General features: G+C 41.7%; 2 protein-coding genes across 2 annotated transcripts; one reads left to right on the top strand and one right to left on the bottom strand.

Annotated features, from left to right (window-relative positions):
- The first annotated feature begins 3,012 nt into the window (after positions 1-3,012).
- Positions 3,013-6,556, top strand: LOC134624392 (stonustoxin subunit beta-like). Its single transcript, XM_063469371.1, has 4 exons — positions 3,013-3,060; positions 3,556-3,729; positions 5,721-5,767; positions 5,925-6,556. The coding sequence occupies exons 1-4, from the start codon at positions 3,026-3,028 to the stop codon at positions 6,449-6,451; spliced, it is 783 nt and encodes a 260-aa protein (XP_063325441.1). The 5' UTR covers positions 3,013-3,025; the 3' UTR covers positions 6,452-6,556.
- Positions 6,557-34,206: 27,650 nt separating this feature from the next.
- Positions 34,207-51,052, bottom strand: LOC134624385 (uncharacterized). Its single transcript, XM_063469361.1, has 10 exons — positions 50,945-51,052; positions 45,791-46,135; positions 45,594-45,710; positions 40,826-41,161; positions 39,919-40,260; positions 39,351-39,689; positions 37,640-37,918; positions 37,050-37,394; positions 36,001-36,085; positions 34,207-34,799 (listed from the first exon to the last, which is right to left on the bottom strand). Exons 1-10 carry the CDS (start codon positions 50,976-50,978, stop codon positions 34,751-34,753), a joined length of 2,271 nt encoding a protein of 756 aa, XP_063325431.1. The 5' UTR covers positions 50,979-51,052; the 3' UTR covers positions 34,207-34,750.
- Positions 51,053-60,948: the final 9,896 nt, after the last annotated feature.

Here is a 60,948-nt window from a genome sequence, read left to right as displayed (position 1 = left end):
CCTCCAACAAAGCTCTGTGAGTAAATATGTGCTCAGTCCTAGGACTGGGCGATATGGCCCAAAATTTTATTTCTCGATAGTTTTTAGCTGGATGGCAATATACGATATATATCTTGATAATTTTTTTAAAGCCATAAAGTAAAAATAAAAAGTAGGGCTGTTCGATATAACGATATATATCGGATGATGATATAAAAACGTCTATCGTTTCATTTTACACTATCGTTTGTTTCGTGGTGTCGCAAAATAAGCTGTTTACGGCAATATTTTTTCATCGTTTTGACGGTCACTGTAGTGGCTATATTAATTTCTTAAAGTTCTCTCTTTCTCTTATATTTAATATAACCACACTACGAACGGACAAGCGCCTGTTTTTATGCGTTGTGGTTAGCAACAACGACGGTAACAGCATCGCGTGTCCGCTTGTTTATGTTCCACATAAACCTTTCACAATAAAGCTCAAGATCCTGTTGAGACTTTTCAAAATAAACTGAATCACGTGAAAGAGCAGATTATTTACGGATGAGAAGTAAAAAAGAGCCGCCAGGTGTTAAAAAATAAACCTTAGACTAAAACGTTAGAACAGGCTTTTCCCCGCAGCACGCCGTGTAATAAATACTCACAAAGAAAACGGCGGCCGTTACAACTTATGTCTAAAAATGTATCGTTTCATGCATCGGTTAAAACACTCGACTCCAGCTACATGACGCGCAGCTGGAAACACTTCCCGCAATTCGAGCTGCCCGAGATTCACAGAATTTACAGAAAATGTTACATTTTTGTGATTTATATCGTTATCGGGACGATAGAATTCTTATATCGGGATATGAGATTTTGGTCATATCGCACAGCCCTAATAAAAAGAGAGTTCTTAGTCAAAGCTGTGTCCCAGATGTCACACAGGCACTTTTATTAACATACAGCATAGATGTATGTCAAGAGATTTATTCTAAGACACGCAGTTAAGAATTAGAGAGGAGAAATACAGATTCACTTGTATGCAAGGGCAGCTCAGAGAACTCGCACTAAGAGTATGGACTGTGAGGCTCGCGCTCTGAGACTGCTCTGGCCTTTATTTTATACAGCAGTAGGTGTTTGTTCTTTACATTGGAATGTGGATGTTTAGGTGTGTGTGTTATTTGAACCTGTGAAGACTCCCCAAGCTGGTGCCAGGAGCCTAGCGGTCCATCTAAACAAAAAGCACTTATGCTTAACCAGATACAGAGTAGGTGTCCTATACCATAAAACAATAGGAGAAGACATGACCTCTTCCATGCTCAAGAATGTGGGGGGTGAATACCAGAATGCTCTGGAATCCACACAAACCTCCTAGGATGAGACATTCTTTCAATATACTATCAACTACATACTTCTAAACACAAACGATTACATGCAGCATTCTAACATAAGTAAACTTATATAATTAAAAGATTATACTGACATTACATTCTATTGACAATGTACTTGAAAAAATTACTGAAAAATAAATTATTAGCATTTATTAAATAATAATGCTCCATAAATAAAAGAAAACAATGTTGCTTTTGTGCATAGCAAAAAGCTCACAAATGTGCAGTCAAAATGTAAACTAAAAGACGCTGAGCATAATAACAAAGACAGACAGATTTCACAGCTGCTTTGTTCCCAAGTTCTACTGCGTGATTGACAGCCTAGAGTTTGAAATCCTCTTTGTAACCACGTCACTGAACAGGTGTCATTTGTGGTCCTTGTACACACACAGTACGGTAATATTACCGTAATATATTTGGCGCTATAAAAACAAAATAAAATTGAACTGGTATGATGTCAAGTGCTGGGCGAGGACTGCTCTGCCTGCAAAGGTCTGTTATCCAATCAGCCATCAGCCATCAGTTTGTCAGTCAACCATAAATAGTAATGCACACTGACATTTGACTTTTTAGTAAAGGTTCAACATATGAAGTAATTTCAATTAATCACAAACAGTATGTGATCAAATGACAATTTTAAAACATTTTTTGTGTGTGTGTGTTTGTATTCCTTTTTTAGGCTGTGCATCCCTGATCTCTCAGAGAGAGGCTGTGAAGCGCTATCCTCAGCTCTCTGCTCTCAGTCCTCTTTTCTGAGAGAAATGGACCTGAGTATCAACACTCTGCCAGATTCAGGACTGAGGCTTCTGTCTGCTACAGTGGAGAGTCCACAGTGTACACTGGAAATGCTCAGGTCAGGTCATGTAAATTTCTGAATTCTTCAGGAATTAACATAAGTAGTCAGTTAGAATTCTAATGAAATCAAGGTTAGCTTTTATTGTTGTTTTTACTAAATATATTTGAGAAAGAGAGAGTGAGAGATCATTTATTCCAAAGTTATGATAATCTGACACATTTCTAATCTCTATAACCTAAACCAACAAGTACTTTTAAAAATATTATTTTCCCCCAGATTGAATCTCTGTAATTTGTCCGAGGGAAGTTATGAAGCTTTATCCTCAGTTCTGGGCTCCCAGTCCTCTAGTCTGAGAGAGCTGGACCTGAGTAACAACAACCTACAGGATTCGTCAGTAAAGCTTCTTTCTGCTGGACTAAGAAATCCAATCTGTAAACTAAATATCCTGAGGTGAGATCAAGGGATATTGGGGTTTTCATCAATTGGTAGAATTAAGCAATAATAATATGCTAATAAAATAAAGGAATACTTTTTAATCAAAGTATACCAGTAAAGGTCAGTGTCATCCATTTGTTTTATCTTATTAAGGAATGAAGGTTTCTTTAAAAAAACAAAAAACCAAAAAAACCAAAACTGAACTGCATACTGCTTTAGTGCACCCTCATTGCACTTTAGCAATAGGCTTTGGTTAATGTCTTTCTTTCTTTCTTTTCTTTTCTTTTCTTTTTTTGTTTTTGGAAGACTAAGCCATTGCAAATTCTCAGAGAGAGGCTATGAAGCTCTGTTCTCAGTCCTCAGCTCCCAGTCCTCTAGTTTGAGAGAGCTGAACCTGAGTAACTCTGACCTGCAGGATTCAGGAGTGAAGTTTCTGTCTGCTGAAATGAAGAGTCCACACTGTAAAATGGAAAGTCTCAGGTCAGACTTTGAATTTTTTCACCAGATGTATTTGGCAGCAGCCATCATATTTCTTGCACTATCTGTACTGAGTGTGCTGACTTCATTTCAAATGTCCCATGATGCTCTGCTTTCTTTTCCATTCCCCTCTTTTCACTCATGATGCTTTCAGAAGTCACTACTGTACGTCCTTATCTTTTGTCTTCTCTCTCCTTTGCTTGTGTATTGTTGTTGTCTCTCTGAGCTCATCTCTTCTGTTTCCGCTCACCCTGCAGCCAATTATGGTAGATGGTCCTCCTGGAGGCTATTTCATCTTTCTGTAAAAGGGAGTTCTTCCTTTCCACCATCACCAAATGCTGCTCACAGTGGATTGTCTGATGCTTTGAGCTGTTTTTCTAATATTATAGGGTGTTACCTTAAACTGTTAAACAGCTTGAGATGGATGTTGTTGTCTGTTGGGAATTGTCACTTATAAATAAAGTTAACTTGAATTGATGTTGTGTTGTGTGTCTGCAGTCTGTCGGGCTGTCTGATAACAGATGAAGGCTGTACTTCTCTGGCCTCAGCTCTGAGCTCCAACCCCTCCCATCTGAGAGAGCTGGACCTGACCTACAATCATCCAGGAGACTCAGGAATTAAGCTGCTGTCGGCTGGACTGAAGGAACCAGGCTGGAGACTGGACACTCTTAGGTATGAAGAGGATGTCTGATAGAGGAGGAAGAGCTGGAAACATTTCCAGTGTCCCTCGTTCACTTACCTCTTGTTGGTTCATGTGACATGAACTGATCAATAAGGGGTTTTAATGTTTGAGGTCTCCAGGAAGAACTTCTGCAGGAACAACTTGTAGATATCTCAGGATATTGAACATTAATCTTTGTATAGAGAGGAAATGAGGAAAAAGGAAATATAGAGAGGAGAGGGAGTGTTTGGTTGGTGAGAGACAAGCTGATTGGACAGTGGGTGATTGGTGTCAGGATTGGTGGCTTTTTGAATTGTTACTGGTATTGCTGCTGATGGTTGTTTTTCAGATTAAGGATTTGGATTAAGAATTACAGACTTGTAAAGAAATGGTGGTAGAGGTACTCACCGACAGCTGTATAGGTCTGGACGGGTACCCTTGCCTGTTTTTCTAAGGTTCTGACAAAGAAAGCAGCCAGTGCTTGTGACCAGCTGGAACTAGATGTGTGGAATAGCAGAGTACAGAAGGTGTTGCTGCCTTCTGAAAAGTGTGTCGAAATACCTGATGAAGAAAGTGAAGAAAACATCAAAGACTGAGCAGAAGAAACTGGCAGAGGCAGTTTTTCACATGTTACCTGAGTACAGGAAACATGGCTGAGGATAGAGAAAGGATGAAGGACTGAATGCTCTGCTGCTCTTCGACAATAGAATATGTCAGAAAGCTGGAAAAAGCTCATAATAATTCCAGTTATGAAACCACAAGAAGGACCCCACAAAGACCAAAGGTTATAGGTCCACAGCTCTAACTTCTCATCTAGGGGAAGTCATAGAAAGAATGACAGTGGACAGACTGATGTATGTGCCTGAAAGAAGGCACCTTTTCAGGAGGGGTGGAATACCATGGACCCAGCAGTCTGCTTTGAATCAGAGATAAGAAAAGTTGAAAGTTGAAAGGGTGTGGTGAAAGTTGAAAGAAATGATGGAAATAAATGAGTTGTTGGCTAATATTCTGTGCTTGCTAACAGTATCACATACCCAGGCGTAGCCTGTCAGCGACGTTGATTAGCTGTGTATATACAAATGTGAATCGCGCGATTGGCTGGACTATGGGATAAGGTGGCATTGTTCTAAACCCATACGGAAGCAGCCAGTCACTTACTGACTAACACTGCAAAACAGAATTGTTAACGTATTTAATTCCAATTCAGGTTAGAATGTTTTTTTTTGTGCGCAATGCACATTTTTTTTTCGGTAGAGACCGTGCCAGCAGTGCGCAATTGCGCAGGAGGATGGGCCCATCTCCCCCTTTCAGGCTGTGCCCGGCTGGGCCCCAGAGACTAAGGCCCTGCCACTAGACGCTCACCCTTCGGCACCCTCCCTGGGCCTGGCTCCAGGGCAGGGCATTGGTAACCCTATCCCGGGCAGGGCGAACTGTTCCTGTGGGTATGAGAGGCAGTGGGTATGAGAATAAGCATGTCCAAATCTGAGGCCATAGTCCTCAGCTGGAAAAGAGTGCAGTGCCACTCCGGGTCATGGATGAGTTCCTGCCTTGAGTGAAGGACTTTAAGTATCTCGGGGTCTTGTTCACGGCTGCAGTGATGTGGACGATGTACTGGTCCATCTTGGTGAAGAGAGAGCTGAGTGTAAAAGCGAAGCTCTCGATTTACCAGTTGAGCTATGTCGCTACCCTCACCCTAGATTCAAGTTTCAAGATTTAACATTCAAATTGTTTATTATCGTATGTACAGAAGAAATAGCATTTCTCTGTGCAATGAAATTCTTCCTTTGCTGTCCATACACAAATGTCAAGTTAGGTAAGGGTTAAAAGAACAAGACAAAAATAAGGATAAAAAATAATGCAAGATAAATAAGTACAAAAAGTGTCCTGATGTGCAATTGCAGCTGAGGTAGGTCAGCTGTTCAGGAGTCTGATAGCAGTGGGGAAGAAAGAGTTGTTGAGTCGGGATGTTCTGGATTTCACACTTCCTAAACCTTCCTTTCAGGGTGGAGCCAGCTGGAGTCCGATGGTTGAGACCAGGTCTGAGGAAGTGTAAGTGTGTTTTTATTGTGATTCATGAAAACAAAGTAGCACACATTCAACCATCTTCAAACTGTCACATCACTCATTCACATCTCTGATGTCAGGAGTCAATCAATGAACAGATGATCAATAACTGCAGCTGGATTGTGTTTGTTCTTTCCATCAGATTCCTGTCAACTCACAATCGACACAAACACAGTACACAGAAAGCTCCAACTGTCTCACAAAAACAGGAAGGTGACACGTGTGAAGAAGGTTCAGTCATATCCTGATCATCCAGACAGATTTGATGTTCATGAACAGCTGCTGTGTGAAAATGGTTTGACTGGTCGCTGTTACTGGGAGGTCGAGTGGAGAAGAAACATTTATATATCAGTGAGTTACAGAAGCATCAGAAGGAAAGGAAACAGTGACGACTGTATGTTTGGATGGAATGATGAGTCCTGGAATCTGTTCTGCTATGAAGTTCGTCCTAGTTGTGTCTGGCACAATAACAAAGTAACATACATCTCCTCCTCCTCCTCTGTCTCTAACAGAGTAGCAGTGTATGTGGACTGTCCTGCTGGCACTCTGTCTTTCTACAGAGTATCCTCTGACACTCTGATCCACCTCCACACCTTCAACACCACATTCACTCAAACTCTTTATCCTGGGTTTTGTATTGGATCTAGTTCCTCAGTGTCCCTGTGCTGAGTTGAGTGTAAAGAGTGTCTCCTGTTAGAGAAACACTCTGACTGTTGAACAGATAGTTCAGTCTGTACATGTCTGTCTCTTTCACTCACAAACACCTTTTCAGATTCATGGATTCAATCAGTTGATGTTTGAAACTCTTCTAAAGGATTCTTTGTAAATTTTTTCCTCTTCAGTCCTTTAAAGATTGAAACTCCCATTATTCCAGGATCCACGTTGTTTTTCTGTCCTCACGGTTTTTCCACTCAAACTTGTTGTGTATGTCTTAAGCTCATGAAGATCACTTAAATAAAAAATATGTGTAATGATTAATTAGCACAGTCGTTTAGGGTATTTATTACAGGGTTCATACGCCTTTTTCAGGGTCAAATTCAAGCACTTTTTAAACATTTCAATGTCCCTTTTCAAGCACCCCCACATAGTCGCCAAAATAATAAATAATAATGCATGTTTCAAGTCGCATCACCTCAGTAAGATCATGTGAAAAATAAAACAAATCATACTAGGTGAACTTAAACACCTTTGTTCTACTTTTCTTAAGACAGAAAAACGCACCACACAAAAATACTGCAAAAGGAAACGGTCACCTTATATAGATAGTGTATAAACTCAAAATGCACATTTCACTTAAAAATTAAGATGTGAAAATGTGAACCAATCAACTGTTGAAAAAAACAGAACAAATCGATAAATAAATAAGTCTTCTCATCATATACTGATGCTTCTTTCCTGTGTGACAAAAAATAGGAGACATGTTTGTTTGTTTTTTAAGTTAATTCCCAATAAAACTAACGGTTTTATTGCTAACTACATTGCTGTCTGTATTATTGCTGAAGTCCTGAATGATCACCTTTAAAGTGTTTGTGCTGATAACATCATGTACAGTGGTTTGGTCTCAGCAGCCACTGAGGTCACATGAGAGAGCCATGTGGAAGAAGTCTAAGGAGCTTGGAAAGAAAAGTGTCTGGACTTCTTTAAGCTGCTCGAAGACGTTTCACCTCTCATCCAAGAAGCTTCTTCAGTTCTGAACTGAAGACCTTCTCCGACCCGCCGCAGAAAGACGACGACTTCCAAACCCCGGACCAAATATCCTCTCCATCCTATGGCTGGGATTTTAACACAGGTACACACAAACAGCTGTGTTAAAGAATGCAGACAAACGATCTTCTACTTTGTACTTCCCGAACTTAATAACAAAGTTCAAATGACATAATTGTTCTTTTCTTACTTAGTGCAACACAGAATAACTAATGTCTCATTTTGTTAAGATATCAGGTTGGAAAATGTTGAAGTCAAAGGTTTAAATGACCTCCAGAAAAGTCAGACAGTGTTTAAAGTCCCTGAACACAGACCTGAGATGGTGAAACAGCCGAGGAGAGCTACTGTCTGAGGTCAAAGGTCAGACTGTAAGAGAGTCGTCAAGTTCATATAGCTCCATAACCCAAAGCTGCCCGTCCTCACATGGAGACATGGTGATGTAGCTTCATCTTCATCATCCTCTGTATCCACTAACTATCACGGTTGATCTGAGATCTGAACCGATCCCACTCCACGGTTCGGTACGCACGTGAACCGAAGATTCGAAAAAAAAAAAAAGTATGCGTATGGTGCGCGCGGTCAGTCTGTCAAGCGGTAGTTATGGTCAGCGCTAGCGGTCCAAGTGGAGGAGCAGAGGAGTTTGTGGCATTTAAGCAGCCCTTTGCTGCCCAGTCCGACCGGGCTAAATCTATTACTAAAGCTAACGGGGTGTTTAGCTGCAGACGGGAGGCCGTCGTCTGTTGTGCAAAACAAGGGGTTTAAACTATGATGAACAGGCTTGAGCCACACTATGATATCTCGTTGCGCGTCCACTTCAGTGACAAGATCCTTCCAAGCATGTATGAGCAGGAGAAGTTTAAAGTTATGGCTGAACTGTCCCAGGCATCTTCTGTTGCTCTAACTACAAATGGGTGTAGCTCCAGGGCAACGGAAAGCCACGTGACCGTGACCGCTCGTTATATCACAGCGGAGTGGTAGATACAAAGCCCTGCACTGCCCTATAGATTACATTCGATTAGACGAAACTTTATTTATCCCTTGGGTGGGTTCAAACTGAAATTCAGTTTCCAGTAGCACAGCACTAGGGCTGTTCGATATAACGATATTGGATGACGATATAAAAACGTCTATCGTTTAATTTTACGCTATCGTTTGTTTCGTGGTGTCGCAAAATAAAATGTTTACGGCAATATTTTTTCATCGTTTTGATGGTCACTGTAGTGGCTGTATTAATTGGTTAAAGTTCTCTCTTTCTCTTATATTTAATATAACCACACTACGGACGGACAAGCGCCTGTTTTTATGCGTTGTGGTTAGCAACAACGACGGTAACAGCATTGCGTGTCCGCTTGTTTATGTTCCACATAAACCTTTCACAATAAAGCTCAAGATCCTGTTGAGACTTTTCAAAATAAACTGAATCACGTGAAAGAGCAGATTGTTTACGGATGAGAAGCAAAAAAGAGCCGTCAGGTGCTAAAAAATAAACCTCAGACTCAAACTTTAGAACAGGCTTTTCCCCGCAGCACGCTGTGTAATAAATACTCACAAAGAAAACGGCGGCCGTTACAACCTATGTCTAAAAATGTATCGTTTCATGCATCTGTTAAAACACGCAGCTGGAAACACTTCCGGCAAGACGAGCTGCCCGAGATTCACAGAATTTACAGAAAATGTTAAATTTTTGTGATTTATATCATTATCGGGATGATAGAATTCTAACAGTGCGTTCACACCGAACGCGATAGAGGCGGCCAGAGCGTCAGGTTTACATGTAAAGTCAATGGAAAGAGGGTGATGACACGCGATTGCGCGTCCGGCGAGAATTCTGAAGCAGATTTGCGTCGCGAAAACGCCAAAACGCCTGAAACGCGCGTCAGTGTACCGCGTCTGGCGCGTTTGACTCGCGGAAAAAACCACGCGCGTGAGTTTTTGTGTTGCATTTTGTGCATACGCGTGTTTCGCCTCTACCGCTCGAGTTGGAAAAATTTGAACTCCAGCGTCAAATCGCGCCGCGTCAACCAATCAGGAGCCTGGTGACGTGGCTGTAACCAGGTCAAAGGGGCAGATTCAGCCAAAACCCTTCATTGTTCAATGGAGGGAAGGCTAATCAACACCGTAGCAAACAACCCGGAGCTGTACGACACCAGCTGCTTTGTGTACCGAGACAGGAATATAAAGGACCGAGTTTGGAGGAAGAAATGTGAACACTTCGGGCAACCTGGTAAGTTCATTCATTTCTCTTTTTACATTTTTCACTGACCCGGGGAAGCCGCACAAAAGCTAGCAAGCCACCGCTATTTTCCCACTGATGTACAAATACCGTTCTGCTTTTATGCATGCTGTCATGTTCAAGCGCTAGCTCGACAGCTGCCATCTAGCAAAGATACCGTCTGGCACAACTTCCTCCCACATCCCTCCCACATTTCCGGTTCACGCGCGTCAAAATATGCAATTTTGAGGCGCGGTGGATTTCTGTTGGACACGCGTTCGAGGTGCGAATGTGCAGGCGTCAAATTAGGGGCGTTTGGGGCGTTTTCGCTTGCGCCTATCGCGTTCGGTTTGAACACACCGTAACGGTGCGTTCACACCGAACGCGATAGAGGCGGCCAGAGCGTCAGGTTTACATGTAAAGTCAATGGAAAGAGAGTGATGACACGCGATTGCGCGTCTGGCGAAAATTCTGAAGCAGATTTGCGTCGCGAAAACGCCAAAACGCCTGAAACGCACGTAAGTGTACCGCGTCTGGCGCGTTTGACTCGCGGAAAAAACCACCCGCGTGAGTTTTTGTGTTGCATTTTGTGCATACGCGTGTTTCGCCTCTACCGCTCGAGTTGGAAAAATTTGAACTCCAGCGTCAAATCGCGCCGCGTCAACCAATCAGGAGCCTTGTGACGTGGCTGTAACCAGGTCAAAGGGGCAGATTCAGCCAAAGCCCTTCATTCTTCAATGGAGGGAAGGCTAATCAACGCCGTAGCAAACAACCCGGAGCTGTACGACACCAGCTGCTTTGTGTACCGAGACAGGAATATAAAGGACCGAGTTTGGAGGAAGAAATGAAAAGAGATCGGGCAACCTGGTAAGTTCATTCATTTCTCTTTTTACATTTTTCACTGACCCGGGGAAGCTGCACAAAAGCTAGCAAGCCACCGCTATTTTCCTACTGATGTACAAATACCGTTCTGCTTTTATGCATGTTGTCATATAGGAATATATTTTGTTTATTAATAAACAGCAAACAGTGGTCCAGCTTATCCGTCGCTGCCTCGCTTTTTCGCTGATTTCTTTTTTTTTTTTTTTTTTTGCACAGTACAGCATTACATTCTGCAGCCTGATTGACAAATCTCCTCCGTGTCGTGTCTCCTGCGCTTGTCAAATTTATCATGTTTTGTTTTGATAACCATCACGTCCAATAGAAAAAGCAGCACAGCCATAACTATGACCCTCATTCGGAAATAGACACCTGCACCGCGAGGGAAAAAGGCGCACGAAAGTGGCAGGCAGACGAAGACAAAACACGGCATAATAATACTTTTACGTTTTGCAATCTACAAAGGTTTTCACTTTGAGAATCAACTTGTGAGAACTGTGAGTAATGTTCATGTGTGTGGGGAAAAGAGTGTATAAAGTGCGTGGCGAGGGGCTCGTTATTCTGACAACCCCTGCTGCAATAAATGAGGGACCACTGTATGTACTTTCTCTATGACTATTGTTTAAAACCTGTTAACATTTAATATTGTCTTGATAGAACCAGCTGATTCTGCAGCAGAGCATCCCCTGTTGCTTCTCTTTGCTCCCCAGTCCCTGAGCTCCTGCTGCTGCACCCACAGGTATGTAATTGTAGCATCAGATGTACAGCAGCACTGATAGCTTTTTACTCGGTGGGATTCCCTTGTGATCACCTTTACTAAATATCTACAACCAATCTGATTATATCCTGTTGTTGGTTTTTTTTTCAATGTTGAAATGAAAATCTAGCATCAGCCTTCTCATTTCTTTGTGTTTTGGGCTGTTTTACAGGCCCAGAGAGGAGGACAGCTCCGAGGCAGATGAGGGACGGGTCCCAGGATGGTCCATCGGCGGTGGAGCTGGCCATCCTGGTGTCCCTGACGAGGCCACGCCAGTCTCCAACGGAGCATTTCCTCCTCAGCCTTGTTCCTGCTCTGGAGAGCAGCTGGGTCCTTTTTATTCCAGTCTCTCTTTAAATACTTATATTTTATATATTTATCTTTAATGTTTTTCTGTTTGAGAATTTTAATATTATTTCAAATAAATTTTTATAATGACTAATGTCTCAGTTCTACTACACAGCAAATGTTGGCACACGACTTGACACATGTAGAATTTATTTCATATTATACTAATGACAAAATATACTAATACAGTGGGATGCAAAAGTTTGGGCAACCTTGTTAATAGCCATTATTTTCCTGTATAAATCGTTGGTTGTTACAATAACAAATGTCAGTTAAATATATCATACAGGAGACACACACAGTGATATGAGAAGTGAAAAGAAGTTTACTGGATTTACAAAAAGTGTGCAATAATTGTTTAAACAAAATCAAGCAGGTGCATAAATTTGGGCACCACAAAAAAAAGAAATGGAATAAATATTTAGTGTATATCAATGTGTGTGTCTCCTATATGATATATGGGGTGCCTTTGTCTGGACGTGCTTCCCATCCAGAGCTCCACAGCAGAGAGGGAAGTTCCAGCGTTCCTGGAATCCCTCTGTGATGGACCGCCAGTCTCCAGGTGAAGGCACAGTCATGAAGTCGTCCACTAGACAGTCCCAGATGGCCGTCGCTACCTGGGGGGTGATCTGGCACACCGTGGACACACCGACTCTGAAACTGAACGCGATGGTCCTGAAGGAGCCCCCGGTGGCAAGGGACCTGGACAAAACTGTTCAAAATTAGTATTATGTGTACTGCAGTTACAAAATAAATTTTTGAAATTCCAAAATACTTTTGTGATGTCAGATTTAAATTACAAAACAAATCTTACAGAAAACATTTGGTAATTATAAGGATAATTACATAATATATATTAGATATAATATAAAACAGTTGTTTTGTTTTAACTTTAACATATCATAATTTGATTGGTAGCAACTTTTACCACTACAGTGAGCCAATCACTCATAATTCCTCAACATGTCAGTCAGGAATGAAGTAAGACATTAGTAGAAATAAAGAGTTGTATGTTGACATGCAGCCCTTTCCTTGCTTAAATCACTGTAAATAAATTTTAAAAATTAACCTGTGATAAGACAGCATATCAAGATATATGGTTCTATCTAGCATATTCTAACTAAAGATGAACCAAACTGTTCACAATTTTATCTAGCTCTCAGTTTGAAGAAAGGCTGGTGACCCCTGTTATAGAGTCTGACAGCTGCAAGGATTATATACAAATATTCAACTATACCAGAATTAAACCAGGTCTAAATAAAAAAAGGAGTGAGTATCACTACAAAGATTACCAACAGTGGGCCTCATACCACAGTTTGATATCAGCAAACACAGAGAGCATACACTGATAGACACCACAGCCATGCTATCATTGCTAACACTGATAACAGCATAAATCTAATTAAATCGGGACTTGATGAGACCTTTCGAGTATCACTAGAAATATTATAAACAGTCGTCCGTACCACAGTTTGCTATCAGTAAACACCGACGGCATTCACTGTTAGCATACCACATCCATGTTAGCAGTGTATGAACGGATGGTTTAGCATATATTAGCACAGGTATCAATAAAAGACTACCACATTAAACACTTTTACTAACCTCAGGCAGATGGACAGGCGCTCTGCAGGTGGGATTGAGCGCCTGTAGTTGGTGTCTAGGCGGGCGATTCTGGGACCGACGCGGGACAGCAGGTCCTCAAACTGGGCAAATGAAAAGACAGTGATATCGCTGTCATCCACACGCAGCTCCTGGGGCAAGTGGTGAAACTCATCAAACTGCTCACGCCTCTGGAGGACCGGACCCAGGTACGGCGAGGACGTCCTTAACGCCGCTGCTCTGCTCTCCACAAAATAGAGAAGGGAGACTCTCTGCAAGCGCTAGCTCGGCAGCTGCCATCTAGCAAAGATACCGTCTGGCACAACTTCCTCCCACATTCCCGGTTCACGCGCGTGAGACGATGCAATTTTGACGCGCGATGGATTTCTGTTGGACACGCGTTGAGGTGCGAATGTGCTCGCGTCAAATTAGGGGCGTTTGGGGCGTTTTCGTTCGGTGTGAACACAGCGTTATATCGGGATATGAGATTTTGGTCATATCGCACAGCCCTACACAGCACCCACAGAAGTTACAGAATGTGAGCAGAAACATACCAAATATACACATATATAAATACAGAGAATACAAAAGGAATAAATAGAATAAATAGGAATAAGAATATAAGGGGACGGCACATTTTCAGTATTGTGAGTCTATTACACCGTTGGACATTAACAAAAACTATTGCACAGTGAAAAGGCACTACAGCTACTTGTTCCCCCCTCCTCTGTCCCCGTTTCCCCTCCAGCGAGGAGTTAAACAGTTTGATGGCGTGTGGGACAAAGGACTTTTTAAGTCTGCTGGTCCTTGACTTTGGGAGAAGCAACCTGTCACTGAACAGACTCCTCTGGTTGTTTATGGCCGTGTGCAGAGGATGCAGAGGCTGCCCAGCATGGTCCATAATGTCCATATGCACCTTAATTTGTTTTTATATAAGTGCGTGGAATGAGTCTTCAGTTGAATGCTTTTAATAGGCAAAAAATACTTAAATAAGTAAATTGGGAGTCAAATTTTTGTCTTTTTTTTCTATTTTTGCTGATCCGAAAATTGATCCGATCCGCGACTTAAAACCGTGATCCGATCCGAACCGTGAGATTTTTGATCCGCTGCACCACTACCACTAACCCTCTGTGCACAGGTACAAACTTTCAGTCTCTCTGTTACACCTGAGCTGATTGGTCCATCCAAACATTAGAAATAACCAGTAAAAACAGTGTTCACTGTTTCTGCTCCTCAGGTGTGTGAAATCTGTTGGAGACATAACAACATGTCCTAAACTGGACCTCAGGTCCTGTCAGGTTGGTCCTTATAGCAGTGTGTGACCTTCAACCTTATTCATTCATCATAAATGTCATTAATGACACCTTTCAGTCCTTCACAGCCTCCACACTGAGTGCTGTTGCACAGTTATTAAACCCTTCTTTAAGCCTTTTCTACACCATTAAATAAACCCACCATATTATACTGGTCTGTGACGTCACACAGCAGTGAACCCTGTAAACGTCTGCATCGCTGGCTACAGAACCAGTTTGTCGAGAGCGCCCTCTAGTGGCCAAACTTAGCTGTTACACTTGGCAGCGGTCGGCAGCTTTATGCTCCGTGAAATAACAAAGTGACATTTCCACGACAAACTTTCCCACAGCCTTGTTCCCTCATCGACCAGCTGCTAACAAACCATTTGTGACTCACAGTTAAACTTTGACAGTCTTTTTACCTGTTTACTAACCAATCAGCTCCCTGCGCATTCAAACTCTGCTGCTGCTGCTGCTGTACGCTTTACGGCACCGTGTCGTTCTGTACCTTTCAAAGTAAAAGCATGAGCTCGGTCTAAGGTGCAGCAGAATAATAACCACTTATGAACCAATTTACCAAAAATTAATGATGTCATTTACAACACTAAGTTTGTACTTGAACAGTGTTTTCAGTGTTTTTGCCTCCAGTTGAAGAGTAACGCTGTCAATGATGGCAGAAAGGCGCGAAAGCAGAGAAGAAACAAACTCATCAGAGACCAGAACAAGGCTCAGGGAGGGGCGGGGCCATCTGCTGTGAGAGAAGAAGACAGGATAAAGACATGCTGTGGAAGAGACACAGAGATTAATAACACGTATGATTCAATGCAGAGAGGTCTATTAACACATACTGAGTGAGAAAGGTGACTGAAAAGGAAAAACTCAATGCATCATGGGAATCACCCAGCAGCCTGCGAAAGGAAGTCCATGAACAGGCAGACCCTCAGCAGCAGGCTGACCTCTGAGACAGAGGGAGGAGTTTGTGTCACCAGGGGGCGCTGCAGCATCGCCTGAGAGCTTTAAGAACAACACTAATAAACAGGAAGTGAAAGTCACACTTCTGTTGGTGTGTGTAGCAGAGCTCCACCCTCTGCAGGAAGCTGAGATAAGAAGCAGCCAATCACAGAGCAGAGAGCATGTGACTTTCTGTTTTTGTCCTGTGACAACAGCTTTCTAAAGCAGAAAGAAAAACTTGGTCCCTCCGTTTAGGAAAGATGCTGTGAATGTCCAGGTGTCATGTGACCCACCTGATCTACTGATTTAAGACTGTAAGAACAATAATAACAACATGTTTAATACAGAGTCAGGTAATATAAATATATAATATATAAATACAGACCTGCCTGCTGTGATAGACCCCCTTGAGCTTTCCCACATTTTGTCACATTACAGCCACAAACATGAATTAGTTTTATTGGAATTTCACGTGAAACATTATTAACACATCTGTAATACAAAGTTTAATACAAAGTGGTGTACACGTGAGAAGTGGAACGAAAATCATACATGATTCCAAACATTTTTTACAAATAAATAACTGCAAAGTGGGGTGTGTGTAATTATTCAGGCCCAGAATGGGAAAGAATTTCCGTCTGTAGATGTGCAAAGCTGGTAGAGACAAACCCTAAAAGACTGGCAGCTGTAACTGCAGCAGAAGGTGGTTCTACAAAGTATTGACTCAGGGGGCTGAATAATTTGCCTCTGATGGAGTTTCCAGTGGTGAACATCTGGAATCCTTGAACTGCTCAGCTCAGCGAGGACACCTCTGGTCTGCTCACTTTATCTCCACCGTCTCCACCCACATCACTGACATTCAGCCCCACCCTGTCTCTATCTGTGACCTTTCACCCACTTTAACTAAGGTGGAGGTTTCATCAGCAGCTTCATGGTAGAATCAAACTGTATTTGTCCGTTTACGCAATAATCCTCTAAATCAACCACACACACACACACACACACACACACACACACACACACACACACACACACACACACACACACACCAGTCCTCCTATAACAAAGTCAAATTGTCAGGAAGCAGATGTGTGAGCTCCACCCATGAGCACGCTCAGAGACCTCAGAGTGTCTCCACCCATGAAGCTGATCTCTGCTCACAAAGCTGATGTTTCACTCTGTGTAACGTCTTTAAAAACTTCCTCTTCCTCAACCCTGCAGTATTTCTATGCATCTGTGCTCATCCTTAGTTTCAGCTCTGACTGTGAGACTCTGAATCATGATTGTTCGGCTTCATTTCTGTACTGAACAGTCATTTTAAGATTAGTTAGTAAATAACAATTAGTTAATGTTGTTCATGAGACTAAAGTCATCTCACTGTGGTAATGTAAATATAATATGGCTAATATTAAAGTTATCATATTAATCATTATTAGTTATTACAGCAGTGAACAGTGAACATAACTCTGTCTGATAGAATGAAGATCAGACTGATATATGAAATATTCCTTTATTGGGTGATAAAATCAGACGATGTCATAACTGCTTTAAATCATACAGAATAGATATCAGAGCCTTAAACAGGCTGACTTCTGCTAAATGGGTCAAACTGGGCAGAAACACAAGAAACACAAGCTGCTGTGTAACCTGTAACAACAAACCCACAACACAAATGTGAAGAACTGTGTGAGAAAATGATTAAATACTGTAAATGTGACAGAGAGACACGAGATGTTAATATGTAAAACCATTTAATGTGGTTCATACAGCACCAACATCAGTGACCTCACGGTGATTATATGGATACATATGATACTGATGGAGGCAGCTGTCAATCAGAGGGACTGACAGGAAGTGTGGGTGTGGCCTCAGGGAGCTCTGAGGTCAGAAGGGGTGTTTCATGATGTTTGGTGCTTCCTGACAGTCAGGAGCTTTGACCTTTGACCCACATGATGCTAACATGTGACACAGAGTCAGGACGCTCCGTGGAGATCCATCAGAGCAGCAGAAACACGTTCATCATCATCATCATTATTATAAACTTATAATGTTAGACAAACAGCTGCAGAACATCTGGCTGAGGTTAGTTAGCTGTTTGCTGCTAGCAGAGGAAGGCCAAAGCAAAGCTGCATCTTCATCTTCCTCAGGGCTGAATACACAACAGATACAGTATATACCACACGCTGCTCTTCATAACCAGCTCCTCCTCCTCAGACTGTTTCTTCAGTAGTCAGACGTTCCTGTTCTTGGCTCCTGTTCCTGAGGACACAGAGGACAGAGCAGCTCATGTGTCCACAGGACGATGTGTCCTATGTAAATGTGTCTGTCTGCAGATGGAGACAGGGAGAGAGGTTGTACTCGGCCCTGAAAATCTTAGAAATATGGTATCTAACCAGATCCTTACCCTGGATGGCATTACCTTGGCCTCCAGTAATGCTGTGAGGAACCTTGGAGTGATTTTTGACCAGGACATGTCCTTCAATGCACATATTAAACAAATATGTAAGACTGCTTTCTTCCATTTGCGCAACATCTCTAAAATTAGAAATATCCTGTCTCAGAGTGACGCTGAAAAACTAGTTCATGCATTTATTACTTCCAGGCTGGACGACTGTAATTATACTATAATATAAAAATGCTTTATCCTTCCTCCTTGTGTAAATTTTTTTTCAATGTCAGTTTTAATTAAAAGTTCACGGTTAAGAAAAAATCCAACACATATGAACAGCAGATAATAAGGAAAAGCGAATGGTTCAGTCTAACATGTGAGACGTTAAACTTCAGTAAAACTATGCAGTTATGAGACGTAACTTCAATCTGAGTCAAACCAATTTGCTGAGTTGTAAATAAAACAGCGACGTAAACATGACCCGACAGACAGAACCTGAATGAATGAAGTCCAGTGTTTAACCACTGAGAGCTGAAACTCAGCAAAGGTTTCAAAGCTGTGATATCAGCCGCTGATAAAGTGCTCTGTAGTTTTCTGTTTCCAGCCGTCATCTGTAACCCAAGTCAGTCACTCTGAGGGAAACACAAGCTCCAGCAGCTCTGAGCTCAGGAAGCTATATTTACTTATCTTGTGCACAATATTGCGCCGACATTGCGTTATATCGAGCTGCAGCTGCCCACGTTAAACTATCACCAGGTAACCTGGGAGTGTTTCCTGAATGAGCAGCATGTATGCAGGTAAACTGAGGGTCTGTCGAGCTGATCGCTGGTGTCGTGAGGAAAATGTCGGCTCATTAGTTATGTTACAGAAACACAAGGACACAAGAGCAGGTGGAACGAGACAACCGTTTGGTGAAAATGAGAATCTGCAGATGCAACATCTGGAACACACAAATCTAACTGGTTCACGTGAAAAACAGTTAAACTGGAACACCGGAGCTGTGAGCTCGGTGCACTCTGATTCTGTGGCAGCTTTATGTGTCAAAGCCAACAAAACACATTTTATTTTGAAAGGTAAAACTGAAGAGTCACTGACCAGCATCACTCAAACACACCATGACTGCATGTTTGGACCATTACAGCCACTGACTGAGGTGACGCAGTAAGTTCATTTACTTAGGCTCAGAAGGTTAGTACAGTAATCAGATTACACCTGCTCATATCAGGTGAGTGAGAGCTACCTTTGAGTTTCCAGCAGAGGAACAAAACCAAACCCAGAACCAGAACCAGAACCAGGAGAAGCCCAGAAACCAGACCTGCTACGACTGGGACCACGAGAGAGGAAGGAGGAGGAGGAGGACAGGTGGATGCTGGGAGAGGAGGAGAGGGAGGACAAGTAAGAGGAGGAGCAAAGTTTGTGGAGGTGCTTGGAGGAGGAGGACAGTGAGGAGGAGGATGGATGATTTTGGGAGGATCTGCAGGAGAAATGGTGAAGATGGTTCAGTCACTATATTATCAGGTCACAATGTTACATCAGCTTTTAAACAGGAAGTGATGTCAGTGTTCTGACCTCTGACCCTCAGAGAGCTCTGAGGAGACTTTCCACTCTCATCAGTAGAACATGAGTAGAGACCTTCATCAGCCTGCGTGATGTTAGTGATGATGTGCTCTGGTTTAGGACCAACAGAACTTCATTTGATGAAGAACTAAGCTGCGACTGTGGCACCATTCCTCTGTCTGCAGCGCAGAATGACATCACTTCCTGTCCTCACAGGAAGTGCAGGGATCTCCAGGATGACACCTTTATCAGACCAGCAGAGACAAACAGAGTTAATGAGAGCAGAGTCACACAGAGACAGAGACACAGCTGGAACATCTCACCTGTAGTGTCTGATTGGACACTGAAGGAGACTCTGTCACTCTGCTGTCCAGAGGAGTCCTCACACCAGAAGGTTTCACTGGGAGCAGAAAGATCCACAACACAGTAGGAACCAAACTTTATCCAGAACCCTGAACCAGCTGCTCCACAGTCCTCAGTGAGTCCTCCTCTGGTCCTCTTCACTGTCCGTCCATCAGCTGTCTGTCCATCATCAACACAACTCAGATCCACTGAAGAAGATCCACTGAAGACCTGCTGAAGGTTTGGACTGACAGACAGAGACACTGGAGGACACACAGAGATGATGAAATCATTACTATATGTTGATTAAAGTCTAATATAAGCACAGTGCTGGTGTGCAGGGCTGTTATATGCTGCTGACATATTATAAACTGTTATGTTTACATCAAGCTTTTAGCCTCATAATAAACAGATATTTGTGTTTGTCATCAACATTCAGGTCTTAGAGATGATTTGATTTGTGGATCAACAGCATCACTAATTGAAGCACTTTAAAGTGGAAAAATCTCCCTTATTTCAGCTGTGATCACACACTTTGGTTTTCAGAGGAACGGCCAACAAAAGGAAAAGCTGAGTGTGTTTTCTTTAAAGCTCAGATGGAACTTGTTGGACTAACATGCAAACTGAGGCTGTATTCAGGACTCTGTCACACTGGTGATGAAGAGTGGGACCAGCAGAGAGTGTGCACACACAATGGTCTGTGCTAATCACAGATTAATTTCAAGAGTTTTAATTTACAAATGTTTGAGGAAATGGTTCATCAGGTCTAATTGTAGAGAAATGTACAGTTAGAATATAAAGAAGCCCCAATTTTTCCAGTTATTCATTGTTATTCAAGTTCAAGTCCAATGAATCACTTGAAATGGAACAAAGGTAAGTGTTGAACTGCCAGAGGTTATAAAAAAGGTAAGATTACCCAAAACTGAAAATGATTATGATAATAATTTCAGACACACACACACACACACACACACACACACACACACACACACACACACACACAGAGTAAATGTGTTTCTGTTCTTGTTGGAGTCTCACTGATTGTTTGCACTTCATCAACTCACCTGCAGAAACAGTCGGTGCAGACAGCAGCAGCACACACACACCTGCAACAGGAGGACAGAGGTCACTAGAGGACAGAGGTCACTAGAGGTCAAAGGTTAGTGGCTCCTCTACCACCTTGTGTCTCTGTGTGAGCAAACAGTCATTTGTGACAGTCTCATTGAGGGAACTGCAGTCATTACAAAACAACATGACAGTTAGAACAGTTAGGAGGGAGCTGAGTGTGAGCAGAGATAAGTGACACAGACAGGAAATGCTGTAGGCGTTGTGAGTCTCAGAGGAAAAACATGAACCGTAGCTCAGAACTAAACAAGTTTTTTAAGCTTAAATTGCACCAAAACAATTAACGAATAACTAACCGCATGTGCTTAATCATCCAACACCTCGGAGGACAGCAGGGAGAATTTGAATACTCTCCAACAACTGCTGCTTCAGAGAGATAGTTATGAAGAAAGCCCCGTCCAAGAACTAGACGCCATCCTCCAAAAGAAATGGCCCAGTAGACTCTCCCAGTACAACATCGTCGGCTTTCAATCACAATCTATAAGCGACTGTCCAGCTTCAGTGTGAGGTTGTGATGGAGATTTTCCACCATGACTGTAAAGCCCTGATGAGAACACCTCACTGAGGGACTTGGTCAGCTCTCTTACTGAGAATGTGACCCAGCTTCATATAGAAAATAAAACAGACTGTCTCTGATCTCCAGGCCAGGGATCACTTTGTGTTTTCTGCTTTGTTACACTTCAGTCTTTGATGACTGTAAACCTCAAAATGCTGCACAGCCCATATTAAAGCCAACACGTCTTCCTTAACCAATGAGCAGTATAAATGATAAGAGTTAACGTCCCAAGGAAACAAAACATCAAAATGATTGAATGAACAGCTCCATCATCACCAGTCTACAAAGAAACAGCCCCAGCATCCACCTACAGCTGGAATGGCTCACCCATATGAGGAGCAGAAGAAGTTGTTTCCTCAGGTTGCCTCGAAGTTAATCTTAGAGCTGAGCAGATCTGTGAGAGGTGCAAAACTGCAGGTAGAAAGCTAGCATGCCCAAGAACTGCATTAGGCCTGTTTTAGAGATGGAGGGGAAATGATCAAGAGCACATTTGGCCCACACAGGGCTGATATTCCCAACCTCACCCTGATAGGTGATCATGGACTGACTGGCATTTCAAGGTTCAAGGTTCAATGTTCTTTATTTGTTACATGCATAGTTATACAAGTATAACACACAGTGAAATGTAGCCTGACACGCTCCTCGACATGTGCAAAAAGGGGGGGGGGGGGGGGGGGGGGTAGAGGAAGAACATTATATATATCTCCAAAAGTTGAATCTGTTCATCTGGACGTAGCGTTTTGTGGGAGAAACGTTTCGTCACTCATCCAAGTGACTTCTTCAGTCTCAGCTGACTGCAGGTTTCCCCAAACCTTATAAACAGTACATTTGCATAATGACTGAAACCAGCCCACTGAAGGAACAATGGGCTGTGAGGTCAGTTCCTTAATCATTATATATATATATATATATAGTATATACATTGGGTGAATGTGCAGTAGTAGCAGCAGGCAGGTGAATTCTGTACATTAATAAGAATAGACATCTGACTATTTTACAGAATAGACAATATAAACATATTTAAAGTTAAAGGAATTTGAAAATTGAAATGTACATTGTGCCTGGTTTAGAGTGTCTGTCTGTCCTGTCTCAGTCACTTATAGATGATGTGAGAGGGCGGGTGTGTGTGTGTGTGTGTGGGGGGGGGGGGGGTGTGTGTGTGTGGGGGGGGGGGGTTTAGGGCCCGGATGGCTTGGGGATAGAAGCTCCTCTTGAGTTGCTCTGTCCTTGCCCAGATTTGCATTTTGTCCACTTCTCACAGTGAAACTTCAGCTCTAATTCACTCTGCATGGTCTTCAAGTGTTGCTGTAAATTACAACATCAAGCTAAGCAGCACAGCCCAGTAGTCCTGCCACTATGTGATTCATTTCTTAGGCCAAAAGGCAAAACCATGTGAGTACAGCAGAGTGTGTGACCAACAGAACAACTTGAGCCCACTTTGTCCACGCAGTCGTCTATATAAGGCCACATGTAGCTCACACACCTCCAGGTTTAAACACAAACATCAATAACACAACAGCAGCAGTGATGGGCAGGAGGAGTCCTTCATCAGAGCAGCTGATCAACAGACTCTGTAGCTGCTGAGTTTGGTTGTAATGAAATGTGCTGCATAAATACACACAAGTATTCAGTCACCATCACTGAGCTCAGCTGCACCATCACCTCCATGCTCACAGGTGTATACAACAGCAGCTGGTCATACACACACGTGTGGAGGAATGACTCTCAGGAGCTCAGTAAACTTCAGCGTGGTGTCATAACATGTGTGTGCGATATGGGTGGAGGTCTCAGCTCCGTCAACCAAGCTGGAGTTGCAGCACTGAGCTCACCGCACCCCTGGCTGTGTGTCAGGACGAGGGCTGGCTATTGTTTCTACTTCCTGTGTGTGTATGAGGCTCCGCCCCCTCCTTTTTTTTGGGATAAATATAAAAAGGCTCAGTGTGAACTTTCTCTAGCTGCAGTGTGAGATTGTTTTTGGGGGTGGGGGGATGTTACATCTATTTTAATAATAAATCTTTTAGAGGAATAAACCTTCCTTGTTTAAACGTGTACCATGGTGTGTTCTCCTTTTGCTGGGGGCTTCTTGATGTTTTTACTAATTTAAAAAAACACACAAGCATACTGCAATAGGTTGGCAGTATGCTTGTGCTGTGAGGTCTAACTCTATGTATACTGTATTTATTATGTACATTTTAGACAGAGTGCCCTTATACACAGTGTACACTGTAACAGTATACACTGAAAGTGCGGGACCCGACCTGCATGGAGGCCTCAGGGACGAGCTTCACATGAACGAGCTCGATGACAGAATAATGAACGTGAGCGGTTTTAACAGCAGAGGACGGTTTGACTCACCCGCTACTTAGTCTGTATGAAGCCACACCCATCTCTGTGTGTGTGTTTGTGTGTGTGTGTTTCTTACCGATTAAGAGGAGCACGATCTTCATCATCCTCTTCATCCTCTGTAGCAGTCCCGTTGATCCTCACTGAGAAATGAAATCACCGACCGCTCTCAGACACAGGTCTGTTACTCTGGGCACAAAAAAAAAAGACTTTCTCCTCCCTGGGTCCTTCACAATAAAAGCTCTTTTGCATGTGGTTTTCAAAGCAGCACACCTGTTCACCATAAACATCAATACACGGATCAAAAACTTTGAAATATGTCTTCCTGTTGGGAGATGTGTAATGTTACTGCGTGCTACTGTTTGCTCAGTTCTAGTTTGATGTCCTCGTCACCCCATCATACTGTTTTTAAAAGTGGGTGGAAGTGGATGCAGAAGCACATGGAGCGTGCTGTAGTTCAATTAATTAGTTTTTTAGGTTTTTATTTCAATGTTCCATAGTTTATTTATATTTCTGGTTTTATTGTGATTTTTATCTGCGATATAAACACATTATTCTTACTTTCTTATGACAAACAGCTAGATGGAGCCACATGGCTGTTGTAACTCGACCAAGCCTTTACAGCAGAGCCCACAGAGCAAACTCACAGTTAAAATAAGGACAGCTGTCCTCACATCAGCAGGAAACCACAGGAAGAAGAAGAAGAAGTGATGCAGAGGCTAAAAATACTGCAGGGCTGATAGAGAGGAAGCTGATGAGGTGTGGTAGCAGATCACTGCTGTCACCAGCATGAATGTTAATGGGCCTCATGTTTATTGCACCTTCACAGTGGACCTGTTGTAGAGTGTGAGATTATTATGCTATCATATGTTATCTTATATCTGTAGTTAAAGTAGTTGAATTAGGATACTGCTGTAGGTCATATAATATCCTTTAGTCTAGATTGTGTGCTGTGTATGTAGTTTAGTTTGCATTATACTTCTGACTTAAAAGAGTGTAAAAATCATTAGATATATTGGATTGACCTGTATTACTCGACACTGTTGAATGTGTTACACTGTTTCTTGACATTTCATACTGCTGAATCATGAAGAGAATGTTTGGTGCAGAGGACCTTGTGCTGATAATAGAAGAAACAGACCACATTCCATACCCCCACCTTTACAGAGGGCAGAAAGACAGGGAGCCGAGGTCATAACTTAGGCGCTGTGAGAGAGAAAGAATGTGAATGTTTAGGCTTTTACGACTAGGTGGGGGCCACTAGAAAGTATAAAAAGCTGAGTAACCCGTCACCATTTTGAGACTTGCTGTGACCCTCTGCAGGCAGGTCTCCCCATCATGATGGTTTTGTGCTCATAAGTGTTGAATTGTATGAAAAAAAAGGATTGTTGATTGAGCATTTATACACCGAGTATTGTCCTTCCTTCAGCCCAAAGATTAAAAGAATTGGGAGATTTTAACAAGAGACGTCCAGCATGAATGTTATCACTAGTGGGCCTCATGTTTATTGCACCTTCACAGTGGACCTGTTGTAGAGACATCCTGTTCAAGGGAGGTGACTGGTGGCTGTAGCTTTCCATAGAGTGGGAGGAGGTCAAGGATGAGCTGGACTGAAGGTGTAGGGATGTATGATGTGCTGTGAAACGTGTTTTGTGTGAGAGTGGGTATCTGTGAGGGCGGCTTCCAGAGATCACCTGGTGTTTGGGGTGTTTCTCTCCACATTGAAGTGTGTTCATTAAACCCACTTCAAATCATGCTCACCGAGGTGTCTGCAGGTTATTTTAAATCTTCCACAACAAGGCTGACAAATGTTCTTAGAGACGTTTTCCACTGCAAACATCAGCTTTGACTCTCAGTGGAAACATGACCGTGTGATCAGTGATCAGGTTCATGGTTGGACTCAGTCTGAGTGTTTAAAGAAGAAACACAAGATAACGAGTAAACATTTATCCCTTACACTTTGTCACCTCTGAGTCAAAGGCAGAGGCTGAAATCTGAATATCAAGCTGTAAATATACCCGCCACACCATCATCACACAGGTGAAGTCATTTATACCCACTGTCAGCATCATACACCATAGAATACAGCACAACCTGTCAGGTTATAAACGTTAAGAGGAGCACTTGAGCTTCAGCACAGATTCAAGGAATATTTATTTATATTTCCTATAATTTCATGTCTATTCCATCTCAAAGACAAGTATCTTAAACACATAACATCCTTATAGAATATGATGTAACACTATAGATCAACTTGCCTCAGAATATATAAAGCATATAAACAGTTACAGCAATATGATGCAACAAACACAGCAGTACTACTAATCCAAAATACTCAAAGCTTCATAGAACTGAAACAAACATTTATTTTTAGCTCCATTCTGCTGCTGATACATACTTTAGGTTTCTGAACATTAAACTTGTTGCTGCCTTTCATTGTGTTCATATTTAAACATTACCTAATAAGACTGATTCAGAGCAGGATTCAAAAGAGGTAACAGAAACATCACAAATCATAACCAATGACCAGAACTTAACTAAGGCGATGAATATGAATGAATAAATAATCCATCCATCCATTCACTTATCCTTTTCAGGGTCGCGGGGGGCGCTGGAGCCTATCCCAGCTGTCATAGGGCGAGAGGCGGGGTACACCTTGGACAGGTCGCCAGTCTGTCTCAGGGCCAACACACAGGGACAGACAACCATTCACGCTCACATTCACACCTAGTGGCAATTTGGATTATCCAATTAACCTATCCCCTCAAACTGCATGTCTTTGGACGGTGGGAGGAAGCCGGAGTACCCGGAGGGAACCCACACAAACACAGGGAGAACATGCAAACTCCACACAGAAAGACCCCGGCCTGATGGTGGAATTGAACTCAGGACCTTCTTGCTGTGCGGCAACAGTGCTAACCACCGTGCCACCGTGCTGCCCAGAATAAATAATCACAAACATAAACACAGAGTCACAAGACTCCGGACCATGATGCCTTTGTGCAATCGCGTTCTTGATTATATAACTTTAGTTACATCTCTCTGCCTTATCTTTCTGCTTTGCTCTCATGTCCTTGTCTAGTCTCATCTACTTTCTCCTTGTACCCTGGAAGAGTCTCACAGTCTGTTCTCTAAATCCAAAAAGAGGAATTATGGATTTGACCAATTAGCCTGTGATACTTCACCAACAGGCAGACACTTCCACAGCTCAATAGTGTTTTTATTTTATTTGCAACTGGGTTCCTGTGGTTTCTGGCACCTGCCCTGGATGCAGGTCCATCACTCCCTACATTGCTGGATTTCAGTTCAAAGACAGTTTAAATGAGGTGACAGCTGCAGGTTATTTTTGGTCCTTTCAGTTTAAGACAGTAAGATGTCTTGTTCCTCTTTTTCTCTGTGGTCACTTCTCAGAGTTGAAGAGATAAAAATGTGCAAACAATGAATTTATTGACACTAAAGATAAGAAAAATGTTGTGAAGGACAGTTTGACACCTCAGCTGTGAGTGAACTGTTTCCATATTATAAACAGAAGTCAAGATAAAATCAGCTCAGTGTTTGTGAAGACTCGTCTTGGAGGTGTGATGTTTGTCTTTGTTCTGTTTGTTCCTGTTTCCATCACAGCTTATTGATGCTTACACTCTGAGGCTGTGGCTGAGCTCAGACTGCTGTTAGCCCTCTCAGGCTAACCTCACCAGCACAGAATAAACCATAATAAATAAATCATTCTCTCAGCAGCCATAGTTCACACTCCTGGATCGTTTCACTGTTTTATTAAAGCATCACTGAATCAGAGGAGTCAGTTCTTACTCAGAGACTGTTTTTTGATCCAATCACTGATCAGTTCAGCTTTTCATTCCCACTCTCACAAAGTGACTGGTCACACTGGGTTCTGCTGATGCTGATAGACTTCAGTTCAGGATTCAACACAGTCGCTCCTGCAGGGCCTGAACACCTCCACACTGATCCTGGACTTTCTGATGGAGACACCTCAGACAGTCCAGACACAGCAGGTGGTGAGAACAGCTGAGGAGATCATTGGAGCCTCTGATCCACAGAGAGTGATGAATCCACAGACTCACTGCTTTAAAATGAACATTAGAATATTGATTTTTCTATCTTGGCTGGAGGAAGCTGGTTTCTGCACCATCCAATCAGAAACCAGCATCCACCCTGAGACCCAGGTCTGTGACAGGAAGTCCATAAACAGGCACCCTCAGCAGCAGGCTGACCTCTGACCTCTGAGACAGAGGGAGGAGTTTGTGTCACCAGGGGGCGCTGCAGCATCGCCTGAGAGCTGTAAGAACAACACCAATAAAGAGGAAGTGAAAGTCACACTTCAGCAGACCTCCACCCTCTGCAGGAAGCTGAGATAAGAAGCAGCCAATCACAGAGCAGAGAGCATGTGACTTCCTGTTTCTGTACTGTGACAACAGCTCCTGGTACAGAGAGCAGCCTTCTAAAGAGGAAAGAAAAACTTGGTCCCTCCGTGAAACACAGCTGGATCATGTTTCTTCTCCTGGAAACAGAAAAACTGATTTAAATGAACCTGAAACACTTCATGTATAAAGGCTCATGTACCCACTGAGCCCTGCTCTCAGATCTAACTCTCTCTGTGAGGCTTTAACAAACAACAGTTTAAAATCATGTCTTCTCTCAGTATGGAAGGTCTCACACACTTTCCTGAATGTTTGAACCCTGAACTACTGGCTGTTCCATGTCAGCCTGGATATACATACAGTCTTGGTGTGATAGACCCCAGCCTCTATGGATCTTGTGCTCAGTGCTTGTTCCTGTGCTGCTATGATTAGTGCCTCTGTGCTGTCTTTCAGTCCAGCTTTGTCCAGCCACTGGTAGGATTTCTGGATATCAGCCACCTCCGCTATTTGCAGGTGGTACATACCGTGCAGGGGCCTGTCCTTTCATGATGGTGCCTCATCTTCTGTCTTGGGTTTCTGCCTGAGGTATTCACTGAGCACGCTGTCAGTTGGTGCCATCTTCCTGATGTATTCGTGGATGTTCGTTGTCTCATCCTGGACTGTGGTGCTGACACTCACCAGTCCCCGGCCTCCTTCCTTCTCCTTAGCGTTCAGCCTCAGGGTGCTGGTCTTGGGGTGAAACCCTCCATGCATTCCTGGTCTTGACATCAGTGGCTTCTATCTCCTCCTTTGGTCAGCTTATTATACCAGCAGGGTACCTGATCACAGGCAGGGTGTAGGTGTTGGTAGCCCAGATCTTGTTGTTACTGTTCAGTGGGCTCTTCTGTAGTGGGATGTGGCCGGTCCCCTCTGGTCCTGGGATCAGGACCAGCTTCAGTTAGCCTTTCCAGGAGCTATCCAACACCAGGTGCTGTCATCAACCGAACATCAACCGAACTGTCAGCAGTGATTTAATGACTTTCTGATCTCTGTGAAAATGATTTCCACATCATGTACTGTATATATTTACTGCTGTATGTGTCACAGCATTCAGGGCCTTTATAAGCACAGGTCATACAGACAAACGTACTAAACTGAACAATTTCAGGTTCTGTTTTCCATCATGTGTCATTTATTAATATGGAAGCACTGAGAATGGATGGATGGTTATTTCATTAATAATTTAATTTCATTCTCTGTATCTTTACCACACATGTGACTTGGTGTAGGTGCTGTAAGTGCCGTGAATGCTTACATTGTACTCACTGCAACGTATTCATAGCACAGACTCAGCACACTGTGTTAGAGGCTGGGATGAGGTGAGCCTGGTCCTTGATCATCATCTATGTCCAGTTGAGAATGACTGTGTGCACTCACATATTAAATGAACTGAAATCAGTGTGATCTCCAATCAGAGCAGAGGCTGTGATAAAAGAATTGGGGCTTTAATCAGCTCTCAGTATCACAAAGTAATGTGTCTGTGAAGGTTCTCAGTCATCCAGGTCATCGTAGACTCATCGTAGTCCACAAAGTAATGTGGTAACATCTGGACTCACGAGTTTACTGTCAGCATTTTAATCTCTAGTTTAAAGGCTGTAGGTTGCAGCCGTTGCTCTAACACTGTATAAATGTAACAGGGCTCAGTGCTGGTTCTAACAGTCTGAGCACAGCAGCTTACAAACACGTAGCTAGGCCTGGACCGCCCCAAAGGAGTGTTTGTTACAGCCTGCTGTGATTAGAGATGCTGTATGAAATGTGACCCTGGTGAAGCTGCCTCTGTTGTCTTCATAAACACACTCTTCTTGTTCTGAATGAAGGACATGGACCCTCATCTATCAGCTCCACACTTCCTTATGGTCAGTGTTCTGACTCTGTGGTGACTGCAGGCTCTGGCTGGATGAATGCATCTACACCAGCGGTCCCCAACCTTTGTTGCCCCACAGACCGGTTTAATGTCAGACAATATTTTCACGGACCAGAATTTACGGTGTGGCAGATAAATACAACAAAATAAAATGATACAAACAAGACAAAAATGCCTCTTAACTGGCACCAGAAGGCATGATCACATCATCCCTGTTCGAGCCAATCTACACTGGCTCCCTGTTAAAAACCCTGAAATGCACCAACAACACTGAGAGTAAAAACCTTCTCCAGTCCTCCATTCTTCTTTCCCGCATTATTAAGGATGCTCTGACTACTATTGGACCCTGTATCCTACTCTTAATGAACTCTTCATTGTCATCAGGCTCTGTTCTGACTGCCTTCAAATCAGATTTCTAAACTTCCTTTCATGTCTAAACTTTTAGAAAAAATATTTCTCCAGCAGCCACAGTCCTTCTTAGAGACACATGGTGTCAGTGAAAAATTTCAATCTGGATTCAAACCTTGTAATAGCATCAAGACAGCTTTATTGAGAGTTTTTCTGCTTTCAATACGGTTGACCATAATATTTTCCTAACAAGGCTAGAGCTTATAGTTGGGTCTTAAAGTTCTTTCATGGTTTGAATCGTACCTATCAGACAGATCCTTCTCTGTCACCATGGGGAAATACTCTTCCTCTTCTGCCCCTGCTATTCGTGGTGCGCCTCAGGGGTCCGTATTGAGCCCCAAGCTGTTCTCCCTGTACTTGCTACCCTTGGGACTCATCTTTAAAAAACATATCATCTCCTAACACTACCACGCAAATGATATCCAAATCTACCGTCCTTTAAATTTGGGTGCCCTGTCTCCATTCTTGCCTTTGTTCAACTGTCTGCGGGACGTTAAAGATTGGCTATCCCAGAATTCTCTTATTTTAAATGAAAGCAAAACAGAAAGTATTGTTTTCAATAGCCACATTCCCCTGGGCCAGCTAACTGATACACTGGGGTCTTTTGCCTGCCACCTTTCTCATTCTGCCAGAAATCTCAGAGTGTTCCTGGAAAGTTCTTTTGGTAAAAACCAGCTTTTAGCAATTATGCCAGATTTCCAAAGCTGAGCCCTATTTCCCACATAAAGAACTCGAAAAACTTATCCATGCCTTCATCACTTCCAGTTTGGACTCTTGCAACTGTCATTACCTGGGCCTCAAACTCTCCCTCCTTCAGCACCTGCAATTAGTCCAAAATGTGGCAGCATTAGAAGGCATGAGCACATCATCCCTGTCTTCGCTAACCGACACCGGCTTCCCGTCAAATATCGCATTGATTTCAGAATCCTTCTGCTCACTTTTAAGATTCTAACTAACATGGGCCCTAGCTACCTAACTGATCTACTTGATCTGTACAATGCAAGGAGAGCACTAAGATCCTCCAGCCAACTGCTCCTAACGCAACCAAGGTCTCGTTTGAAAACCGTGACCGTGCTTTTGCCATTGCAGCTCCCAGACTCTGAAATAATCTCCCAGTTCACATCCGTACATCAGAATCAATTTAATCGTTCAAATTGTGCTTAAAAACACAATTGTTAAACTTAGTTTGACTTTCATTTGGCCTGCACTACACCATGTAATGTAATTCTAATTGTAACAGCACTATTTGTTTCTTGTTCTGTACACATTGTGGTTTTATTGTGAAGCACTTTAATGTACACTAGACTTTTAAATGTGCTATAGAAATAAACTTTGACTTGACTCCACTCTGCTCTCTGGACCGGTACCATGCCGTGGCTTGGGGACCACTACATTAACACATGAGTAGTTCAGGGCTGCACGTCATTTTCATTGTTACTGCTAATAGTCTTTGTGAAAAGCACATTGATGTGAAAATCTTCATGAGATTCAGAGTTCTCACAACATAATTAAAGATTCATTTAAAAGAAAATCACAAATTATTATCATCTTCAGAACATTTCATTAAACATTAGAGACAGACTGCTGTGTACATCTCATTACAGTCCAAACAACCTACAGCCCCCAAACGCATCATGAACCAGTGTGCAGTCAGGGCTTTGGTCTCCTATTTGACCGTATTTACATGGATCCAGCTGGTTCCCTGGAGGTGACTGTTCCTATAACAAAGTCAAATTGTCAGAAAGCAGATGTGTGATCTCCACCCATGAACACGCTCAGAGACCTCAGAGTTTCTCCACCCATGAAGCTGATTTCTGCTCTCAGAGCTGATGTTTGACTCTGTATAACATCTTTAAGAACTTCCTCAGCCCTTCAGTATTTTTATGCATCTGTACTCCTCCTCCTCCTTGGTTTCAGCTCTGGGGGTTCTTCTACTTCCTGTTTCCACAGTGGGAGCAGACTGTGAGTGGGGTTAGGGAGTCAACATGAAAACATCAGTGTGAGGTTATGAACTCATATCTGAGTGAATGCTTCAGCTTCAATTCGTCCTCTGAGGGTTCACACACTGACGGTCACTGATTGGTCCACTCAGTCACATGGGTCAGAACCAGGAAGCTGTAAGGGCACAGAGTAATGGGTGGTGCTGTCAGAGGTCAAAATATAATGAATTACAGCAGTTCAGCCTAGAAGGTCACATCTGGATGAATCCAGCTGTGTACAGCCAAAGAGAGATTGGCTGATCACAGGCTGACCAGGGATGGAGATGGTTACAGTCCCTGACTGAGAGGAGTGGTGCATGGTGGGTAAGTAACGAGTGCAGTCAGAGGTACAGACAACCACTCAGCCTCACACTGACAGACCGTTCAGGATCTCTGTGGGAGGTTTGCATGATGTGCCTGCACGAGTCTCTGTGCCTTTATGTAAAACACAACAATCATATTATTACACCGGGCCTCTGAACTTAAAGAACATGTCCACACTGAAAATAAAATGAGTACTGTGCTGTACCTGAATGTTATAAAGACTGAACCCACACCAAAGGATCACACCTGTAATCCTGAGATTAACGGTGTACAACAATGACATAGAAAATACCATAAATATGAACTGTGAACTTAGCGTCCACACCCTGAACAAAGCACTCTGGGCACTCTAAGTATCCTCACTCTAGTAATAAAAACCATGTGACCGCATACAGTTTTTTCTTTTGTTTGGCTAGGCCATGAAATCAACAGTTAGCTTATAGCAGCAAACGTTTGGTCCTTTGAGCTCACGAACCAGTCCACTGTTCAGTCAAGCTCATTCTACCAGAGATGGTACATGTTTATTTTTAATGGCCATTAAACCACACAGACCGTCTGTAACAGGGAGCTGCTCTTATTGGACTGTATATTTATAGCAATGCTTTGAATGTTTTATTAACTCCAACACCAAATGCAAACCTGGTCATACTTTTCACAGCTGAGGTGTTTAATCAGTGATGGCGACTCTATGACCTCATGTGACGTCTGCTGGATTCACTGAGATGGTATTTATCTATCAGTCACTGTGCTGCACCACAACCCACTCACCTCACAAGCTCCACCCTCAGAGCACACGAGCATGAGGTCACTGCAGCCCATCGACCTGAGGAAGGCTGCTGGTCCTGATGGTGTCCCAGGCCGGGTGGATGGAGTCTTCAGCCAGTGTCTGTCCCACTCTGCCCAGAGTCCTCCACCATAATTAAACCCCATATTTCCAGCTTCATCAACTCCTGACACCACCCTCCCCTGGAATAATGAAACGTCTGAGCTGCTGGTGTTTATCGGTGCTCTATAGAGAGCATACTGACTCACAGCTGCACCGCGGCTCACAGGAAAGCACCATGATGGCTGCTCTCTGTCCACACTGGAAGAACCCCACAGCTCCATCAGAACATGATGAAGGACCCTCCACACCGCGTGCTGTTCACACTGTTTGAACAGGCAGATCCATCAGACCAGGACAGCCTGATCCACACACAGCTTTGACCCAACAGCAGTGAACACAAAGCACCAACATGAGTGTGTCTGTGCAGCTGCAACACAACAGCACAGTGTTTGTTTGATTACTAACATGTTTGTGGTTTCTAACCAGCGTGCACTGAATGGCTGACATGATTAAATACTGTATATGTGACAGAGAGACACGGAGACGTCATATTGATGTGTAAAAACATTTAATCTGGTTTATACAGCACCAACATCACAACATCAGTGACCTCAGGGTGATTATATGGATATATATGATACTGATGGAGGCAGCTGTCAATCAGAGGCACTGACAGGAAGTGTGGGTGTGGCCTCAGGGCCTCCATCACAGGTCCTTCCTGCTCTGATTGCAGCTCTGAGGTCAGAGAGGGTGTTTCATCTGTTTGTCTGATCTTCTCTGAAGCTTCCTGACAGTCAGCAGCTTTGACCTTTGACCCACATGAAGCTAACATGTGACACAGAGTCAGGACGCTCCGTGGAGATCCATCAGAACAGCAGAAACACGCTCGGGGTCATCATCATTATAAACTTCTAATGTTAGACAAACAGCTGCAGAACATCTGGCTGAGGTTAGTTTGCTGTTAGCAGAGGAAGGCCAAAGCAAAGCTGCATCTTCATCTTCCTCAGGGCTCAATACACACTAAATACTTTATACTGTATATACACACAGGCTGCTCTTCATCACCAGCTCCTCCTCCTCCTCCTGTGTGACCCATCAAGCTGAATGAACATCCATCAGAGGAAAGTCTTCATGGCTCCTGTTCCTGAGGACACAGAGGACAGACAGACACTCACATGGGTCCGTGGGTTTGATGCTGGAGTCTATCCCAGCTGATCAATATCCTACAAACAGACTGATTTGTTCTCTGATCTGTGATCGATCAGCTGGGACTAGGATGAGGATCAGAGCCAAGAATAAAACCAGGTTCATACATTCATACCTGCACAGGCAGGTCATGTCATGTCCTCACTGAGCTCTGAGCTCCTTGTTCCATTAATCAGTGTTAAATATGGAATAATCTTTATATCATGAGTCCCATGCAAGAACAAAACATAATTCAAGCAAATAATTAAATTCCTCATAAAGTCAGTGCAGCACTGCAGCCAAGTGCACAGAGAAGCCAAAACCCGAAGAGGTTTCTCCTCTGCTCGCGCTGCAGTGGTGCTACGCTTGTACAGTTAATCTCCTAGCAAAGGTCATTTTAGCCTGTGCAGATCACTTTGCCTAAAGGAGGCCAGGGTCCTGATGTGATTGGTCACTTTGTTGGTGTCAGGACCCTTCAGTGGAAGGGTCCTGAAACCCACCTGTTTAAAACTGCCTACTCCATATAACTGTTTTCACGCCTGTTTTATTTGCTGTACAGTGTCCTTGAAAGGTGCTTTTAAATAAGCATCTTAAAAGGTTCATTGTGTTCATCTGTGTTTTCAGTGGGCACCACTGAACTGTTCATTGTTCCCTCACTGCTGCTAGTTTGAGTCATTATGCAAATGTCCTGTTTATAAGGTTGGAAACCTGCAGTCAGCTGAGACTGAAGGAGTCACTTGGATGGTATTGAAATGTTTCTCCCACTGAAAACGTCCAGATGAACAGAATCAATCTTTGGGTTGATCCGCCTCCACACTGCCAAAAGTCAGGTAACAGCTAAAGTGATGTGCACCAGCAACATTTCACCAGCAGATGAACTGCACGAGCGTAAAAATGCTGCAGCACGATCAAAATAGAAACACTTGCAGCTTCTCATGCGTGTGGCCGCTGAGCTCTGCGCGGGTTGTTGGATTTATGCACGAGGAATTTAACTGTGCCTGTGAAATGAAATGATTTGCTCAGATTACATTTTTTTTCTTTTTTCTTCTTATGATATAAAGATCATTCCATATTTAAAGTGCAGCTCATTGAAACTGGACCAGCTGCAGTTACCATGGTGACAGGTAAACGCACACACCTCTGTGACCCTGCAAACATACCTCACGTCCTCTTTGACCTCTGCATTTGGTGCACTCCTCCTCCTGAGACGTGAAAACATGTCTGCCATGGTTCCCTTTAATGTTGCTGCAGAGGAGAAAACAGGAGTCTCAGTGTTTCTACATCAGACACACAAACCAGGTGATCATGTGACTGTTTCCTCTCAGCTGTGGTTTAGTCTCAGTAGTGGGAACACTGGAACAACCTTTAATAGTGATGAAAACGATCACATACATGAACTCTGCATAGATTTGGCTTCCTAGAGTTAAACGAGACTGAGTGATGTTTAAAATGCAAACCAAGCATTCACTAAATCAGCACCTGGTCACCTGACTGTACAGGCCAATCACAGCTCTCCATGAGCCGCTCAGCTGTAAGTTTAACACTACATTGAAGGACAAGTATCACAGATGTTATTTGGATGTACTCTGCACGGACACATTTATAGTTTAGTTATCTTATTGTATTCAGTGTTATGTAGTTTTATTCATATCCATCGTGTAGATAAAACTAACACACTTAGCTTCTATTTTGTAAAAGATCCTGGTGAGTAAACACAACGCTGTTTTAATATCTTTGCAAAATAAAATACAAACTCTACATCTAAGGAGTAAAACATCGTCACTTTTCTGTGGATCATGAATTAAAGTCATGCCAGTTACACACAGTGATGTTATCAAGCAAGTATTTATGATTATTTTCATTTCTCTTTAACTCAGTGAATGAATGTGGATTTAACCTTGAAGCACGTTCAATCATCCAGGATTCTTCAGTCTCAGAGGGCTGAAGAAGTCAGCCTAACACTTCCATTAATAACATCCAGATGAACACAGTGAGCTGTCTGTGGTTGCAGACATCATGTGAAGATAATTCTGCTGTTTATGAAACTAGACACCTTAAATATTTCTGAGAGATTTGTTTCACAACAAGAGCAAAGGGTTCAGATCTTTATGTGACACTGCAACACCCATCACTTTCTTTCTTATAGTGTAAACTTCTTATCAATCTTTTTACATCATTTATTCAACATCAACTGCACTGTTACTCTCACCTCTGACTCTGAGAGTCACGACTTTCTGTACCAGGATGCGTCCGTCCTTGTTGCCAACCGTACAGGTGTAGCTACCACTGTCAGTGGGGAGGGGCTTTTTCAGGGTCAGACTGAGGTCTCCAGTTCTCAGTGAATCTTTATTCATCTCTGTGCGACCTCTGTAAGCCGGGTCCTGTTTACCTGTCTGGTTGTAGTTATACACACCAAAGCAGTGGACCATCATGAGTTTGGGTTCAGAGACAAACCATTGCACCCTGTCAACATGATGAAGGTCAGCTGTGGTTTTAAAGGGCAGCAGGACAGACTCCTCCCCCTCTGTCACCTCCACCTTCTCCAGTTGGAAGTCTGAGAGCAGAACATGAACACAGACAGACATCAGTGAGGTTGATCCTCCATCATGTCCTCTGCTGTGTAACCAGCAGTTCCTGTTCTCAGTGTTTCTCTGACTTGGAGCTGAACTGTTGTGTGTTGATGTGTGAGGCTGCACAAACAGCTGTGCAGCTTTTATTCTCACACAGCTGCAAACAGCTGGACATTCACAGTTTACACAGCTGGGATTCACAGTGTGGACAAACAGCTGATACACTCACCTCTGACACTGAATATCACTGATTGCTGTAGCAGGATGTCCCCATTTTCTCTGTAGGCGGTGCAGGTGTAGATTCCACTGTCAGTAAGACGGAGGTCTTCCAGGTTCAGACTGAGGTCTTTCTCATTTCCCTGATGTTTTTCTATTTCCTTTATGAACTTGTATTTGGGGTATATATGTTCCCACTTCACTTTGGAAATCTGATCAAGTTGATCTGTTTTTTCAAATTGTAGCAAATAAGACTTGTTTCCATACACTGTCCCCATCCTGCTCACAGTGTCTGAGAAGAGAAAAGAGACAGACACCATTGAGAGCCCACTCCACTGTGACAAACTTGACCAAGGTCCGCTTTGGTCTTAAAGGCAGCAGCACAGACTCCTCCCCCTGTGGCACGTCCACCATGTGAGGGAGACTCTCTCAAAAGGGATCAGACAGATGTGAGTGAGTGATCATCTCCTCTGCACAAACAGCTGTGCAGCTTTTATTCTCACACAGCTGGACACAGTCACAGCTGGACACAGTCACAGCTGGACACACTCACTGCTGACTGTTTCCATCAAACAGAGCTTGAACACAGAGATGATCCTTTGTCTAAAGTCTGATGAGTATCGATGGTACTGGAGTGATATTTAAAGTATAAGCTCTGATGTTATCGGTGCTGCTTTCAGTCCTGGTGAAACTAAGCAGCTGTGAGTGGTCGTTGCCACTAGTTACAGACGGGAACATGTTAAACACTGAGTGAAGCTTCGTCACAGACTCACAGCTGTCAGTGTGTCAGCTCTGCTGGCAGCCTGGAGTCACCTGAAGCTTCACTTTGGGCTGATGCTAACTGTCACTGTTATATGTGTGTTATTAACCTCAGAGAAACCAACTGCTGTTCAGAAGATTTCAGGTCTGATCAGAGGTTTGGAGGCGGGACTTACAGCACAGGAAGTGATGTCAGAACAAAAAAAGACTTTAGTCCTGAGTGAGTGACAGGTTTGACAGGATGGTGATGTGGATTTCCTTCAGACCTGGATCACAGTCTTCACCCTTTAAACATCTTTACTCTGTTTGTGCTTTTCTATCGTCAGCAAACCTGTATTTATCCAAACACTGTTATTTATTCACCTTTCAGTCATTTTAATTTTAAAACTGTGTATATATGTATATATATACTGTGTATATTGTGTGTATTTGTTCCCTCACTCTTACTGCCTGTTAATGCCCTGTCCTTATCTTCAACGTCATGCTGCTCTGTTGTATCTTAATTGCTGCACTAGCTGTCAGCTTTTATTTACCATAACACATTTAAATAATCAAGGTATGAATTATTGTTTCTAAACAATGTTAGTTTATGATCAAATATATAGAAGATGAAGCACTCTTCTCCTTATTTACCAAAAAGTCTCTTTTAAAGTAGTCGACCAATCAGCAGAACCCTGAAGAGTAGCTGTGCCAGCAAATATATTCATCTGTACTGATCAGTGAATGTCAGCAGCTTCTTATTAACAACTCAGAGTGATGATGATGATAATAATGATATAGATACCCAGCTTATATTAGATAGAAAACACAAAATATCTCATTACACTTTCAGTTATTAAATTCATTTTCAGCACTTTTGTGTCTCATAAGAAACATTTTATCGTATCAGGTTATCAAAGAACCATCAGCAGCTCTTTGATTTCACTGATTCATGCTGGATTCACACAAACAGCTGTTTCACTCACCATACACATTGAGAGTCACTGATTTCCGTAGCAGCATGTGTCCATCCTTGTAGATGTTGCAGGTGTAGAGTCCACCGTTAGTGAGGTGGAGGTCTTTCAGGGTCAGACTGAGGTCTTTAGTTGTCACTGGACCTTTACTCATCACTGTGCAGCTACTGTAACACTGGTGCTGTTTATCTGGCGGATTGTTTCCACTCTTATACACGTGGACCTTCATTTGTTGTGTTTCAGTGAAAGTCCACTCCACTGTGATGTCCTGAGGAAGGTTAGCTGGGGTTTTAAAGGGCAGCAGGACAGACTCATTTCCATTTTGCACCTGCACAATGTCTGGCACACTCTCTGTAAAGAGACAGACAGACATGAGTGAGGCTGATGGTCCATCCTGTCCTCTGCTGTGTAACCAGCTGTTTTCAGTGTTTCTCTGACTTGGAGCTGAACTGTTGTGTGTTGATGTGTGAGGCTGCACAAACAGCTGTGCAGCTTTTATTCTCACACAGCTGCAAACAGCTGGACACACAGGTTTACACAGCTGGGATTTACACTGTGGACAAACAGCTGTTACACTCACCTCTGAACCTGAGAGTCACTACTTTCTGTAGCAACATGTATCCATCCTTGTTGTAGACGGTGCAGGTGTAGACTCCACTGTCAGTGAGGCGGGGATATTTCAGGGTCAGACTGAGGTCTTTAGTTCTCAGTGGATTTTCATTCATCTCTGTGCGACCTCTGTAATCCTGGTCTTGGTTGTGTGACTGATTGTTTCCACTCTTATACACGTGGACCTTCCTCTCTGTGGGTTCAGTGAGAGTCCACTCCACTGTGACGTCCCGAGGAAGGTCAGCTGTGGTTTTAAAGGGCAGAAGGACAGACTCCTCTGCATCTGTCACATTCACCACCTCTGGTGGAGGAACTGAGAGAAAACAGAAAATTATGAGACAGACAGATAAAAAATGTCACTGTTCCATGATGTAATGTGGATACTGCTCTGTTGTTCAGCACTGTGTAAGAGGACACAGGTATTTATTACATAATTAACACATAAATCATTCGAGTGTGGTATAAAATGGGTGTGGTATATGAGACTAAATATTCCCACTGTGTGCACTGCTGAGAAGAAACACAGCACTGCAAATTCAAACTCTGATAAATTATATGCTACAAATGCTAACAAATCTTTGTATGTACCAAAGGTTTGTTGCACCTATTATTGTTGAACTGAAAACAAAGAAATACAAGCTTCTTTTGGAAATATTCTGAAAATGGGCCTCAAAAACAGCATTTGAGAATGAAACCACTAATGGGGGTTACAACTATGTGTAGTAGCAAAAAGATGATGATGCAAATACTGTCATATCCAGACATTAGTAAGGTTATCTTAAAATAATTAAATTAAAGAACACAGCACCCAAGAATCTGTCTGGTTGGGTGTTATTCATGGAGGATTCACACTGTGGACAAACAGCTGTAACACTCACCTCTGACACTGAGAGTCACTGATTTCTGTAGCAGCATGTTTCTATCCTTGTCATAGACGGTGCAGGTGTAGACTCCACTGTCAGTAGGGCGGAGGTCTTTCAGGGTCAGACTGAGGTCTTTAGTTCTCAGTGGATCTTCATCCATCTCTGTGCGACCGCTGTAAACCTGGTGCTGTTTATCTGGCTGATTGTTTCCACTCTCATACACGTGGACCTTCATGTAATTGGAGTCTGTCCACTCCACTGTGACATTCTGAGGAGGGTCAGCTGTGGTTCTAAAGGGCAGCAGGACAGACTCCTCCCCCTGTGGCACCTCCACCATCTCTGGCTGCAGAGCTGAGAGGAGAACATGAGGTTTACAGACAGACAGACATCAGTGAGGTTGATCCTCCATCATGTCCTCTGCTGTGTAACCAGCAGCTCTTCACTCCTGTTTTCAGTGTTTCTCTGACTTGGAGCTGAACTGTTGTGTGTTGATGCTGCACAAACAGCTGCTTCTCAAAGTCAAACATACAGGCAGGACTAACTTTGAATTATAACAAGCATTTATTTAATCTGTGAAAGTTGTGCATGAATTAGTGCTGCAGTATTAGGGCTGCACGATTTTGCATAAAATGAGAATCACGATTTTTTTGCTTAGAATTGAGATCACGATTCTCTCACAATTTTCTTTTCCAATATAAATATTTATTGCACTTATTAACTGCACATCAGCTTCGTAACAGTTGAAACTGAACATAAAAACAATAAATAAACATAAAAACAATAAATGCCTCACATTTTGTTGTTGCCGCAAAATGTTGTACTGCTTGAAATTCCGTCTCCACCGTTGCTGGACGCTGCGTGTATAGAGCAGGTAGTGCAACAATAGAAAAATAGTTGCGGGACGGCACTGTGCAGCGTTTGTCTAGGGCAGGGGTCAGCAACCTTTAGCACCCAAAGAGCCATTTGGACGCGATTTCCACGCAAGAAAGAAACTCTGGGAGCCGCAAATACTTTTTGACATCTAAAATGAACATAACACTGTATATATTGTTTTTTTTTTACCTTTATGCTTTGTGTGAACAACTAAGGTGTGTTGCTTAAATGCATGAAGTGCTACAGAGAAAATTACATTTTATTTATGTAATTAACACATTTTGAACTTTGCAAAATTCCGCCTAAGTATGTATTATACCTGGTTAATATGTGTGGCGGGGCGTGGACTGCAGCGCCGCTGCAGGTGAGGCGGACACACCTTAGCGGTACCCGCAATCACGCCTCGCCGCCTTAACGTCTGTGCCACCTATGCTGTTGTGTTGGTGTGTGTCGGGCTGCGAGCTTTAACACCGGCTGTATGCGTAAAGCAACCGTGTGTGAAAAGTGGTCAATTAAAAGATGCTGAAAAGCATGTTCATGGAAACATAGTCGGGTCTGCCGTGATATGTTTACAATGGGACTTCCGCTCCTGAACCTCTGCGCACAGCGTCTGCTGTACGATCGGGGCTGTACGAAATCACTTTCATCTTTACGTACGACTGTAAGCTGTCGTCTGCAGTGTTGGGACTAACGCGTTATTAAGTAACGCGTTACAGTAACTACGTTATTATTGTGGTAACGAGCACGGTAACTAGTTATTATGCCAAAACCAGGAACGCGTTACTCGTTACTGGGATTTAGATAGGCTCTTTATTCGTTACTTCGTGTGGTGGATATCGCGGAGCTTCCACAGATTCAATAACATTAGCAAGTGGTGGAAGCCAGCAGGTGGATGAAGGAAAAGGGAGGCAAGAGGAGAGACCCGAAGAGGCCGCCGATCCGCGTGTCAGGTGAACTGAACTTCAGGTAATGTATAAGGTTCCCGTTATTGATGTTTGGGTGGTTGACCGGGACAAATTTTCTCCTGTCACTTTCTCGTCATCCCTGACGTGTTCTCCGTTGTTTTTTCCCTGCTAATTTGAGCATCACACGGCACAGCTTCTCTATCACGTGGTATAAGGCTCCGACCTTGTCATTTGTTGAGCAGGAAGAGTGAGCGCTTGTTTTCATGCAGATTATGTCCCGGATCAAAATGCGGTACAATCGTCGTCGTCTTTCTTTCTTTCTTTCTTTCTTTTTTTTTTTTAGATCGTTCTCATTTGGAAATGAGATCGCACATAAGTATGAATCGAGATCGCGATTTTCTAACGATTAATCGTGCAGCCCTATGCAGTATGTTGTAATCTGTCAGCTCTTCTTTAGAGACATAAAGGAAACTTAAACTAATTCTTCTGCTTCAGGCTGCTACTGATGGTCTGCAGAGATTCTAGCAGATATTAGTTAAAACCAGTAACACTGTAGGTAATCAATTTATTCATGAAGCACTTTCAGACTCCCAGCTGCAAACAAAGTTCTGACATTTGACATGACAAACAGAAAACATCCATCCATTCACTTCCACTTATCCCTTTCAGGGTCGCGGGGGTTGCTGGAGCCTATCCCAGCTGTCATAGAGCAAGAGGATGTGAGTGAAGTTGCCCCCCCCCCCCCCCCCCCCCCCACCTTCTTCAAATCCAACAAAAGTGGTATCAAACGTTCGTGCTGCAAAAATTTTCGTTTGTGCTACTATCATTTTAAAGATATTAATAAAAATTTCTAGAGGTCATCAGAGGTCAACCCCCCCCCCCCCACATTAGTTAAATCACACAAAATGGGTGTCAATCAACTGTGCTACGTTTGTGCTGGTTTGTGCTGCTAAAATTGTCATTTGTGCTGCTTCTGCTTTAAAGATATTAATGAAAATGTAAAGGTCAAAAGGTCAACCAGCCCCCCACATTACCCAAATCAAACAAAAACCCAGGCTCGGTTTTAGCCTTGGGCTGGCTGGTTTTTAATGGCGCCACAGAGTCCAGGATAGTTTGGGAAGAAGATTGAAATCAAATCCGACAGCGGCAAACAGCAGCGCTGGTTTGAACTGTAGTGTGTGAAAACACAGCATCAAATAATACAGCCATACGGTCAGAGAAGGCAGTGTCAGACACTTCCACGTTAGACACAGGTAGACTGTGTGACAAGACCAGTGTGTGTGTCCGTGTTCATGTGTGTGACCAGGTACGGACTGGACCAGATTAAGAGTCAAAAAGTCTTTCACAGGACAGCAGACATGGATATTAAAATCTCCCACAATAAGAACATGATCATAGTTGGGCATAATCCCAGCTAGCAATTCTGAAAAGTCATTTATGAAATTCTTATTGTATTTAGGGGGACGATAAATAACAGCAAAGAGCACAGAGTTAGAGCGATTAACTTCAAAACATGTGAGCTCAAAGCTGGAAGACGAGGGCTGTAAAACACACTGTTTACATTTAAAATCCTTTTAAAGCAACCGCCGTACCTCCTCCTCTCCCTGATGTCCTTGGTGTGTTAAAATAGGAACAACCTGCTGGTAAAAGTTCAGATAAAATACTGGACTCAGTGTTAAGCCAAGTCTCAGTGACACACATGAAGTCCAGTTTCCAGGGGGTGAATAACTCCTTCAGAATAAAAGATTTGTTCACCAACAATCTGGCGTTTACCAGGCCAATCCTGACAGGAGCCAAGGCAGAGGTATGAGCCCCAGCGGCACAGGGAGCCCAACACAGCAGCTTCAGTTTATCAAGGTTCGCCCGGCGCACATCGAGCCGAGGAGAACTGGGGTCACGAAGGAGTGGCGTGTCATCCTGGCCGACCACGGGGATGAGGCAGGAATCCACAGGGTCCAGAAAACGTCGGTGCACAAAACCCCCCCAAAATAATCTCTGTATTCCTTGGATGGTGCACCAAGGAGAGCTTGAGTTTAACCAGCCAGCCACTTCGCTACCCCGACGCCTTTGCAGGGGAGGTAGCATGACAGTACGGCATAGGTAAGTCGGGATTTGTGACAGCAGCGGACACCATGAATTCTGACCTCCATTAAAAACTGTGTTTAGATCAGAACTTCAGAGATTTAGAAGTGATTGGCGATCGTACACCAGTAGAGAGCAGATTTCCTGAGTGTCACATAACAGGAACAATATAAAAACAAACAAAACTGTAAGCCACAGACGAGCAGCCAAGTACACCGGCGCCATCTTGATCCCCATTTAAGCTGCTATGATGATGATGCTACTAAGTGAAAAATGACATTTGTTGCTACTATGTAACAAACATTTCTGGACTGTTTCCCCAGCACAGCAGTAAGTGCTGAAAGAAGCTGGTTTGTGAGCCGCTGGTATTGGAGAGTCAGTAACAGCTCAGCTGCAGAAGAACACCAGACCTCAGGAACAGCTCTGTGATTGGTGGCAGAGGATCTGCTCTTCCATATAAGGACCCTGAATCACTGAAGCTGCTCAGACCAGCTGATCCTGGAAAAGTGCTCTGATGCTCACATTAGTCATGTGACCTCAGTCGCCATCAGACAAATCCTGCCAGTTCAGATCTACAAGAGCAGCTGTGTGTTAAACCTTCAGGATGTGGGTGATGCCTCTAATGTGCTCCATCGGTGTGAGTTCAAGGCTCTGCATGAAAGATGAGCTGATGCAAAGTTCCTCAGCAGATTCTGAGCTGTGAGAAAGATGAAAGGAGGCCACAGAGTCCAGCAGTTTTTGGGAGATACTTACCTGAATGATTGAGCATCGAGACAGGATTCATTATTGTTATTGATAATATGAACACAATAACTGAATGTGTGACTGTGTTACTGAGTTACAGGTGCAGGTAAGGGCTGCTGCTTCCACTTCCTGATCTGCTCTGTGGAAACGCACACACACACATTATAAAACATACACACCTTCTCTGTCCTTCATCCTTTTATATGCACAGCACATAAACAGACCAAAGGCAGCAGCCAGGATGATCAGAGTAATCAGCACAGCTGCGAGGACTTTGGGCCAGACTGGAGGAGGTTCTGTAACACAAACACAGGAGACATGAACATCATCAACATGTTTGTATGAACTCACATCAATCAGACCTCTGTCCACTGACCTGTGACCTTCAGCTGTACTACAGTTTTGCTCTGATCTTCTCCAGCCTTGCGGTAGATGCAGGTGTAGGTTCCACTGTCAGAGACTGTGGGCTTCCTCAGAGTGAGGCTGAGGTCTCCAGTCTGCAGAGCGTCGACTCTCATTGATGTTCGATGTTTGTAAAGCTTATTCTGAACACTAAGATCGTCACTTTTCTGCAGACGCAGGTGAACTGTTGCATCACTGAGCTCCTCACGGTCCCACACCGCTGCTGTGTCATTATCGGAAACATCAACTGATACCTGACAGTGCAGCAGGACAGACTCCACCCCCTCATACACCTCCAGCCCTGAGGCATGTTGGGAAACTGAAGACAAAAACATGAAACAGGTTAGACCTGTGCTTCACAGTCACATGACCTTTTTCACACACACACACTTCAGCAAAGAAACAGTACAGTGCTAACATGAACCATCAGCTCAGGTCTGCAACACAACACAAACACACATGTACAGTAAAGGCTTCTGCACACACAGCAGACCCTTTGTTCTCCCCTCAGACAGTTAAAACCTGCTCTGTACTCAGAACATCAGAGGAAGCAGCTGAGAGAAGCTTCCTGTGAGGGTCACTCAGGTCCATCAGCAGGTGTGCAGTCAAAGATGGGCTCAGGTCAGGTGGACAAAGCTCATCTGTCTGCAGTCGTGTGTTAATTATATGAATGTAGCATACATGCTGTGAATAACACGAAAGTAACTCAGGCTGTGACATCAGACAAAAGATAATTGTTACTGACTGAATGATTTTATGCTCCTCAGCTGCAGCAGGACAAATATGTAGTATTTACACATATATGTAGTGCATGTTTCTGTCTCTGCCTCTTTGGGTGGGAGTGCTTGTTTCTCTGTGTGGGTGGAGGTCTCAGCTCCATCAGTGTTAAAGCTGTAGTTACAGCACTGAGCTGACAGCACCCTGGCTGTGTGTCAGGAGGGGGGCTGGTTTACTGTTTCTACTTCCTGTTTTTGTCTGTGGCTCCTCGCCCTGTTTTAAGTTACATCTAAAAAGGCTCAGTGGGAACTTCCTGTAGCTGCAGTCTGAGCTCAGACACGTCAGATCAACACACACACGCTGCAAAGTATAATACTGTTATACAGTACAATAGTGTACAGCCAGGGTCAGGGTGTCGGTGTAGGAGACTCACAGAGCCCTGCAGGCCCGGGTTCGAGTCCTGCCTGTTAGCATCCACTCTCACTGTCTCCTGCTGTCTGTAGTACACACATGTTTAAACCACTGACTGTAGAAAACATGGACAACGAAACACCGCCTCCTCCCATTGTACAAAAATGAAGCCAAAATATCCCGCTTGTGGAGGCTGCCATCTTGCAATTTTGGAGCCAGAGTCTGCGCAGTAGTGACTTGCGATGGAGCGACTGTGGCTGTATCCCAATTCAGGGTCTTCAGCCTTAAAGGCTGCATTTTAAAGCCGATTATGTCACAGCGATGCGATGAAGGCTGTCCTAATTCAAAGGCTGCTCGAAATGCGACCCTTCATTTCCCTGAAATTTAAGAATGTGGCGGTGTAGACTTCGTGGCCCAACATATCCCAGAATGAATAGCGCGGCGGTGGGTGTGGATAATTTTGCAGAAAAAAACGTCAGAAGGGAGCGGCCAAAGAGTAAACTTTTAAAAGTAAGTACTGAATATGATACCACTTATTTATGTGCGAATGTTTAAGAACATTAAAACATTACTGTTGGCCACATGTCGGCAAAGTTATGTGACATTAGTGATGTTTGTACTTTCAGCGTTTACTTTGTTTTAAAGCTTCTACTTCAAAATATATATATAGTTGACCTTAATCTTACAGAGAATGTGATGATTTTATGGATAATTAAAGTCAGTCATATATCCACAAACACAACAAGCTGAAAGTCAGTGATGCGGCTCGGTTTGTAGTCCTGAATATGAGAGGAGGAGGAAGAGCCAGCAGCAGCTGACAGATGGAGAGAATAGACAGACTGTTCCCTGGGAGAAAGTACTCAGGGTCTTCAAGTTACACACTATGAAAGGCAGCAACAAGTTTAATATTCAGAAACCTAAAGTATGTATCAGCAGCAGAATGGAGCTAAAAATAAATGTTTGTTTCAGTTCTATGAAGCTTTGAGTATTTTGGATTAGTAGCACTGCTGTGTTTGTTGCATCATATTGCTGTAATTGTTTATATGCTTTATATATTCTGAGGTAAGTTGATCTATAGTGTTACATCATATTCTATAAGGATGTTATGTGTTTGTATACTTTCTGCCCAGTTTGACCCATTTAGCAGAAGTCAGTCTGTTTAAGGCTCTGATATCTATTCTGTGTGACTTAAAGCAGTTATGACATGGTCTGATTTTCTCACCCAATAAAGGAATATTTAATATATCAGTCTACTCTTCATTCTATCAGAAACAGTTTTCACAGCTCGTACATTTGCTTTTTACACATATATATAAGCATTGAGCCAAATTTAGTAATGCCAACATATTGAAGGAACAACATTTGTCTCTTATATATGATACACCTATATATACACTGTCAAAGGTACTTGTCTTTGAGTGAAGATTTAAGGTGATAGGAAATATAAATAAATGCAACTTGAATCTTTACTGAAGCTCAGTATTTGACACAGAGTTCACTAACATGAATTTTACTCACACATGTGATGTGATGAGTAGTGACAAGGGCCCTGTCACTACCCGATCCGTACCGGAAACCCGATCGGTACCCCGCATGCGCAAATCTTACATCACTTCCTCTCTTTGCCAACATTGCGACATTCAATATATTTGAATGATACGGTTTGCGCCCAGTTCTTAACATCTTAACAGATACTCTGACCTGTAACTATCGTAAAACGCTTCGACCGGAAGTAGACACCTTTCTCACGTTTCTCAATATGCGTACTTGTGCGTACTTGCGTTCTCGTGTACTCGTGATACGTCATCAGTCGGAGACCAAGTACTGTTCCAATTCGAAGTACGCATCAAGCCGAGAACGCGAAAAAGTCCCGGATGTGTTCTCGCTCCGCCCGTTTTATCGAGCATGCATCGGTGTGGACTTGGTACAGCTAAATATCCCAGAATGCATTTCGTCCAAAACTCAACAGCGGACTCCCGGCACATCGTTTCCAACCCCCCCCCTCGCGGTCTTCTCACTACTCAGGTTAAAGAAACCCCAGCAGCTGTCTATAGTATTGAGTGTCCACTAGAATAGAAATAAAAGCGTTCTAACATCTCACCTGCTTGTTTTTATTAAGGTATGTACACGTATGTACATGTACACTATTTTTATTAATAGAGGTTTCACTACTGAGGTTAAAAATGATATATAAGTTACTTAGATCACTTCTAAATGTTAATGTTTGGTTTATTTCAGTGTTTTATTTGTTCCTGAGTAAACCGGTTTGGCTGTGATTAAAGTTAAGCTTCATAACATGTTACTCACAGTTACATTAAGAGGGGACGGCAGTAAAAACTCTGGACCTGTGACATCATCACGTACGCTGGTGTTCCAATTGTACATATCGCGAGTCCGTGCTCGCGTTCTCGGCGAGTACGTACTCCCGTGCGTTCTCGGCGAGTACGTACTCACCGAGAACGCGAGTACGTACTCGCGTACTTGAGAATTGAGAAACGGCCAGTGACAGTCCCTAGCCTTTAAATCGGAAGAGTACTTGGTCTCCGACTGATGACGTATCACGAGTACGCGAGAACGCAAGTACGCACAAGTACGCATATTGAGAGGCCTTTGAGTACTTTTTTTTTTTTTTCATAAATTTATTAAATTTATGCACACATTTACAATCTCTCATTGGGAGACAACATTGGTGCAACAACATCTTGAAAAAGTTGAATAAGAAACCAAATGAAATAGGAGAAGACTAAAAAAAAAAAACCCCCAAAAAAAACAAACAAGAACAAAAACAAAAAAACAAAAAAAATATATATAAATATATGAAGGCCATTCTTATGACATTTAACAGTTTCCTTTCTGTGAACACTTTAACATACATGTGGCTTACTTAGTACACCAAAACAAAAAAACACATTCATTAAAAGGATAGAAATTGAGTCCCATTGTCACATATCAAAGCAGCCTCTTTACATGAATCCCTCAGTAATTCTAAAGATGACAAAAAAGATTTTCAATGCAATCTTCAATGCAGTTAGGGAAGGTCTTTTACTTTGCCATTTACATTTGTGTATGTGGTATTTGCCCATAATTATCACCACCCTGTGGAGCATGGATAGTTCCTTAGATGGATCACCATTATTATATAAAACTTGTGTTAGAGTCAGTGGGGTCATCCCATCTATTCTTATACTCAACCAGTCTACCAAATCCTGCCAAAAGTCAGTCGTTACTGAGCAGGAAAAAAACAAATGATCAATACTTTCCACATTTTGTGAACAAAACCCACATGGCTCCACCTCAAACCCAAACCTTTTCTTAAGCATTTCAGCTGCTGGGTAATATCCATTAATTACTTTAAATTGCATTTCTTTGACTTTGGGGGGGATATGCCATTTTAAAAACTGTGTATATTTGTTTGTTATTTTAACATTACTCCCTTTTAATTTTGTGTTACTGTTAAAGTCGTGAAATAATTTGTTTTTAAATATTTTGTTTATGGTTTTATTATTACAATTTTTATCAGTCAAAGGAATCTGATTTAGATGGAGGCCTTTGAGTACGCGGCCCTTGTGGACCGTTAGGGCTGCGTACTTTAAGGCTGCAGACCCTGAATTGGGATACAGCCCATGACACGCTCCTGTCCACACACCCGCTGGACGTGACGTCAAACACGCCCCCCCCCCCCCACCCCCCATACACTTTTTAAGTAGCCCGGCTGCTCCAGTTTATTTGCTGATGGATTTGCAATGCAATCATATGGCACATTGACTTCCGAGGAAATTTTAGACGCACTCGTAGTCAGAAAGGTTGCCGACCCCTGATTTAAACAAACACATATGATCAGCTGATAAAACCAACTGAAAGTGCGGGATCCGCCCTGCATGGAGGCCGCGGGGACGAGCTTCATCACATGAACTGGCTCGATGAACGTGGAAAAAAAACAGACCCGCGACACACTCGGTATGCAGCCACACCCACCTCTGTGTGTGTGTGTGTTTCTTACTGAGTAAGAGGAGCACGAGCATCATCATCTTCATCCTCGGTAACAGTCCCGTTACAGCTGATCCTCGCCGAGCCACCGACCGCTCCCAGAGACCCGTCACTCTGAACAAGATGGCGCACAAAGAAAAACTGACTTTCGATTCTACCGGAAGTCTCCTCCTCCCTGAGAACCTTCATAGTAAAAGCTCTTTACAGTGTTGAATAGAAGGTAAAAGGAAAGGGAAGAAATAATGAGTGATGTGCAGGTGAGAAGCTGTAACACTCACAGACTGTACGAAGGTTAAAGATGCTCCAATAAAAGAATAAAGCTCTTTATTACAAAGAGAAAGATGTGAAACACGCCTCCTCCTGTCTGCCTGTGAACTGAGCCCACACACTGGACTCTGTGTCACTGATGCAGCTGCTGACTGTGAGGTCATACCACGGTTCATGTTTCTAACATCTAAACATTTCACCTTAAACACATACAACACAACAGTGTGAACTACACACTCTGAGGTACAGTGGTCCCTCGCTATAACATATTCGGTCTCACTGTATCGCAGAATTTTTTGTGGCAATTTTGCTTTTTTACTTTTTTTTTTATTTTTTACAATTGTGAGTAGAATAAAATAACAATTAGAATAGAATGTGCTCAGATAATAGGGTGAGGCTGCAGATCAGAAGAACAGGAAATGATTCGTAAGTGTGTGTCTCGTTAGGATGACTTTATCAACCCCTGTTTAAAGGACAATTGTGAACTTTTATTCTCAAAGCATTTCATGTGGCTTTAAAGCTGTCAAGAATGAGATTAAGTTGCTGAACCTGACGTCTCTGACATGCCAAAGCAGGTAGTTTAGCTATAAACTTTGGTGTGTAACCAATGTTCTCTCTAAGCTGCGCGCGTGCGCAATTGCGCACTGCTGGCACGGTCTCTGCGCACAAAAAATCTGCGTTACGCACAAAAAAAATCTAACCTGAATTGAAATTAAAATTAAAACTTTAACAATTCTGTTTTGCAGTGTTAGTCAGTAAGTGACTGACTGCTCCAGTATGGGATTAGAACGATGCCACCTTATCCCATAGTCCAGCCAATCACGCGATTTACATTCGTATATACCGACATAATCAACGTGGTTGACAGGCTATGACAGCGTCCTTATGTGCCGACACCGGTGTTTTAGCTGATATGGAGTGAAGCCATGTTAATGACAACGTGTACAACCATTGGAGATGTGAGCAGGACAGACGGAACAACTGACGGAAATACTGTGGACTTTATACCAGTTTTTAAATTGTGTTGATAGGCCACGTAAATCCAGAGTTATGATAAAAATATCTGCAATGTTTGGTTTTCTTCCTGAATACTGTTGTTGTTTATATTTACTGCGGGAAGAAACGGGAAAAACGGGAAAACGCTCGAAAGCCTGTGAGCAAAAATAAAACACCCTTTCCTATTGGTCAAAAAATGTACCATGTTGACCAATCAAAAAATGATATGGCAACGTGGCATTTAGTTGTTAAGAAACGGGAGGAAATTGTAGGAGTGACGGTGGTGTTTTGAGATGAGAGAGATTTGTGACATTTAGCGCAAATCTTGTGTAGTTAGTGTGTAGTGTAGTCGATAGTTTTGTTGTGTGTGTCAGAACAATGAGGCGACTGCTGAATGTTACAGGTGTTACAGGAGGGATACATCTGGTGTTGTCAGGCCTGCAGGTATCAGGCTGTTATTTATCTCATAGTGGACAGAAATTATTTTTTGGAGTGGCACAAATAATTTGTGTGGCATCAAATTTGATGCAGAACAGCTGATTGTTCTGTAAATAGTTTAAAATGTTTGTTTAAAAAATGCCTTGGCTGCATTTTTAGGTAAACAGCTGCAAAAAAAACTTTGTTGTTTGCAAAACTCAGTTACTTTTTTGAAGAAGTAACTGTATAATTATTTGCCCAACATTGGTCATTATATACTGTATTTTGCAGACAGAGAGTTACAGACTCTCTCCTAGACCACAGACTCATAATACAAGTCAGAGCTTTATAAAAAATAAATAAATACATAAAAAATAAAAAAAGTTGTGTTTTCAAAATTGGAGTTCAACTTATTTTTACTTCCAATAGTGTTAACCTACTACACAGGTCATGAACAAGATTTTTCTAAATTTTCATTGTAAGCAGTTAATTAAAAGTATTCTAACATAAATGTAAATGCTGTAATTTGATTATTTTAATTAACCATGTAACTTGGATGGATTAGATGCTGGCGTGACCACAGTGCACACGTCTGATGTCGCTCACAGTGGTCCAAGGGACCGCTCAAGGAGACATGAAAAATTAGAGGGAACATTGTGTGTAACTGTGTAGAGTGAGGAATATTGACAGTGGGGGTCTGCCTGTCATAAAATGAGGAATAAGACCTGCCTCAGTAAGATCTCTCCCCCCCCCCCCCCCCCCCCCCCCACTCTATATAAGTGTATGCAAGCACCAAGATCCACTTGGTGCTTGCTGTGACTGCATGTAGTGGGATCTCCCAGTGTGCATTGGTAATAAAGCTTTGATGACAAATACTCCAGCCTCATCTGACTCTTCCTCTCCAGCTGGGATATCAAACAGATCGGTGAGGTCAAGAAGAAGTAAACCTCAACATAATGCATTGTTTTCTGCGTCCTGTTTGGCTGTAGACCATTGTCAATCAATCTTGTGCCATGTCTCCTGTCCAGTACAGAATGTGTTCAGCTTGACAAATGTACATAAATCTTTGATCCTCAGCAGTGTGACTCTGAAGCTGGTTTCATTCTATAATACTGGACTTATTTTTCTACCAAGGTTTGAACTTCGTGTATAAACAAAAGAGAAAAGTGTGAAAATGTCCATGCCTGTCTGAGAAAAGCATATAAAGCATGTAGTGAGGGCTTTTATTATGGGCAGAAATCTGTGCCATCAGAAACTGAATTTGAATAAATTAATTTTGAATTTGAATTGCTCAGATTGAATCTGAATTGTAACTTGAATAAATGCTTTTGAAAACTGAATTTGAATTAGTCTAATTTGAAATTGAATTTATGGTTTGAAAATGATCATCACTAAATTGAAATTGAATTTTATATATTGAAAATGAATTCATTTGCTTTGAAACTGCATTTTATCCTTTAAAAATTCAACTCTCGAATAATTTCAGTTTCACTCTCACCATTCAGTTTTAGTTCTACAATTCAATTTCAGTTCCAAAATTCAGTTTTTTGGAACTTACATCACAGTTACATCCAGTTCCGGTTCAAGAGTAATGAGCGCAGATTAATAGAACTACGTTTTACTAGCGGACTGAAAGTGTTACTGACGGGAATCTACAGCGTCTTGAGCTGAATTAAGACTTCAGAAGTCATTCGTCATGTCGAATGACCAGCGGATAAACTCTCAGGTTGGTAATAAATGTATTACATGTATAAGAACAAGCGTCATTTTAACAATTGATAGCCGTACAGTAACTTTTATGCTTATTGTAGCTGTTAGCTAAAAACGCTAATTTAGCCTAGTTTGCCCTGAATTCAGCTTTGACAAACAAATATGATCGACTGTTTCTAGTAGAATTCCAAAGTTGTCATCTTGTACCCTCTCAGAGCCCTGTATGCTTGCAGAGACCCCTACAGTAGGGAAACATGCAAAACGGTGTCCAAACCTTTGTATTTGAGCTTTATTTATGTCTTACACAGCATCCCAACTCTTTAGCTAACTTAATAACTTTAGCTGAAGTGAATAGTTAGTCTAATTCATTAGTGCAGCATTACTGGATCACCTCTGTTTGAAGTGATATAATATAATATACAACTATCACTGAAACAGCAAACTTTGTAAATAACCAACACTTATCATTCTCTAAACGTTTGGCCACAGCTGTAGATTACACTATCAGTGCTTTTTAACTCTTGACAATAATTACATTTCTAAATTCTCTTTGTGCATTTACAGGTAAACAATATCTAATATTTTATCTAAATGACTGCTCTGTCATTTGTTTATTAAGTGTGCCTATGTAATGGCACACTTATTACTATTCGACAGATTTATTATTCTGCTTATTAAGTGTGCCTATGTAATGGCACACTTATTACTATTCGACAGATTTATTATTCTTATTAAGTGTGCCTATGTAATGGCACACTTATTACTATTCGACAGATTTATTAAGTGTGCCTATGTAATGGCACACTTATTACTATTCGACAGATTTATTATTCTGCTTATTGTGTGGATGCCCTAAAAGGGCTTCCACACTATTGAGTTCCTGTTTCTCTTTATTCTTTATTCCACTATTTACTAGTTGCTTCCGTACGTTTTTCGGCACTTAACTACTTCCTCAGTTTTCAGCCGATTTTCTCAGTTCAAACTCTATACTGTTCTGCTCTTTCTGCTCTTTCCGGCTATGACTTTTGGTGTTTATTACTATTATACTTTTTAAAATATTACACTTTTTTCCTTTAATTTGTCCCATTGAAATGAATGGAAATCTTCAGAAATTCTGCTAAAACTTGCTTGTTTTTGAAACTTAACTACTTCCTCATACTTTCACCTAGAAACTCCATTCAAACTTTAAAATGTTCTCAGATTATTGGGCTATTCCTGTATGATTCAGCTTTTTCAGATCTTCTACCGTTTTAATCTTATACCTCTTTAAGTTTTCAGTTGCAAAATTGTGATTTTTCAGAAAATGCATGCGTTGTTATGGTTGCTATGCAATTAACTCAGAGTGTGCACTTGTCCTTTCTGAATTTTCTCTTCATGTCTGAACAACTTCTTGCTACTCGCTCAATTTCCACTCAACTCCCACAAATTATACATCAAAACGTAGGTATTTTTGTTGGCTTTCAGAAAATGTCAGTATCATTCTTGTGGAATTTACAGATTTTTTGCAAATCTCTTCAGAGCAACACAAAGTTTGAAAACTCTCCATAGAAAGTCAATGGAGAGTTTGGTCAAAATCAGCGCTGGATTTCTCTAATGAGAGGCATTTTCAAATTGTCATATCTCCTTAATGAAACAAAGTGGAGACATGAGGCTTGTGCCAATATATCTTCAGACACTCCTGATGCTCACAATTCAAGAAGTTTTTTCTCACCTATTACCGTTCTGATATGAGTTACACTTGTTTGAGGGTAGGAAATTCGTCATTCGCTCAGATTTCTTCAGATTTCAAACTCTGGAAATGAGGCACTTTTTTCTCTCGTCATATCTTTTTGATGGATTTCCACAGAGACCTGACAATTTCCATGACTGTTCACCAAAGCCTGCTGTTTCTTACGGTGAAAGAATGATTTTGATGCTCCATATAGATTTAGAGTTACAAAACGTTGTTTGAGGGCAAGTCAAGGCAGTTTTGCTTTGCCTCTACTCAGTTACAGTGTATTACAAGTCATATATCTTCAATAATTTATATTTTATCTCTGAATTATAAAGACCTGCAGATTCCCCCATCTCTTCTGAACAAAACGGTGTCAGAATGAGCGTTCTAGCCCCTACGGTTAGGAAATTATGGCCATTTGTTCGAGGGGAATCCTGAATGTGAGAAATACACTGAAGAAGACTCATACTTCTCTCTGTGTCTGTGTATGTAAGTGCTGATTACAGCAGGTGCAGCCAATTTAGCTGACCTAGATATACCAAGCCCAGACTCTTAACAGCCACTGCTCCCTTTACTCTCTGTGTATATGTGTGTGTATCAATATTTCTCCCATGTTAAAGTATTAGTCCTCCATAATAGTATTTCTGCTAAATCAAAGTACTTCTACTACATCTTAGTACTTCTGCTCAATCATAGTAATTCTGGGAAATCATAGTATTTTTGCCAAATCATAGTATTCATCCCAAATCATAGTATTTATGCAAAATTACAGTATTTCTGCTAAAAAGCAGAAATAGTACCTTTTAGCAGAAATTTCTGTCAAAAGATATTATTTATGTTAAAGCATAGTATTTCTGCTAAGTCATAGTATTTGTGCCAAGTCATAGTATTTGTACTAAGTCATAGTACTTGTGCCAAATCACAGTATTTGTACCCACTCATAGTATTTCTGCCATATCATCGTATTTGTGCCAAATCATGGTATTTTTTTGCCAAATCATGTTATTTGTGCCCAATTAAAATTTCTGTTATGTTATAATATATCTGCTGATTATAGTATATGTGCCAAATCATAGTATTTGCGCCAAAAACATAGTATTTCTTGCCAAATCATGGTTTTTGTGTCAAATCATGACATTTCTGATATGTTATAGTATTACTAGTAGCTAGAGGTATTTCTGTTATGTTATAGTATATGTGCTGAATATAGTATATCTGCCAAATCATTGTATTTATCCCAAATCATAATATTTATGCAAAATTACAGTATTTCTGCTAAAAAGCAGAAATAGTACCTTATAGGAGAAATTTCTGTCAAAAGATATTATGTTAAAACATAGTATTTCTGCTAAATCATAGTATTTGTGCCAAATCATAGTATTTGTACTAAGTCATAGTACTTGTGCCAAATCATAGTATTTGTACCCAATCATAGTATTTCTGCCATATCATGGTATTTGTGCCAAATCATGGTATTTGTGCCAAATCATGGTATTTGTGCCAAATCATGTTATTTGTGCCCAATTAAAATTTCTGTTATGTTATAGTATTACTACTAAGTCGTAGAATTTCTGTTGTGTTATAGTATATCTGCTGATTATAGTATATGGGCCAAATCATAGTATTTATAGCAAATCATAGTATTTGTGCTAAAACGTAGTATTTCTGCCCAATTGTAGTATTTGTGCAAAAACATACTTATGCAAAATCACACTATATCTGTTATGTTATAGTATTACTACTAAGGCATAGTATTTCTACCAAATCATAGTATTCCTTCAAAATCGTAGTATTTGAGCAAAATCGTACTATACATGCAAAACATACTATGTCTGCCAAATCATAGCATATGTTATGTTATAGTATTACTACTAAGGCATAGTATTTCTACCTAATCATAGTATTCCTTCAAAATCATAGTATTACTGCAATTTCATAGTATTTGAGCAAAATCGTAGTATTTGTGCAACAACATAGAATGTCTGCAAAATGACAGTATATCTGTTATGTTATAGTATTACTACTAAGGCATAGTATTTCTGTCAAATCATAGTATTTGTACTAAATGATAGTACTTGTGCCTATTCAGAGTATTCATACCCTATCATAGTATTTCTTCCAAATCATGGTATTTCTTTGCCAAATCATGGTATTTGTGCCAAGTTATAGTATTTGTGCCCAAGTAAAATTTCTGTTATGTTATAGTATTACTACTAAGTCGTAGAATTTCTGTTATGTTATAATATATCTGCTGAATATAGTATATGGGCCAAATCATAGTATTTATAGCAAATCATAGTATTTGTGCTAAAATGTAGTATTTCTGCCCAATTGTAGTATTTGTGCAAAAACATACTTATGCAAAATCACACTATATCTGTTATGTTATAGTATTACTACTAAGGCATAGTATTTCTACCAAATCATAGTATTCCTTCAAAATCATAGTATTACTGAAATTTCATAGTATTTGAGCGAAATCGTAGTATTCGTGCAAAAACATACTATGTCTGCAAAATCACATTATAACTGCTATGTTATAGTATTAGTACTAAGGCATAGTATTTCTACCTAATCATTGTATTCCTTCAAAATCATAGTATTACTGCAGTTTCATAGTATTTGAGCAAAATCATAGTATTCGTGCAAAAACATACTATGTCTGCAAAATCACAGTGTATCTGTTATGTTATAGTATTACTACTAAGGCATAGTATTTCTGTCAAATCATAGTATTTGTACTAAATTATAGTACTTGTGCCTATTCATAGTATTCATATCCTTTCATAGTATTTCTGCCAAATCATGGTATTTTTTTGCCAAATCATGGTATTTGTGCCAAGTTATAGTATTTGTGCCCAATTAAAATTTCTGTTATTTTATACTATTACTACTAAGTCGTAGAATTTCTGTTATGTTATAATATATCTGCTGAATATAGTATATGGGCCAAATCATGGTATTTATAGCAAATCATAGTATTTGTGCTAAGACGTAGTATTTCTGCCCAATTGTAGTATTTGTGCAAAAACATACTTATGCAAAATCACTGTATATCTGTTATGTTATAATATTACTACTAAGGCATAGTATTTCTACCAAATCATTGTATTCCTTCAAAATCATAGTATTACTGAAATTTCATAGTGTTTGAGCAAAATCGTAGTATTTGTGCAAAAACATAGAATGTCTGCAAATCACAGTATATCTGTTATGTTATAGTATTACTACTAAGGCATAGTATTTCTACCTAATCATAGTATTCGTTCAAAATCATAGTATTACTGCAATTTCATAGTATTTGAGCAAAATCATAGTATTCGTGCAAAAACATACTATGTCTGCAAAATCACAGTATATCTGTTATGTTATAGTATTACTACTAAGGCATAGTATTTCTGTCAAATCATAGTATTTGTACTAAATCATAGTACTTGTGCCTATTCATAGTATTCATACCCTATCATAGTATGTCTGCCAAATCATAGTATTTTTTTTGCCAAATCATGGTATTTGTGCCAAGTTATAGTATTTGTGCCCAATTAAAATTTCTGTTATGTTATGGTATTACTACTAAGTCGTAGAATTTCTGTTATGTTGTAATATATCTGTTGAATATAGTATATGTGCCATATCATAGTATTTATAGCAAATCATAATATTTGTGCCTTCAAAATCATAGTATTACTGCAATTTTACAGTATTTGAGCAAAATCGTAGTATTTGTGCAAAAACATACTATGTCTGCAAATCACAGTATATCTGTTATGTTATAATATTACTACTAAGGCATAGTATTTCTACGTAATCATATCATCCTTCAAAATCATTGTATTACTGCAATTTCATAGTATTTGAGCAAAATCGTCGTATTTGTGCAAAAACATAGAATGTCTGCCAAATCGCAGTATATCTGTTATGTTATAGTATTATTTCTACGGCATAGTATTTCTACCAAATCATAGTATTTGTACCCAAACATATCAGTTCAACTTATTTAACTCTTCTCAACAGCCCAACACCTCTTCTTCACCCCGTTTCAGGAGAATTGTGAGTTTTTTCACCCCTTTTCAGCACAAATCCCAGCTTTTTCAGGTGTTTTCAACAGAAATCTCTTTTTAGCAGAAATTCTGCTGATTCTCCTGTTTTCAGTGCATTGTTCTACTTCTTTACCTCTTTTCAGTAGAAATTCTGCTAATTCACCTATTTTAAGCAGAATTTTCAGCCTTTCACCTCTTATCAGTACAAATCTCAGTATCTTCTGCTCATTTCAGAAGGAACCTTTTCACCTCTTTTCAGTACAAATTTGAACTTCTGTACACCTTTTAAGCAGAATCTTTGCCTTTTCATCTCTTTTCAGCAAAAGATTCTGCTTTTTTACCTATTTTCAGCAGAAGTTTTCAGTTTCTTTACTGCCATACAATTTATGCAGCTTTTCATCTTTTTCAGTCATTTTCAGCAGACAGCTTCAGCGTTCCGGCATCCACACAGCATTTTCGCAGGAAATGCAAACTTTTTCTAGTTATTATTTTTCTTCCGCCTGAAATTATGAACCGTTTCACGGCCCGCAGCTTTGAGATGACCCCCACGTATGTCACACCGTTTCGTGCGGCTCGATCGGGAATAGGGTGCTATGACTTTTGGTAGGGATTCGTTGCACAGTTTTCCCAAAATTCCACAAAAAAGACCCCATTTTTCCCCATGCATTTCGATTGGGAAGGGCCTGAAAAAAGGCGCCAACCCAGGCCACTTTGAAGGCCTACCGCTCGGCCATACTTTGTCGTAGAAACGTCATTTAAACTTTAAACGGGTCACAAGATGTTGGACTTTTATTGACCAAATCCTCGTTGCGATATCTCTTACGGTTGTTTCACAAGAGCAGTTTAAGTTTTAGGAAAATTGAGATTTTCACG

The sequence above is a fragment of the Pelmatolapia mariae genome, linkage group LG3_W (genome assembly GCF_036321145.2).
Source record: "Pelmatolapia mariae isolate MD_Pm_ZW linkage group LG3_W, Pm_UMD_F_2, whole genome shotgun sequence".
Classification (NCBI taxonomy): Eukaryota; Metazoa; Chordata; class Actinopteri; order Cichliformes; family Cichlidae; genus Pelmatolapia; species Pelmatolapia mariae.
This window is presented reverse-complemented; position numbering and strand designations above follow the sequence as displayed.

Bases quoted from the DNA above. Each gene is read 5' to 3' on its own strand.
- LOC134624392 (XM_063469371.1), top strand. From the start codon at position 3,026: ATGAAGAGTCCACACTGTAAAATGGAAAGTCTCAG. The intron at 3,061-3,555 runs GTCAGACTTTGA...GTGTGTCTGCAG, and splicing joins TGTAAAATGGAAAGTCTCAG to TCTGTCGGGCTGTCTGATAA. The intron at 3,730-5,720 runs GTATGAAGAGGA...CCTTCCTTTCAG, and splicing joins TGGAGACTGGACACTCTTAG to GGTGGAGCCAGCTGGAGTCC.
- LOC134624385 (XM_063469361.1), bottom strand. From the start codon at position 50,978: ATGAAGATGATGATGCTCGTGCTCCTCTTACTCA. The intron at 46,136-50,944 runs GTAAGAAACACA...TTTTGTCTTCAG, and splicing joins GCTCGTGCTCCTCTTACTCA to TTTCCCAACATGCCTCAGGG. The intron at 39,690-39,918 runs GTGAGTGTAACA...GTCTCTTTACAG, and splicing joins AGTGACTCTCAGGTTCAGAG to AGAGTGTGCCAGACATTGTG.